Source organism: Hylobates moloch, unplaced genomic scaffold, assembly GCF_009828535.3.
Source record: "Hylobates moloch isolate HMO894 unplaced genomic scaffold, HMol_V3 SCAFFOLD_11, whole genome shotgun sequence".
In the NCBI taxonomy this organism is placed as follows: Eukaryota; Metazoa; Chordata; class Mammalia; order Primates; family Hylobatidae; genus Hylobates; species Hylobates moloch.
This window is the reverse complement of record NW_026652286.1, coordinates 24,352,962-24,425,050: the sequence shown is the minus strand read 5'-3', so window position 1 is coordinate 24,425,050 and position 72,089 is coordinate 24,352,962. Positions and strand designations below refer to the sequence as shown.

Below are 72,089 nucleotides of genomic sequence, written 5' to 3'. Positions count from 1 at the left end.
AGAGTTTCTTCATTTCTTTTCATTCTTTTTTCTTATTTTTTTCTGATTAAGTTAATTTGAAAGACTTGTCTTCAAGCTCTGCAATTCTTTCTTCTCCTTGGTCTAGTGTATTGTTAAAACTTTTCACTGCATTTTATAATTCCCTAAATGTGTCTTTGATTTTCAGAAGTTTTGATTTGTTTTTCTTTAAAATGTCAATCTCTTTAGAAAATATTTCATTTATAACCTGATTTTTAAAAAATTTTATTGTGTCGTTTTTCACCTTTTTCTTGTACCTCCTTGAATAACTTAATAACCAAGCTTTTGAATTCTTTATCTGGCATTTCAAACATTTCATCTTGGTTTGGAATCATTGCTGGAAAACTAGTTTGATCTTTTGGGGGTATAATATAATCTTGTTTTATCATACTGCCAGAATTATTTTTCTGGTTCTTTCTCATTTGGGTAGACTATTTCTTCTAATTATTTTTTATGTTATTTTTGATTCAACCATATTTTTAAAAATTTCTTGTTCGCCCCTTGAGGATATGACTTTAGTAATTATAGTTTAATATAACTTAATTAGGCTGTGGGTGTTTTCAGGGTTGACAACTCTGTGTGAGTTCCTTGGTACAGAGAGTCTTCGTGTGTTAGCTTTCTCAGATGCTGGTTGCAGTAGCAATGTGTTTGGTGTGTGAGTAGGTCCACTGTCTCCTATATGGTTGGAATGGCAGGGGTCTTTTAAAGCTTATCTCATTCCCAGTTGTATGCACTTTTATTTATTTATTTAAATTCTTCAATTTATTATTCACCGAGTTGAACAGTTCAGGCTTCCAGCCGTAGGGGAGGTGTCCATGGGTAAAAACTGGCTGTGGCTAAAGCAGGTGGGTAAAGGTAATACCCAATGTTGGGCAGACGTCTCAGCCTTGACAGTGTCAGCTGGGGGCACTTAGTAAAATTCGCTGAGGTCTTTTCAGAGGGAAGGGAGGAAGCCACCCCAGTTCCCCTGCCAAGCCAGTAGTAAAGCAATCTGCCTCCCAATCATGCTCTTGCCACACTCCAGGCTGGTGCTGGAGAATACCTGCAAGGGGTCCAGTGATATGATCTATCCTCAAGCTCCTAGCATCAGCTCCGATCAGGGTGGGAGGGGAGTGACAAAGATTCTGTGAGATTATTTGTTTATAAACAGCCTTAGTGTACTGGCTTTCCTATACACCAGTTATAGCAGTAATGAACTGGTCACATAGACAGACTCAGGATCTCCTGGTAAGCCAGGGTGATGCAAGCCATGGTGATAGCTAAGATCACACACAAGTTTTCTCCTTCCTGAGTGCTGTGTTATTCTCTCTGCAGATGCTGTAACGGACTCTGTCAGTTAGCCTCCAGCCAGTAGGTGGAGCCAGTTGGCATCCAGCCAGTAGCACCAGCTGCCATGGTAGTGAAATTTGTGCTTGCCTTCTGTGTTAAGTTACCAGGATGGGTAGATGAGAAAAGCCAGGTGAGGGCTGGGTCAGGCAAGCCTGTGCTCTGGCTCTCCGTGTGCATGTGCAACCAGCAGCCTCAGTGGTGATTGAAGGGCAGTTCTCTGGTCACTGGGGTAAAGCTCCAAGCAGGAGCACTGCTGCCTCTGCTGCAGCGAAGAATCCACTTAGAGAGCAGGGAGTAGCAGGTGGCAGTAGGTGCCACCCAACTCCCACACACTTGGCAAGGCAGGTCTCACACGTGCTGTGTTATACTAGCAGCAGCTAGCTAGGTTTCAGGTAGTCTATGCTCAGAACTCAAAACTGTCCTAGACCATAAGCCTTCTCCACAGAGACAGAAACCACAGCTTTCAGGCCTTGCCCTCTCTGGTCTGCCCATGAAACAGCGGTGCGCAGGGTTACAGCATACTTCCCACTTACCCCTTGGTTCTGGCCAATGGGGTTTGTCACCCTTCGAGATTATATCGGAAATCTCAGCTGGGAGCTTCTCTCCACCTGTAGTTATACGTTTTCTCTACCCCCTGAGTTAGCTGTCAGACTTTCACAAGGTCATCTGTGAGACAGGATCAGGAATGACTTCCTCTGTTTTTGCTTGGGTCTGGGAGTTCACTCAAATCATGTTCTGATGCTGCTCCTTCTCAAATATTTCCCTCTGCTGACTAAATCAGCTCCAGTGCTGGATGGGGTTAAGGCCTGGCCCTGTGGCGTGGATTGCCAGGTTTCCCAGGGAAAGTGTATGTCCCAGAGGCAGTTTGTCCCCCTTTCACACTCTGGGGACTTAACGGTTTTCCCCCTGGATCACAGTGTAGCCTGCAGTTTACCACTTCTTTCAAAGGGTTTGTGGTTTCTTTCAGTTTTCCTGTCAAGTTCCTGTGTTGCTTCTTGGAAGAGTGTTCACAGCATGAATCTATACACATTGGTTTGTCTTTCCAAGTGGGAGAGGCATGCTAGCAATGCCTCCAATCCACCATCTTGGAAAAAAAGACATTTTCGATAGCGACACATTTTTTCCCTGCTGGATGTGCTGTCTCAGGCTGTCAGGACTGGCCCATGGAATCACATCATAGCACCATTCCTCCTGGGGTAACTGGGTTTTCACAGACACAGGAGAATAATTTGGAGAGAAGGCATCTTAGTTTACATAGTCTATGAAATTTCTCAAATTTAAATAATAACATTATTCCAAACATCCCCTGAGCTAAATTTTGACTTTACCTTAATAATTTCTGGATGATATATTGTGAGTTATTATTCAGTGTCTGTTCAGTGTATCTTAGCTGATTGAGCTTAAGATTGAATTTCTTTTGCTCTTATCATTTCTCAGCTAAATTGAGTGTAGTCTTATTGTCTATGCATATGAAATGTTTATAATTATGAAATATTTTATGTTTACAAATATCAAATATTTTACTTTATTGAAGATGTCATTTTCTCAAGACCTTTCTGAATCACCTCATGATCCATTCTCTTGCCCTGCTTTATTTTTTCCATACTATCTGCTGTTTTATGTGTTTATTTTTATTTTTTCAGATTTTGTCTCTTTTCTATTGGAATGTACACACCATAAGGGCAGGAAATTGCGTTTGTCCTCATCACCTCTGTATATCCAGTACCTAGAATTGTATCCAGCACATATTTAGTATTCAAAATACATTTATATTATAAAACAATTCTGCAAGGCAAACATGGTACATTTGTTGATGATGAAGCAAATGCAGTAGGGCCTCTTAATTTGCTAAAGATTCAGAGCTAATAAGTACAACAATCTATTACCTTCACTACTTTCTGTCTGGGTACCTCCATAGATTTATTTTGAAACCAAGTTCAATTAAACTTAGCATTTCAAAAAATGATTTGATATGCAGAATAGGAATCTATAAACAAATTAGAATCATTAAACTTTTAAAAGGAGACTAACACTTTTATGGTATAACATAAGTGATGTAGATAAGCAACCTTTTTGAATACCCCAGATGCATTAAAGCTTTTAAAATTAGAAACTTCAATAGCTCAGAATTCTTTAACACAGATATTTTGGAAGATTTTAAAGAAAGCCTCTCACCAAGCACTTGTCAGATGCATCTCCCAAATAATTTCAATTCATGATTTATTTTCATAATACCTAAAATCACAGTACTGTATCAAATTTCCATTGTAATTAATGTGCATTTCATAGAGACTAATAAAATAGACATATTGTCTGGCTTTCTAATACCTTTAACTGTCCCTCCAAATTTATCAGAAGTTTCCCCTTTTTATGGTAATTATGACTACTGATTCAAGAAGAGATTTCAGATGTCAATATTAAGTTTTCTGCCTTTGTGTGGCCATAGATTTTTAGAAGGATGTTTGCAGATATATTAGAATCCACATATATCTACTTATACGATAATGTAATGCATTTGAGATTGCTACATGACTTCCTACTTCACTAAACATAAAAAATAAATATGTGGATAGTGCATTTGGCTGTTTTTGAAAAATTTGTGTTACTCTCAAAACTCTTAAGGAATCACTCAAAAGCAGTTAGTTTCTTACCTTCTAGTTCAAAGCAGTGACCTTGAGATAAAGTAAAGGTTAACTTAAAAAGGTTCACCAGCTGTGACTGCACTCAATAGCTTTCCATCTACTTCTTCTAAAGCTACACAAAACACAATACTAACACAATATATGTTTAACCTCTTTGTAATGGTACCCAGGGGTACTCTTCTCCCAGAGCCCTTTCAATTTCACTTATTTCTCTTAGGCCTGGGAGCAGTGAGCAAATTGCCACAAGGCTAAAAATATCACCAATATGTGCATGTCCACCCTTTTCAAAAACTCAGTAAAGGGCATATCTTGGTAGTGAATTATTCCTTACTTCCTTCTGTATCCCACTTCTCAGAATAAATAGAGATATGAGTCCTCTTTGCAATGTTGCTGATGACTAAAGTTCAGAACAGAACACCTCTTGAGGAAGTACTGGAGTCCTTGTGTCTATGCAATGATTTCAGTAGAGCCCCAAACAAAATTTCTCCAGATTTTCCCTTTCATTTTTCACTCTTATTCAAGTGAATTCTGTTTCTTCTCAAACCATTAAATAAATGTAAAGTACTTTGAACAGATCCTAGCATGGAAAAACTGCTATGCAAATATTTGTTTGGATTCTGGACACTGCAGGCCCACACACAAACATACACTTACACAGTCACAGCCATGAACATGAATTTGCAGCTTGTTTGTTCCTTTTTAGGTAAACTCGTATTCTTTTATTAATCATTAAATTGATATGTTCAAGGTACCAGTGCATGCCAAAAGATTCTCAGGTAAAGGCTTGCTGCATATAAATGTCCCATGTTTCTACACACTACTTAGACTAGTGTTTAGAGGGTTCACTGAAATTTTTCTGAATTATTCCTGTGCCCAAATATTTATCCCACTGTCTAACAAAAACAAACTTCCTATTTCCTGAGGATTACCTGCATTTTCTATAAGTCATATTGTGTTCTGTTTTATCTATCATTGATATCTATTTTAATTTCTTTCCATCTTTCCCTTTAGTGACCAATTCAACATTTAATTCTGTTATGATGATTTCTCCAATTATCTGTTCAACCTTGGCTCTGTAATGCTTCAGTTGCATTTTGATTTTGTTTTATGTCTATCTTTCTTTAAAAAAATAAATATTTTTGAGGTATAATTTACCTATCTAGAAATACTCACATTTTAAACCCACATAGTTTAGTGAGTTTTAACAAACGTGTTTTTCTATGCAACCCTACATTCCTATAGTTATAGGACATCTCCTTCTCTCCAGAAAGTTACATTGAACCCCTTCCCAGTAAATCCTCACCAACCTTCTCAGGTAAGATTTGTTTGGATGTCTATTATCATAGATTAGACTTGCCTATTTTAGAGCTTCTTATGAAATCAGGCAGTAAATACTGTTTTATATGCAAGTAATGAATTAAAGAACAAAGAACTCTAGCCAAGGTAATGGTAGAAGGTTGTCTCAGGTGAGAGAGAGAGAGCAACATTCAACAGATATATATATCTTGAATATATATCAGGGTTGTCACTGTATAAATATTTGGGTTGAGTAATATATTAACTGTAGGGTTTTAGAATCAATAACAACTTCGTCTAATATTGGAAATTCCATCACATAAGAGAGACTAACATTAGGAGTAGGCATTTCTCATCCTCTTCACATGATATCTTTTTCTCCCTTATATTTGACAGCTTACTCTGTGTTTTAACCATGACTACATACATTTAGTAGATTATGAAAAACAAATCCTTGACCTTGAGAAGAAAAAAGTTGAGCCTAAAGAGTGCTTTATCTAGTACTTTATCCAAAGTGTACCTAAAGCACTCCAAAGAAGTTTCACATTAAAAGATAATTTTACCATGTTTATAAATATCATAATGAAATGCCAAAGTTGTATAACTTATTACACTCTATGCATTATCTTCCTGCCACTGAATTGATAATATCTTTTTAATGTGTATAAGTAATTTAGCCTTCCCTAAAATATATCATCTTGTCAAAATAAAGAAATTTTCAAATCCCTTTTGACTGTATGCTTGATATACTATTGAAGGAGAATTTTCCATATTTAGAAGAAATGTAATCTAAAATATTCAACATTGGCAACTAGGGACTTCAAATCTATGGATGTCACACAAATTCAGATTATGCGTGGAAACCTCTAAATTAGATTTTATTAGCGAAGATTATGTAACTAACATCTTCATAAATACTGCCTACACCCAGTAGTCCACATTGGAAGGTTATATGCTTATTTTTCACTTATTTCTTGCTACAGGAATGGTTCAAATACAAAGTTATAGAGAACCAGAAAAAATATTTTTTCTTACTGTATTTCTTGCTCATTTTTAAAGCACTACCATCCTAAGCACTCAATCCTAATATTGCATCTATACTCAGAAAACAAAGATATGTCACAGCTGGGGAAAATCTTAAGAACATGCTTCAACTTCAAAAACAAACCCAAAAGAAATGTCCTAAAATGTGAGCAAAAACAGCATTATCAGAATAAGAAAAACACTTGTGAAAGTTATATTACTCATGTGGAGTATATATAGATACACACATAAGCTAATACAAGTACATCAAGAATAAATTTCACAATTGCTATTTTAGCTTCTGAAAACTCTAAGCCAACAAAATGTTTATTTATTCTGTCTGTGCCAGGCAAAGGATCTACAATACCAAATAAGGCCTGTACCTTCTCTACTTCCATGATACAATACACTAAATAAATAATTACAAAAATAATTATTGAATTTTCTTGACCTGTGTGCATGAAAAAAAATCTCTAAATATGTCATTGAACTGAGCATACCTCTTTTTTATATGCTCAGTTCAGTAATATATTCAGAGATTTTTTTGGCATCTCTTCTTTCTGTAGACTCTCAGTTGAACTTTGACTCACAGGCATTGTGTGTAGTCGTGTCGTTTCCTTGCCCATACCAGCTCAAAAATTGAAGGTAGGAAAAGTATGACTAGAAAAAATCTGGTGGAGGCAGGTATCTGACAACAAATAATTACCAGTAGACAGCAGACCATTTATAACAATGTTGAAAAGAGATAGAACAATAGCTTAGTTCAATAATTCAATATTTTCCTAACTTTTTTTTTTTTTTTTTGAGATGGAGCCTCACCCTATAGCCCAAGCTGGAGTGCAGTGGTGCGATCTTGGCTCACTGCAACCTCCACCTCTGGGGCTCAAGCGATTCTCCTGCCTTAGCCTCCAAAGTAGCTGGGACTACAAGCATGCACCACCAAACCCAGCTAATTTTTTGTATTTTTACAAAATACATGGGGTTTCACCATGTTGCCCTGGGTGGTCTTGAACTCCTGAGCTCAGGTGAACCACCCACCTTGGCTTCCCAAAGTGCTAGGATTACAGGTGGGAGCCACCGCACCCGGCCCTAACTCTTATCTTTATATAAATAACTTCATATTTAAAAGAAACATAACCTGGAAGTTCAAGCAAATAAAATCCATAAATGTAGAGTGGCTATTAAGGTAATCAGAAGATAAAATATGGATGATGGTAAAGAAATAACAGCTTGTATTTATTCTCATCTAAGTACCAAACCTGATGGATCTCACAAATGTTCCTTAGAAACCTTAGGGTTTATTACTTTGTCTTAAAACCAACAATAAAGGATACCATTACGCCAATAGAAAAAGTTTTAATTCAACTCACTATCTTGTTTAAAAGATGACAATTGTAAAAACAATACAAATATACATTTATAAAGAGTTAATACTGGTAAAATGGAAGGAGTCTTTGATTAATGTGGAAAATCTTAGATTTAGATTTAGTTCTGCCTTTCGGTGTACATTTTTGTGCAACTTAGTCACTGTTTGTTTCTTGTTGATTTTTTTTTGTTTTTGTAATAAATTAATTAACTTATGTGTTTAAATAATAAAACTTATTATCTTTCAACTCTAAAGACTGGAAGTCTGACATGAAACTAAAATTAAGGTGCTAAAATTAGGGATAAAATTAAGGTGCTAGAAGAAACAGTTTTTTTGTTTTTTGTTTTTTGTTTTATCTGGAAGTTCTATATTGTGTAAATATTGTGATGCTCCAAAATTCACGTCGAAACCTAATTCCTAATGCAAAATATTGAGAAATGGGGTCATTAGGAGCCAACTGGGTCAGGAGGGCTCTGTGTTCATAATGGCTTAATGCTTTATAAAGTGACTTGAGGGGAATAAGTTTATCCCTTCATTCCTCCTGTCCTGTGAGGATACAGTGTTAATCTCCTGAAGAGTTTTCAGCAACAAGGCACCATTTTGGAAACAGAGAGTAGCCCTCATCAAACATCAAACCTGTTGATGCCTTGATCTTGGACTTTCAAAAATAAATTTTTGCTCTTTATAAATTACACAGCCTAAGGTATTTTGTTATAGCGATGAAATGACACTAAGACAAATATTAGTATGGAGAAATGGAATGTTCCGCTAATTAATACCTAAAAATGTTTGTGCAGTTTTGCAACTGGGAAAAAGATAAAGCTGACAGTGAAGGACTATCCTGGTGAGAGCTCAGAAGAGGAAAGTTGTAGGGAGAGCCTAAAGATTCTTAGAGATTACTTAAGTGATTTTAATCTGAATTCTGCTAGAAATATGGACAGCCATGGCCATTCTGATGAAGTCTTAGATGGAAATGTGAAATATGTTATTGGAAACTAGACAAAAGGCAACATTTCTTATGAAGTGGCAAATAACTTGGCTATATTATGTCCATATTTTATTGCTTTTTGGAAAGCAGAATTTAAGAGCAACAAACTAGTATATTTGGCAGAAGACATCTCTAAGCAATGTGTTCAAAGTGCTGCACAGCTTCTCTTGGCAACTTATAGTAAAAGTTGAGAATGGAGAGTGAGTTAAAGACACTATTTTTATTTAAAAGAGAAGAAGAGCTTCAAGATTGGGAAAATTATCAGCCTGACCAGATTTTAAAGAATCAAAAGCTGTGTTTGGGAAAGAATACCAAGGGTGTGGCCAAGTGAGGTTTTGATAAGAAGATTAGTATGAATAGAAGGAAGTCAGATGCTATCCACCAAGATAATAGAAGAAAGAACCTTAAAGCATTTCAGAAATTATTGGTCCTGCCACTCCCATCACAGGCCCAGAGTGCCAGGGCCTTGTGGACAGAACAATTTAAAAGAAGAGACCATGGGTACCTAAGGAAACTTAGGGCTTGCTACTCAGAGCTTCCTAAAATCTCTGCTCTAAAATCACAGTGCAGCTCTCCTTAGCTGACCCAGCTGTGGCTCAAGCAGCCCTAGCTGTGGCTCAGACTGCTGCTTGGAGTCACAAGCTGTAAACTTTGGCAAAATCCACATGGTGTCAACTCTCAAGGTGCACAGAGTGGAGGATTTGTGGAGGCATAGCTATCAACTCCTAGATTTCAAAACCAACACCTAGATTTCAAATGGTACATTAGAGAGCTTTGGGGCCCAGGCAAAGAACTCTACGGGAGGAGGACTACCACAGAAAATCCCCACTAGGGCAATGCCTAGTGAAGCGATGGGGTTGAAGCCACTGCAGAGAGTCCCCATTAGGTCAATGTTTAGTGGAGCCATGGGGGCAGGTGGGTCGGAGAGAACTCCACTAGGGCAATGCCCAGCATAGCTGTGGAATGGGGCCAGGAAGAAAGCCTCCAATATGACAAAACATATTGGAACCATTGGATCAGGGCCTCTAGGGTACTCCAAATCTGTAAAGACACCAGTGTGCAATGCCAGCCTGGGAAAGCCACAGCTACAAGATACCAATTCATTAAAGGAACAGTGTGGGCTGTGCTCAGCAAAGCTGTGAGGGTTGGACAGCCTAGTGCCTTAGGGGCCAAACCCTTTTCTCAATGTGTTCTGAAAGAAGGGTATAGAGTCAAGGAAGGATTATTCCTTGATAATTATTTTCAGCCTCAAAATTTAATGTTTGCTTTGTCGAGTTTTAGACTTACTTGAGACCTATTACCTCTTTCTTCCTATTCCTTCCTTTTTGGAATGGAAATGTCTGTCTTACGCCTGTCCCACATTTGTGTTTTGGAAGCACATAACTTATTTGATTTCACATGCTCACAACTAGAGAGAAATTTGCCATAGGATTCATTGTACCTTAAGTGTCACCATCAGATTTAGATGATATTTAGATAAGATTCAGGACTTTAAACCTTTGAGTTGATTTTGGAGCAATTTAAAACTTTGGGGGATATTTTAATAAAATGAATATATCTTCAATGCAAGAAAAACATGAATATCTGAGTTTCCTCAAAAAGTTACATTGAAACTTAATCCCCAGTGCAATAGTGTTAAGCAATGGGGCCTTTTAAAGGTGATTAGGTCATGAGGTCTTTGTACTCATGAATAGTGCTTGAGGGATTGAATTTACCCCTTCATCCCTTCTGCTTTGTGAGAATACAGCATTTGTCCCCTCTAGAAGATGTAGCAACAAGGCACCATCTTGAAAATAGAGAGCTGTCTCAACAGAAAATAAACTTGCCAGTGCCTTGATCTTGAACTTCCCAGCCTCCAGAATTGTAAGAAAAAAATTTCTGTTCTTTAAAAATTATTCAGTCTAAGGTATTTTGCTATGGCAGCATAAGTAAAACTAATATACTTGAGAAAGAATCTTGCCTATTTCAGCTTTGTAAGCCACCAACTTTTATTAACTAATGGATCCCTTCTATTTTCTTTTTTTTTTTTTTTTGAGACGGAGTCTCGCTCTGTCACCCAGGCTGGAGTGCAGTGGCGCGATCTCGGCTCACTGCAAGCTCTGCCTCCCGGGTTCACGCCATTCTCCTGCCTCAGCCTCTCCGAGTAGCTGGGACTACAGGCGCCCGCCACCTGGCGCGATCTCGGCTCACTGCAAGCTCTGCCTCCCGGGTTCACGCCATTCTCCTGCCTCAGCCTCTCCGAGTAGCTGGGACTACAGGCGCCCGCCACCACGCCCGGCTAATTTTTTGTATTTTTAGTAGAGACGGGGTTTCACCGTGGTCTCGATCTCCTGACCTCGTGATCCACCCTCCTCAGCCTCCCAAAGTGCTGGGATTACAAGCGTGAGCCACCGCGCCCGGCCTGATCCCTTCTATTTTCTAAGTCAGTAACATAGCATCTCTTTGGCCAGTCTTCGTTTTCTCATATTCATTTCTTTGATCCCCTTTTTCTGCCTCCCCTTTCTACTTTAATGATTATTTTTATTACACGTGGCCTACTTGAATAATCTAACCCAAACTCTTCATTGTCTTTCACAACCTGGGAAAAGTTCTTTTTAGACTTGGCCCCAGTTTTTGGGAGTGTGGCTCCACTGTTAAATAATCCTTACTTCATCAATAATAGAACCTGGTTGTAGTTGAGTAGTTTGATTGGCACATTTCTTGCTTGTTGAATTTTGGGGGTCTGTCAACCTTCTTTAACATAGTTTTCTGCTCTCTTCAGTCCATCTAGTGATGTTTCTGCTGATATAACATTTTTAAGAACCTTAAGAATATCATGTGTATTAGACAAGAGGCTCCTCAACAGATTTTTGTTAGATAATCTTTTTTTTTTTTTTTTGAGACGGAGTCTCGCTCTTTCACCCAGGCTGGAGTGCGGTGGCACGATCTCCGCTCACTGCAAGCTCCGCCTCCCGGGTTCACGCCATTCTCCTGCCTCAGCCTCTCCCAGTAGCTGGGACTACAGGCGCCCGCCACCACGCCCGGCTAATTTTTTGTATTTTTAGTAGCGACAGGGTTTCACCATGGTCTCGATCTCCTGACCTCGTGATCTGCCCGCCTCGGCCTCCCAAAGTGCTGGGATTACAAGCGTGAGCCACCGCGCCCGGCCTTTACTTAGATAATCTTATCTTTACTTTTAGCTTTTACTGAGATAGTGAATAAAACCACTTCCTATTTCTGAGATATGAAGAAAAGATTGTCCAGCCATACTTTCAGTGTATTTTTTTTCTCTAAATAAGGCTTTTCTGACAGTAAATTTGTAATTTTAGCATCTTTTGCAATCCAAGTAAGCTGAGAATTTTCAGTCATCAAATCCTGATTCCTTTATTGCTTAATAATTCTTTCCCCAATTGTTTATTTTCCTCTTGCATTTTGCTATAAGCAGCAAGAAGAAATTAGGCTACATATTTAAAACATTGCTTGGAAATCTCCTCAGCTAAGTGTTAAAATTCTTCATTTATGTTTTGCTTTTCACATAAGTATAGAAAACATTTCATCTATACTTTTTGCAGCTAGGCATAAGAGTTCCTTTCCTTCAGTTTTCAAAAATATATTTCTCTTTTCATCTAATGAATTACCAACAATACCTTTAATATTTTTTTTTTTTTTTGAGACAGGGTCTCTTTTTATCACCTAGGCTGGAGTGCAATTACATGATCATGGCTCATTGCAGCCTTGACCTCTCAGGCTCAAGTGATCCTCCAACCTCAGCCTCCCAAGTAGCTGGAAATACAGGTGTATCTCACCATACCTGGCTAATTTTTAAAAAATTTTTACAGACAGGGTCTCAACATTTTGCCTAGTTTGGTCTCAAACTCCTGGGCTCAAGTGATCTTCTCAACTCAGCCTCTAAATGTGCTGAGATTAGAGGCATGAGCCAGCATGCCTAGCAAATGTGCATATTTTTACTGACATTCTTTTAGTGACAATTAAGTCATTCTCTAAGATTATATATATTTTTCTCTCCCATGCCCCTGATTTTCTCTTGAGCCCTCAATAGAAGAATTATGTATATCCATGTTCCTACTAATAGTATATTAAAGGCAACCTAGGATTTTTCTATGATGTGTTTGAAGTTCTTCCAGACTCTGTTCACCGCTCAAACACAAAGCCACTTCTGCATTTTTAGATATTTGTGATAGAATCACATCACTTCCAGGTAACAAAACATACGTTACTTTCCTGTTTCTGCTATAACATATTATCACTTCATGACTTAAAGCATATATATTTATTATTTTATAATTTCAAAGATCAGAAATCTCACATGGATTACACTAAACTCAAGTGGTAAATAGGGCTTTTGGAGGCCCTAAAAAGAGCCTTCCCTCTTCCAGCTTCTAGATTCCACCCACTTTCTTTGGCTCCTGGGCTCCTTCCTCCATCTTCAAAGCCAGAAATATTGGGCTGACTCCTGACATCTCTGGTTCTATTTTTTGACTACTTCTCCCATTTTTAAGAATTCTTGTGATGACTTTGGGCACTATCTTAGTTGGCCCAACTTGCAATAACAAAATACCTTAGACTTCATAGGTTTTAAGCAAGAGAAATTTATTTCTTATAGTTCTAGAGGCTGGGAAGTCCAGGATGAGGGTGCCAGCATGGTCAGGTTCTATGAGGACCCTCTTCTGTTTATACTTATTATTGTGTCCTCACATGGTGGAAGGGGTAAGGCAGCTCTCTGGAGCCTCTTTTATAAAGGAACTAATCTCATTCATGAGGATGGAGCCCTCATAATGTGATCACCTCTCAAAGGTTCTACCTTCTAATGCGATCATTTTGGTGATTAGGATGCAAGGTATTAATTTTGTGGGACATGAACATTCAGACTATAACAGGCATACCTGAATAATCTAGGATAATATCTCTCTCTCTCTCTCTCTCTCTCTCTCTCTCTCTCTCTCTCTCTCTCTCTCTCTTCATATAGGGTCTCACCCTGTCATCCAGGTTGGAGTACAAATGACTGGATCACCATTTACTGCAGTCTCGACCTCCTGGATGCAAGCATTTCTCCCACCTCAGCCTCCCAAGTAGCTAGGACTACTGGAGTTTGCCACTACACCCAGCTAATATTTTGTATTTTTTGTAGAGAGAGGGTTTTGCTATGTTTGCCAAGCTGGTCTCGAACTCCTAGGCTCAAGGAATCTGTCGGCTTCGGTGTCCCAAAGTGCTGGGATTACAAGCATGAGCTGCAGAGCTTGCCAATCTATTTTAAGACCAGCTTATTATCAACCTTACTTCATTGTACAATCTTTATTTTTCTTTGCCATGTAAACTGACATATTCACAGATTCCATAAATTAGAACACAGACATCTTTGAGAGACAAATATTCTGCCTACCACAATGCCCTACTTTCTTTTCCTCTAGAAAAGATTTTAATAATATGTTTGAACATGTTGGTTTTAAGGCTTAATAAATTTTACAAATATATATGGAAGCATTTTTGTGTGTTATAAAGTGATATATAGGTTGAATTTATTTTGATCATATAAATTTGGTTTACAAAATATATAAGAAAGATGCCTATAAGACATATCTAAAATGTTTGAAAACTTGTGTGCATTTGAAATGGTTCTATGAAGAAATTAAGATGAGGAAACTGGTAAGAATGATTAAAAACAATAATATCATTTTCCAGTCATTTAACAGAAATGCCTGGCAAAAGTATTAGGTTCTTTTTACAGATTAGTTTAAACCCTCACAGCAATCAATAAAATGAAGATTTACAATCTGCATTTTATAGACACTAAAGCTGGGTCCAAAAATGGTCCAATAATGCAAATGCTAAGTCAAGTTATTAAGTAGCACAGGCAGAGTTTGTGCTTCAAATGCCTTAGTCGTTTCACAACTATGATTTCTCTTTCTCTCTTGTAACATAAGAAAGAAACACATATTTTTTAATTAGTCACTTACTGACATTCAGGACATTTCTGGAGTATAACTTAACCCACCCTAGCAGATAAACTTTCCAAATTTAAAAAAATATTTTGAATATAATTATATCTAGTTTAAGTACATATTAGTATGAATATATGTTTTATGTATAAACAATGGAATAAAACCCATATAATATAAAGGAGGTTGTGTTTATATGCAGATTAAGGGTTCAGTTAAGAACAATTTCAGGAGAGACATAGTTTTGTTACTTTTTAAAGGATGGAATAGAATTTAACCTGAACAAACTGGTGTTAAGAGAAGGCTTGTGGAAAGATGGAAGGTAATTCCAGAAAGTGGAACCAACAAAAACAAATGTAGAAATGTGGGACACTTTACATTTATTTAGAAACATTTGGCTGACGCGTAGTTTGCATGAGAAGGAGGAGTGAGAAATAAGGCATGAGAGGCAAAGCAGGGACAGACTGGCTCAGAGGCTTCACCTTCAAGGTGAGAAGTTTGCACTTAATTTAGTAGCCAATTTGGAGTCATGGAAGAACTTTGATTCAGAGGGAATTGCTTATAATATAATTGATCTTATATCCTGGCATTTTAATGTTAAAAAATAGTTTCTGAGTATGTAATGTACAGACATTATAATTAATAGGTGAGGATTTTGAGAAATGGATACAGGTATTTTTGTTTGTTTCCTTTTCTGAAGTTCTGGCTCTACATATTTCAAACCCTGTGTCTACTGTGTTTCCACATGTCACACACTATAGAGCATATTCATACTGCAATGCAACTTTAAACTCTTCACCTTGAGGTACTTTGCAAGATTTATTGGCACAGTGAGCAGTAAGAAAAGTCCTAGGAGCCATTTTTATACTGGGATAGCTAATGTGATTATACATGAATATGGCTACAGGTACAGAATACCTACTAAACCTGAATAAAATGTATCTCTAGATTCAGTCTTCCCTTGGCTGAGTCTCAAAATTGCCCACAATAACTACAAATAGGGTGGCATAAGGGAAGTTGGAGTGGAAATAGAAAGTAGTCATAGCTAATTTTAGTTAAAATGTTTTTTGCTCAAATTTAAAAAAAAATATGTGACCATGTGAGCATATTTTCTTTAGAGCACATTTTAGGACCTTAGGAAAGTTCTGCGTAAGTGAGGGTCTCTGGAACTTTGCTTCATTCCTATCCTAGCTTATTTTCTGTTACTTGTAATAGTATACCTGCAAGTGGGTAATTTATACAGAAAAATGTTTTTTTTTCCTACAGTTATGGAGGCTGAGAAGTCCAAGGATGAGGGCTGCATTTGGTGAGGGCCTTCTTGCTGGTGGGAACTCCGCAAAGTCTTGAAGTGTAAGAGGGCATCATCTGGTGAGGGGGCTGAGTGTGCTAGTTCAGATCTCTCTTCCTCTTCTTAAAAAGCAACCAGTACCACTACCATGATAACCTTTTAAATCATTAACCCATTCATCCATGAATCCATGAATGGATTAATCCATTTATGAGGGCACCTCATAAAGGCCCCACATCTCAATACTGCCCCATTGGGAGTTGTTAATACAAGTTGGAGGAGACACACATTCAAATTTTTTTTTTTTTTTTTTTGAGACAGATCTCCTCTGTCACCCAGGTGAGGACCATGGCAATCGGCTCACTCAAGTCCCCCGGTTCTGCCACCGCGCCCGGCTAATTTTTTGTATTTTTAGTAGAGACAGGGTTTCACCGTGGTCTCGATCTCCTGACCTCGTGATCCGCCCGCCTCGGCCTCCCAAAGTGCTGGGATTACAAGCGTGAGCCACTGCGCCCGGCCTTAGCCCTTAGTTCTATAATGAAAATGCTTCCGTATACAATACATCCTCCTGACCTATACTTCTGGAGCATATATTTGAAATCAGGCTGGGCTTTGATCATAAGCTTCATTAGATCAGGGATTCATGCTTGTTGCTGTCCTAGATGCCTACTTTAAGTGTAGTTTAGTATAGGCCTTCCAAAGAGACTTTGGCATGATTGAATACATGAATGAACTGTTTCTATCTTAATTTTAATGAGTTCCTGGTTATCAAATTCAAGTAATTCACCTATTCATCAACAGTTACACTTTTCTAAAATAGTATATGCAGCTAAATGATTTTAGTGAACATAAGTTGTCCTAAAGATATTCTTTGGCATTTCTGACCATTGCTACTACTCCTATGAAGAAATGATGAAGTAAAATTTAGTTTCCTACTGAAGAAAATGCCTGATTAAGAATATAAATTTAGAATGAGGTATGAATTATTTTAAGAAGACTAATAATGGAGAGTTAAGATTATAAGAAAGAAGAAAAACGTGCTTAAAAGCAATCAAAATAGGTTACTTTTCTTTCATTCTTCTTTCTCAGCCACCTGATACTCTTAGAAATTATTTAAGTATATTTTTAAGGCCTCCAACAAACTTAAATAAGTAACGTTATCACATTTTACCGTGAAAAATATTAAGGCATAGAGCATTTAAATAACTTGCTCAAAATCTCAGTAGATGAATGCTGAAGCTAAAGTTTGAACTAAGAACTAAGGTCTATTATCATTTCCCCTGATGATTACAGTCTTCTGTGAAACATAAGAATATGTGAACATTCTGCCTGTAATTTAATATATAAGGAGAAATTACAGGCGGAATGGTCACATATTCTTTATGTTTCACATCCTATTATAAATGTCTCCACTTAGACTCCTAAAAAATTAAATTGGGTGCTCATTCTGACTTTTTGTTCATTCTTTTATAGAAGAGTATTCACTTACTCGGGATGATCCCAATGGTAATTTTGAAAAAGATGCATTTGGTAGTTAATGAGAAATGTGGCTACTCTTCTTTTTACCTTGTGAACTTTTTAAGTCTTGGGTTGAAGTAAATGTGATATTTTACTTTGAGAGAATCTGCAAGATGATAAAAGAAGGCTACAGGTCAAACAGGGAGGAGAGAGAGGGACTGTAGTTAAAGCTAAGCTAAGTGATTTAAAGCAGGTTAAGACAGAAAGGAAAGCAAAGGACACTAATGAAAGGAGAGCTAGAATGGGTTGAAAGCAGTCACCAGTCTTTAAAGGAGATCAACTGGATAATAAATGCAATGTATTCATTTCAGATCCTTATAGTGCTAAAAATCAATATTTTATTATATTTAAATTATTAAGAGAAGCAAATGGGATGAGGAGAAGTCAGAGCAAAGGATACATTTCTCCTAATGTCAAAGAAGAATGTGCATAAAATATAGATCACACAAGTATTAGTGATCAAAGAGACAAGTGAGGTCCAAGGTCTGAGTGGAGCACAGCTGCAGTATGACTCATATGAACAGTGCTTGCTGAATTCATATTCACAGGAGTATCATAAACAAATGAAAGAAGTCCCTCGGTCATAATCTCCCTAGTGTGTGTGTGTGTGTGTGTGTGTGTGTGTGTGTGTGTGTGTGTGTGTGTTGTGTGTGTGTGTGTGTGTGTGTGTGTGTGTGTGTGTGTGTGTGTGTTTTAAAGAGACATTTCAGCTATCCAACATTTTGGAAGATAAGCTCTGAAGCTTCACTCTAGAAGCCTGAGAAATCTGAAAGCAGAATATTACCTTGAGCAATGAATAATGTATGAAGAAAATCCATACCATGTAATTTCTTCAATGCCAGCACTCAATTTCTGTTTTGATCCTCTTATTTCCCACGCACATTTTATGGTATGTCACTATAAGTCCTTTTAGAAAGCAAGTAGTATGTACATTACAAATGAATACACAGATAGGCCTGGAAATCAGATGCCTCATAACACAGCTTTGCCACTTACTTGCTTTGTAACGTTAGTTTATTATTCAATCTCCCTGGGCTCCAACTTCCTCACCTCCATAGTATAAGGTCTACTGTTGTGTTTGTTTGTTTTGAGCTGGAGTCTCACTCTGTTGCCCAGGCTGGAGTGCAATGGCACGATCTCGGCTCACTGCAGACTCCACCTCCTGGGTTCATGTGATTCTCCTGCCTCAGCCTCCCAAGTAGCTGAGATTTCAGGCGCCCACCAAAATACCTGGGTAATTTCTGAGTTTTTAGTAGAGATGGGGTTTCACTGTTTCGACCAGGCTGATCTCGAACTCCTGACCTCAAGTGATCTGCCTGCTTTGGTCTCCCAAAGTGCTGGGATTACAGGTGTGAGCCACCGTGCCCACCCTATAAGGTCTAATGTTAAGGCCCAATGTCATGTGCTGCCTTGATATCTGCAAAACCTGGGAGTTCCTTGAATGGCCTCATTACAAGTTTCCCTCTACACTGTTCCCACAGATAAGGTCCCTTAGCAAAACAATTATCTTAACCAAGGGAACCAAGAGCAGTTTATACTTATTGCTGAGTAATGGGTTTCAGTCTCAGCCAACTGCAAAATTATTCAAACAAGCCAGTCTCACCTTCATGTGAGAATGAGGTGTCACTTCACTCTCTTGGTGCAACAAAGCTACCTACCACATTCCTTGCTTATTACTCTTATTTTCTTCCAAGAGCAATCATGCTATGGCCCTGCATGCTATGTGATGCCCTCCTCTTCTGAGTTGTGAGTACGTGTGGCTAATAAAGTGCTATCAATTTCATCTGTCCAAGCCAGGGAACTTCCATTACCCTATGGGAATTCATTTCTCCCTAATTGGGTGAAGAGTTGGTTATCAAAGTAATGTCCCATCCAACTTTGTCATGTTGTAATTGATACATAAAGATACTTTAGACAGAGAATACTGGTAATCCTACTTCTCACCGGCCACACGGTTCCTTGTATTTCTCAGTCTATTCCCCACATTAACTCCATGCAGGAGCAAATCTATCACAGATTTTCTTCTACTACATAGCCCAGGTAGGGGTTCTTTATATGTGAAACTTGTGATATTTATTGTTCTTTGCTCTAAATTATGTGAAGACAGGTAACAATTTCCTACCTGATCAAATGAAAATTTATATTTTCATAGTAGTCTTAAAGGCCTTTGGGAAACTCTGTTTCCATTTGTAGTGAAGCTATTAAAATAAAAATCTTTATTTTCACCTTTGGTAACTCTATTGTAAAAACAGGAAAATTATTGTACTTAACTGTTGGAAAATAACAGATATCTATAGATATATAAACCTGTTAGCAGGTCTGCCATAGACTACATCCTGGTAAATTTTTGTTCCACAAAATTTTCAGCCTATTTTCACAAAGTATCTGAAGACAAATACCATCACTTAAGTCTAAAATATGATGGTTGAAAATTGCGTGTTATTAATACTTCATTTTAGGGCTTTTGCTCTAGTTATTTCTACCACCCCTGCTTTCAAATATCTGTGCTACCTGCTTCATCTGATTCAAATGCTATTCATGATAACTACTATATTTATTATTATAAGAGGTGTTCCCTTGGAGCAACTCCACTATCCTTTACCCTCTTCTATGTTTTTTTGTTTGTTTTTCTTTGCCATTATATTCTTTGCCATCCAATATAGGATATAATTTACTTTTTAAAAAGTATTATATTATCTAAACTTCAACTAGACTATACGATCCATAAAATTTGGAATCTTTATTTTATTCATTGAAGTAATCCAAGTAACTAGACTGTGTTTAGAACATAATAGGAGCTCTATAATATGTATTGAATAAACAATTATATTTCCATCTGTATCTTCTAAGTGGCTCCAGAAAAGGCTATGAGTGAGTTTGGCCATCTTTTAATTTCTTCTGTGAGAAGACCAAATGATAGAATTATTTTCACTTTATATACACAAAAAGCAGAGGATTAGAGATATTTCATGAATAACCCATGGGTATGCAGCTAGTAAATTAGGACATTAGAGTTCAAACCTTTGATTTTTCTTCTGTAAAATCAAAATAATTACAGAATCTACCTCTCATGGTATGGCATATTACTTCTTTTTCACGTTGCTGATAAAGACATACCCAAGACTGGGCAATTTACATAAGAAAGAGGTTTAATTGGACTTACAGTTCCTTGTGGCTGGGGAAGCCTCACAGTCATGATGAAAGGCAAGGAGGAGCAAGTCCCATCTTACATGGACGGCAGCAGGCAAAGAGAGAATGAGGAAGATGCAAAAGCAGAAACCCCTGATCAAACCATCAGATCTTGTGAGACTTATTCACTACCATGAGAACAGTATGGGGGAAACCACCTCCATGATTCAATCATCTCCCACCAGGTCCCTCCCACAACATGTGAGAATTATGAGAGTAGAATTCAAGATGAGATTTGGGTGGGGACACAGAGCCAAACCATATCATTCTGCACCTGGCCCCTGCCAAATCAAATGTCCTCACATTTCAAAACCAATCATGCCTTCCCAACAGTCCCCAAAAGTCTTAACTCATTTCAGCATTAACTCAAAAGTCCACAGTCCAAAGTCTCACCTGACACAAGGCAAGTCCTTTCCACCTATGAGCCTGTAAAATCAAAAGCAAGCTAGTTGTTTCCTAGATACAATGGGGGCCCACAGACATTGGATAAATATAACCATTTCAAATGGCAGAAATTAGCCAAAACAAAAGGGCTACAGGGCCTATGCAAGTCCAAAATCCAGCAGGGCCATCAAATCTTATAGCTCCAAAATTATCTCCTTTGACTCTATGTCTTGCATCCAGGACACGCTGAGGCAAGTGGTGGGTTCCCATGGTCTTGGGCAGCTCTGCCCCTGTGGCTTTTCAGGGTACAATCTCCTTCCTGGCTGCTTTCATGGGCTGGCATTGAGTGTCTGTGGCTTTTTCAGGCACAAGGTGCAAGCTTTCAGTGGATCTATCATTCTGGGATCTGGAGGATGGCAGTCCCCTTCTCACAGCTCCACTAGGTGGTGCTCCAGTAGGGACTCTGTGTGGGGCTCTGTCCCCACATTTCGCTTCCACACTGCCCTAGCAGATGTTCTCCCTGAGAGCCCCACCTCTGTAGCAAACTTCTGCCTGTGCATCCAGGCATTTCCTTACATCTTCTGAAATCTAGGCGGAGGTTTCCAAACCTCAATTACTGATTTCGGTGTACCCACAGGCTCAACACAACATGAAAGCTGCCAAGGCTTGGGGCTTACACCATCTGAAGCCACAGCTGGAGCTCTACATTTGTCCCTTTAAGCCACAGTTGGAACAGCTGGGACACAGGGACCCAAGTCCCTAGACTGCACACAGCACTAGGACCCTGGGCCTGGCCCACAAAAACACTTTTTCCTCCTGACCTCCGGGCCTGTGATGGGAGAGGCTGCCCTGAAAACCTCTGACATGCCCTGAAGACATTTTCCCCATTGCCTTGGGAATTAACATTTGGTTCCTCATTATTTATGCAAATTTCTGCAGGAGGCTTGAATTTCTCCTCAGAAAATGGGATTTTCTTTTCTATCTCACATGTCAGGCTGCAAATTTTTCAAACTTTTATGCTCTGTTTCCCTTTTAAAATGAATGCTTTTAACAGCACCCAAGCCACCTCTTGAATGCTTTGCTGCATAGAAATTTCTTCCGCCGGATACCCTAAATCATTTTTCTCAAATTCAATGTTCCACAAATCTCTAAGGCACAGGCAAAATGCCACCAGTCTCTTTGCTAAAACATAACAGGAGTCACCTTTGCTCCAGTTCCCAACAGTTCCTCATCTCTATCCAAGACCACCTCAGACTAAACCTTACTGTCCATATCGCTATCAGCATTTTGGCCAAAGCCATTCAACAAGTCTCTAGGGAGTTCCAAACTTTCCCACATTTTCCTTTCTTCTTCTGAGCCCTCCAAACTGTTTCAACCTTTGCTTGCTACCCAGTTCCAAAGTCAGTTCCACTGAAAAGTCATACCTTTTCAGCAACACTCCTCTCTACCTGTACCAATTTACTGTTATTAGTCCGTTTTCATGCTGCTGATAAAGACATACCCGAGACTCAGCAATTTATAAAAGAAGGAGGTTTAATTGGATCTATATATCCACGTGGCTGGGGAAGCCTCACAATCATGATGGAAGGCAAAGAGGAGTAAGTCCCGCCTTACATGGATGGCAGCAGGCAAAGACAGAATGAAGAAGACACAGAAGCAGAAACTTCTGATCAAACCATCAGCTCTTGTGAGACTTATTCACCATCATGAGAACAGTATGGAGGAAACTGTCCCCATGACTCAGGATCTCTCACCAGGTCCTTCCCACAACACAGGGAAATTATGAGAGTAGAATTCAAGATGAGATTTGGGTGGGGTTACAGACCCAAACCATATAATATGGTAAAATTAATGGTAAAAATTAAATTATGGTAAAATTAGGCTGTCTAAGCCTAAAACTATTGTCTGTCACATGGCATATACCTCTAAAATGTTAGCAGTGATTAATTGCCACTATAAGTCAATGTTTTATCTCATGAGTATATGTGCTTTAATATATGATGAATAGAAGCAAAGTCAAATATTCAATATTAGTTTTTCTCATTTTCTTAGGTCTAATACCCAGATTTTTTATTTTCTATACTTTTAGGTGTCATGGCCATGACAGTTATGTCAATGACTTAGAGCATTTGTGCTCTCATATTAAAATATTATAGACTGGGTAATTTATAAACAACAGAAATTTATTGGTCACATTCCTGTAGGCTTGGGAGTTCAAGATCAAGGTGGCAGTAGATTCAATGTCTGGTGAGGGGTCTATTCCTCATAGATGGTTCCTTCTGTGTCCTTACTTTGCAGAAGGGCCAAGACAGCTCCCTTCAACTTCTATTTTAAGGGCACTTATCTGATTCATGAAGATGGAGTTCTCATGACTTAATCAGCTCTAAAAATGCCCACTTTTTAATACCATCACAATAGGGGTTAGGTTCCATGAATTTTAGAGGGACACACATTCAAACAATAGCAGTTGTGGTCATCTTCTTTAGGTAAAATTTTTGTTTAATAATTTAAAGAGCATTGCTTAATGATCAATATCCATGTACTAGTTTCAGTACTGTGAAATATCTACACGTGACTTATTTTAATCCTCATATCAATCCTGTAAATTAGGTAGAACAGACAAAAACAAATAAACCTGAATTAGAGAGGATAAAAGAACAACCTAAACTGAAACACACAACCAGTAAGTGAACAGAGCTGTGCTTGAACTCCCAGCAAAAACTGCTTTTTAATCATATAATGTGACCAACTTCCAGCTTATTCTGAAGCCCCAGGATTCACATGGCAGTGTGAGCAGACAAATTTTCTTAGCGGAAGCAGTAGGATTTATTTCCCTTCTCTGTGGTCCCCATTTCCAACCCTTTCATTCTAAAAAGTATTTCCCCACCCAGATGGGCTATCACTTCCAGACCTCTGCTGAGGCCTTTTCTCTTCATACTGATCATTTGCCCTTTTCACTGTGGCAGAATTTCCCACTCCACTCCACATATTACCTTCTTATTGTTATTTTCTTCTATCTCCTAAGAGAATGTGACTTCATCACATTCTGGGTCTTTCTCATATATCTCAGCCATGAAATTTACACCTAGGACCCTTTGGCCTGCTTTACAAATGTTTATCCCAGCACCCATAAGAAGATATTCTACAAGCTTACTTATTATTTGCACAAAAGCAATGCATGAAAAACTGAAGAGTCTATTTTCTGTAAAGGCAAACAAAGGTACAAAAGTATTGAGTTTCTTTTACAGTATTGTTTTTCCTTTTTTTTTTTTTTTTTTGTTACAGCCTATTGAGGTGCACTTGAGTCTGTTCAGAATTAATAAGCCTCAGCAGGAATGTTGCCAATTTCCTTTGCAAAATAATAGCAAAGAAAATAGGGTTTGTGGGGTTTTAATAGTTGAGCTTTGTTATTCTTGTTTGTATTTTTTATTTTTATTTATCCTTTAAAAAATATATTAACTATTTCATCCGTTAAAGGACAGAATAAAATTGAGGCAACATTTGCTCAAATTCTGGCAGATTCTAAAATATCCTTATATCCTGATGAGGAGGTATAGTGGGCATAGCTGAGAGACAACAGAGAATAATAAAGGTGATATGGAGAGGAGTCAGGGAGCAGTAAGACTATTGAAAGAATTGCGGCCAGGCACAGTGGCTCATGCCTGTAATCCTAGCACTTTGGGAGGCCAAGGTGGGGTGATCACTTGATCCCAGGACTTTGAGACAAGCCTGGGCAACATGGTGAAACACTGTCTCTACTAAAAATACAAAAAATTAGCTTGGCATGATGGCTTGTACTTGTAGTTCCAGCTGCTCAAGAGACTGAGGTGGGAGGATAACCTGAGTCCCATAAGTGGAGGCTGCAGTGAGCTGTGATGGCACCACTACACTCCAACCTGGGAGATGGGAGTGTGACTCTGTCTCAAACAAACAAACAAACAAACAAGAACTGCCCAGGTGTTATAGCAGGGATTATCAAGTTGAGGAGTAGGGGATTAAAATGATATATGGAAGACTGACAGGAATTCAGAAGTGGAGATATGGATGAATTTGAAAACATGTTTGAGATCATAATAAAATTTTATATATGAGAAACATAAAGAAAGAAAATTCTGAATACCTTGCTCAGAGAAATGTTTTGAGTGAAAAATGAAGAGTTACAAAAAGCTTGAGAAGCATGGCTTTAGAGAATCTGTGGGCTTAATTAAATAATACTTAAATAATTTGATTCAAATCTGACAAAACTGATTGCATTTGCCTGCTCTAAATTCTTTATTATAGTAGGAAGATTTGCAATTACATAATTTTAAATACAGCATTACCCAGCAGTGACCTCATGATGTGTGAAGCAAGATGTAATCAGGGTTTTCCTATAAGAGAAGAATAAAAAAGAAAGAAAATCCTTATATACTAAACTAGCACTTTTAACATCTCTCACTTAGCAAGCTGAGTGTTGATTATATTAATAGAATTAATCGAGTAGATAAGAAAGACAATTGTCTGATAAATTCTTGGCTTATGTTTTTTAGAAGAGCATTTTTTTAACAATGGAGTACAACTGTGTATAATGAAATAACTTCCTGTAATTATCAACAAAGCCGTAAGTTCACTTGTTTATCTTCTTTCAGATCAGGGATGCAGTATAGCATAGTAATAAAACTTTTGCTCTCAAGTGAGACTGACTGAGTTTGAATCCTCCTTTCAAAACTCTCCTATGATCTTGAGGTAGTCACTTCAGTTTTCTAAGTCTCAGTTTCCTCATGTGCAAAATGGACGTGATGATAGCACAAATCTTATAAGATTGCAGTGAATATTAATTGAGATAATTTAAAAATGCTTTAGTAAAGGATCTAAGACAATAAAGCTCTCAGTAAATGTTTTATAATCCTTTCCATATAGCTTATCTATGCCAAGGTAATGAAGAACATATTGCACCTTTTGTTTTGTCTCAGACTTAATGAAAAATCATGCTTTATAATGCACATTAAATGAGAATTAGAAAGTCCAGGGTTTGAGTTCAGTATTCTCAGTTTACTTCTAAATAAGTTTGAAAAAGTCATTTAACTTTCCTGACTTTCATATTTCTGTTTGTAAAATAAAAATAATAATAGCATCTTGGGAGGGCTTTTGTAAAAATTAAATGATCCAGGTTCACCTGCAACATAGTGGCACTCAATAGACACTCTCTTCCTTTTGTTTAGTCTTTCCTAAATATTGCTGTAGAAATATACTATCAAATATTCATAGGAGGTATCACTTTAAAATCAAATTGGAAATAAAATCAAAACATGCAAAAATGTTTTGTACGTTAAAATTTATTTGAGTTTATCTAAATAAAAGAACATGCTCTTCTTAAATAATATTCATCTGGATCTTATTGTGTAACTAAGTGATGATTTTGAGGCCAGCAACTCTTCTCACATGTGTGAACTAGAATTATTTAAATTCCTTAAAAAGATCTAAATCAGCACTTGTGAGCAAGGTGACCAGAGCTGGCATAAACTGAAACACAAATGTTCTTCAGCCTCTGCAGCTGATGCAGGTTGAAAGCTCAGTGACTTCTGATTAGGGGCAGGAAACACTAGTGTCCTGATGGCTGGCATGGAGCAAGATGGTTGAATAGAAGCCTAAACTGATCATCCTCCCAACAGAAACATCAAATTTAACAACTATATACACCAAAAAAGCACCTTCATAAGAACCAAAAATCAGGTACCAGCTCAGCCACAATGAGATAGAGCAGTAAGAGAGCTTTTGGGGTACCCAGTTCAATGCCATGGCTCTTGGATGGCATTTCTGGATTAGCCCTAGGTCAGATGGGAGCCCACTGTCCTGAAGGGTGAGTCTCAGGCCTGGCAGCATTCATCACAAGCCGACTGAAGAGCCCTTGGGACTTAAGGTAACATCAGCAGCAGCCTGGAAGTATTTCCCATGGACTGTAATGGTAGTGGCAATGGAGGGAGGCTCATCTGTCTGTGGAAAGGGAAGGGAAGAGTGAGAAGGACTTTGTCTCCTCATTTGAATAACAGCTTAGCCATAGTACAATAGAGCACCAGGAAGATATCTAAGGCTTTTGACTCTAGTGTCTGACTCCAGATGGCATCTCAGGACCTATCTGGGGAATAGGGGAACTTGTCACCCGAAAGAGAAGAATACAGCCTGACTGGCTCCAATACCTGCTTATTGTAGAGCCTCAGGACCTTGAGAAAACATAGGTAGTAATCAAGGAGTGGTTGCCACAAGCCTTGCGCAAGACTCAGTGCTGTGCTGGCTTCATGTCTGACCCAGTGCAATCCCAGTGGTGGTGACCACTGGGGTGCTTGCATCACCACACAACTAGTTCCAGGTGACTCAGCACAGAGATAGACAGAAAGACACTGTTTCCGAGAAAGTAAAGGAAGAGAACAAGAGTCTCTACCTGATAATCCAGAGAATTCTTCTGGATCTGATCCAAGAACACCAAGGTAGTACCTATGATTCTGCAAGAACTACAGCATTACAGGTCTGGGAGTGCCTCCTAATGCGGATACAGTTTAGATCACAAAATACAAGTTTTAGAATACCTAGAAAGCCTTCCCAAGAATGATGGATACAAAAAAGCCCAGACTGCAAAGACTACGATAAATAATTAAATCTTCAATACCGACAGATACTGACAAACAGCCACAATCATCAAGACCATACAGGAAAACATAATATCACTCAATAAATAAAATAAGGCACCAGGAATTAATGCTTAAGAAACAGAAATATGTGACCTTTCAGAAAGAGAATTCAAAACAGTTGTTTTGAGGAAACTCTCAAAGAAATTCAATATAATGCAGAGAAGGAATTAATAATTCTATCAGATAAATTTAACAAAGAGATTAAAATAATAAAAAGAATAAAGCAGAAAATTTGGAGCTGAAAAATGCAACTGACATACTGAAAAATACATCAGAGACTCTTAATAACAGAAATGATCAAGCAGAAGAAAGAATTAATGAGCTTGAAGATGGGCTATTTGTAAATACACAGTCAGAGGAGACAAAAGTAAAAAGAACAAAAAAACAATGAAGCACCCCTATAAGATCTAGAACATATCCATAAACAGCCAAATCTATGATTTGTTGTCTTTAAAAAGGAGGTAGAGAGAGAAGTGAGCATAGAAAGTTTATTCAAAGGGATAATAACAAAGAACTTCCCAAACCTATAGAAAAATATCAATATTCAAGTATAAGACAGTTATAAGTATAGAACACCAAGCAGATTTAACCCAAAGAAGACTACCTTAAGGCCTTTAATAATCAAACTCCCAAAGGTCAAGGTTGAAGAAAAAATTCTAAAAGGAGCAAGTGTAAAGAAACAAATAACATAAAATTGAGCTCCAATACATCTGGTAGCAGACTTCTCAGTGGAAACCACAGAGGCTAGGAGAGAGTAGCATGACTTTTTAAAGTGCTGAAGGAGAAAAAACTTTTACCCTAGAATAGAATTTACGGTGAAATATTCTTCAGACATGAAGGAGGAATAAAGAATTTCCTAGACAAACAAAACCTGAGGGATTTCATCAACACCAGACCTGTACTATAAGCAATGCTAAAGAAACCTCTTCAATCAGAAAGAAAAGGATGTTAATGAGCAATGAGTAGTCATATAAAGGTACAAAACTCGCTGGTAATAGTAAGTACACAGAAAAACACAGAATATTGTAACACTGTAATTGTGTTTACTCTTAAGTAGAAAGAATAAAATATGAACCAATAAAAATGATAACTACAACTTTTCAAGATATAGACAGTACAATAAGATATAAATAGAAACAACAAAAATTTTAAAAGCAGGGGGATGAGGTTAAAGTGTAGAGATTTTATTAGTTTTATTTTTGTTTGTTTAGTCAATAGATGTGAAATTGTCATTCGTTTAAAATAATGGGTTATAAGATAGCATTTGCAAACATCATGATAACCTCAAATCAAAAAACATATAACAGATACACAAAAAATAAAAAGCAATAAATTATACCATCAAAGAAAATCACCTTCATTACACAGAAGACAAGAAGGATGAGAAGAAGAAAGAGAAGGGGAACAAACAACCAGAAAACCAGTAACAAAATGGCAGGAGTAAGTTCTTACTTGCCAATAATAACATCGAACATAAACAGACTAAACTCTTCAATAGAAAGACATAGAATGGGCCAGGCCTGGTGGGTCATTCCTGTAATCCCAGCACTTTGGGATGCCAATGCAGGTGGATTGTCTGAGCTCAGGAGTTTGAGACCAGCCTGGGCAACATGGAGAAACACAGTTTCTACTAAAATTACAAAAAAAATTAGCCGGCTATCGTGGCACACACCTGTAATCCCAGCTTCTCAGGAGGCTGAGGCACAATACTCCTTTGAATCTGGGAAGCAGAGATTGCAGTGAGCTGAGATTGTGCCACTGCACTCCAGCCTGGGTGATAGAGCAAGACTCTGTCTAAAAAAAAAAAAAAAAAAAAATGAAAGAAAAAAAGAAAAATTGGCCAGGTGCAGTGGCTCATGCCTATAACCCCAGCCACTTTGGGAGGCCAAGGCAGGTGGATATCACGAGGTCAGGAGATTGAGACCATCCTGGTCAACATAGTGAAATGCTGTCTTTAGTAAAAATACAAAAAAATTAACTGGGCATGGTGGTGTACGCCTCTAGTCCCAGCTACTTGGTAGGATGAGGCAGGAGAATAACTTGAACCCGGGAGGCAGAAGTTGTAATGAGCCGAGATATTATACCACTGCACTCCAGCCTGGCAACAGAGCAAGACAAAAAAAAAAAAAAAAAAAAAGGAAGGAAGGAAAAAGAACAACAACAATAACAACAACAAAAACACACTTCACCTATGAGGACATCGACTGACTATAAAGGGATGGTAAAAAAATATTCCATGTCAAGGGAAACTAAAATTGATCAGAGATAGCTACAGGTAAATCAGACAAAATAGATTTCAAGATAAAGAAAATGTAAGAGGCAAAGAAAGTCACTATATAATGATAAATAAGTCAATTCAGCAAGAAGATACAACAATTTTAAATAAATATGCACCTAACACTGGCGCACACAGATATATAAAGCAAATATTATTAGAGCTAAAAATAAAAGAGAAAAACCCCCATACAATAACAGCTGGAGACTTCAACACCCCACTTTCAGCATTGGACAGATCATCCAAACAGAAAATCAACAAAGAAACACGAGACTTAATCTGCACTATAGACCAAATGGACCCAATTGATGTATATAGAACATTTTATCCAAGAGCGTGAAATACACATTTGTTTCCTCTGTGCATGGATCACTCTCAAGAATAGGCCATATATTAGGCCACAAAACAAGTCTTAAAATATTCAAAACAATTGAAATTTTATCAAGCAGTTTCTCTGTCCACAATGGAATAAAAGTAGAAATCAATAATAAGAGGAATTTTTGAAACTATACAAATACATGGGAATTGAACAATATGATCCTAAATGACCAATGGGTCAATAAAGAAATTAAGATGAAAATTATAAATGTCCTTGAAACAAATAGTAATGGGATTACAATATGCTGAAACATACGAGATACAGTGAAAGCAGTACTAAGAGGGAAATTTACAGCTATAAGTGCCTACATCAAAAAAGAAGAAATATTTCAAATAACTAACCTAACGATGTATCTTAAAGAACTGGAATAGCAGGAGTAAGCCAAACTCAAAATTAATAGGAGAAAAGAAATAATAAAAATTAAACATAAATAAATAAAATGAAATGAAAACATTACAAAGATCAACAAAATAAAAAGTTGGTTTCTTGAAAATACAAACAAAAGTCACAAGTCTTTAGCCAGACTCACTGAAAAAACGAAAGAGGGCTTGAATAAATAAAATCAGAGATGAAAAAAGAGATATTAGAACGAATACCACAGAAATTCAAAGGATCATTAGTGGTGACTACGAGCAACTATATGCAAATAAGTTGAAAAATCTAGAAGAAATGGACAAATTCCTAGAAACATACAATCTACCAAGATTGAACCATGAAGAAATTCAAAACCTGAAGAGACAAATAATAAGTAACAAGATCAAAGCCATAATCAAGTCTCCTAGCAAAGAAAAACTTGGGACCTGATGCTTCACTGCTGAATTCTACCAAACATTTAAAGAAGAACTAATACCAATCCTACTCAAACTGTCCCAAAAAATAAAGGAGGAAGGAATATATCCAAACTCATTCTACAATGCCAGTATTACCTTGATACCAAAACCAGGCAAAGACACATCAAAAAGATAAATTCAACAACACATTAATAAGATCATTCATTGGAAGAATCAGTACTATTAAAATGTTCATACTACTCAAAGCAGTCTACAAATTCAATGCAGTTCCTATCAAATTACCAATGACCTTCTCACAGAAATAGAAAAAAAAAATTCTAAAATTTACATGGAATCATAAAAGACCCAGAATAGCCAAAGCTATCCTGAGCAAAAAGAATAATACTGGAGGAATCACAATAGTAACCAAAACAACATGGTGCTGGCATAAAAACAGACACATAGACCAAGGGAAGAGAATAAAACCCCAGGGACAAATTCAAACATCTACAGTGAACTCGTTTTCAAAAAGATGCCAAGAACATATTTTGGGGAAAGAACAATATCTTCAATAAATGGTGCTGGGAAAACTGGATATCTATGTGTAAAATAATGAAACTAGATCCTTATGTCTCACCATATACAAAAAAAAAATGAAGTACAACATGAATTAGATACTTAAAACTAAAACGTAAAACTATGATACTACTAAAATAAAACATTGGGGAGACTCTCCAGGACATTGAACTAAGCAAAAATGTCCTGAGTAATACCCCACAGGCAACCAAAGCAAAAATGGACAAATGGGATCACATTAAAAAGCTTTTCCATAGCAAAGGAAACAATCAACTATGAAACAGCCCACACAATGGGAGAAAATTTTTGCACACTATCCATCTGACAAGGGATTAATGACCAGACTATATAAGGAGTTTAAATAATTCTACCAAAAAAAATCAAATAATCCAGTTAAAAAATGGGCCAAATATCTGAATAGATATTTCTCAAAAGAAGTCACACAAATAGCAAACAGGTATGTGAAAAGGCACCCAATATTATCGATTATCAGAAAAATGCAAATCTAAATGACAATGAGATATCATCTCACCCTAGCTGAAATGGCTTTTATCCAAAAGACAGACAATAACAAATGCTGGAGAGGATGCAGAGAAAAAGAAACCCTTGAACACTCTTGGTGGGAATGTAAATTAGTACAGCCACTATGGATAACAGCTTGGAGGTTCCTCAAAAATCTAAAAATAGAGCAACCAAAAGATCCAGCAATCTCACTGCTAGGTACATACCCAAAAGGAAGAAAACCAGTCTATGGAAGAGGTATCTGCACTCACATCTTTGTTGAAAGACTGTCTACAATAGCCAAGATTTGGAAGCAACCTAAGTGTCCATCAACAGATGAATTTTATATATATATATATATATATATATATGAAAATATATGAAATATATGAAATATATATGAAATATATGTAAATATATATAAAAAATATATATAAAAATATATATATGTAAAATATATATATGTAAAATATATATAAATATATATGTAAAATATATAAATATATATGTAAAATATATATAAATATATATGTAAAATAGATATATAAATATATATGTAAAATAGATATATAAATATATATGTAAAATATATATATAAATATACATATACGCACACAATAAAGTACTATTCAGACATAAAAAAGAATGAGATCCTATAATCTGCAACAACATGGATAAACCTGGAGTCATTATGTTAAGTGAAGTAAGTCAGACACATAAAGTGAAATTTCACAAGTTCTCATTATTTGTAGTAGCTAAAAATTAAAGCAATTGAACTCATGGAGATAGAGAGTAGAAGCATGGTTAGTAGAGACCGGGAACGGTAGTAGGGTGTGGAGGGTGGAAATAAGGATGATTAACAAGTAAAAAAGGGCCAGGCACGGTGGCTAGCCTGTAATCCCAGCGCTTTGGGAGGCCGAGGCAGGCGGATCAGGAGGTCAGGAGATCGAGACTATCCTGGCTAACATGGCGAAACCCCATCTCTACTATAAATACAAAAAATTAGCTGGGCATAGTGGCATGTGCCTGTAGTCCCAGCTACTCAGGAGGCTGAGGCAGGAGAATCGCTTGAACCTGGGAGGCAGAGGTTGCAGTGAGCCGACATCATGCCACTGCACTCCAGCCTGGGCAACAGAGCAAGACTCTGTCTCAAAAAAAAAAAAAGTAGAAAATATAGTTTGAATGAATAAGTTCAAGTATTTGATAGCAAACAGGGTGACTATTGTCAATAATAATTTAATTTTACATTTAAAAATAAATGAAAGAGTATAATTGGAGTTTGTAACAGAAAGGATAAATGCTTGAGGAGATGATACCCCATTCACACAAATGTGACTATTACATGTTGCATGCCTGTACCAAAATATCTCATGTATACTATAAACATATGCACCTATTATGTATCTACAGCAATTGAAAATTTAAGAAAGAGTGTCTCTATACTCCAGAAATACCTCAAAATCTACTCATGAAAAGAAGCAGTTCTCTAGTGAATTTTTAAAACATCTTATCTTCACTTTTAATTATGGTCTCATATTTTGTATCACCTTCACTAGACAAACTTTGAAAAAGTAACTGCTTCAAACCAGTCTCTTGTTTCTGTTAACACTCCCTCATAAGGCTGTGGGCATGATGTAGACTTACAAATTTACTGCAGTCATCCTTTTCTATAACACAGATGCAGCAGGGTGGGAGCTGCAACACCACAGTGGACCGTGCACCTGGAGGTATAGTTTTAGCAGCACCCAGGGCAGTGTCCTGCAGGCTGAGTTCTTGGAGCTGGGCAGTCCTGTCTATGTCTTTGGCACTGTTGGAATTATTTGCAAAATCCACAGTAAGCTGTGGCGAAGGTGCCTCCTCACAGTCACTTTTCCTGTCTGCACCTTTGCACCAGTCCTCAGCTGATGGCAATATTTGTTTCTGAATGTCCTGCACTTCTTTTCTCTCTAAAATCTGCCAACTTTCCTCATTCAAAGCTTGGGAAGATCATAAGGCACAATGACTTCCAATGCCCTGTTACAGATACATATTCTTTCCTTTTTTTGTCTTTATTAAATTATATTATTTTTATTAAAGAGACATTTTTAAAGTATAAACATTTTGCTTTCGTGATCAAAGGTGACTTTCGCCAAAAGATTTGTTTCTTTCTAGTGCAAATGATACCATTGCAATAAGGACTTTCTATGGCTCTTTCATATATAAATCACAATGTGATCTTCATTAAAAATCAAACCCTCTGGATATTCCCTGACTTCTTTAATGTTTTAAAAGACAATTTTCTTTAAATTAGAACCATCTACTTTGCCTAGCTTGACCTTGACAGCAGGAGCTTGTCACTGCCTTTACTTAGTTATAATTCTGGAAATTGATCAGAGAATTGTATAATCTTAGAACTTCAAAGGACATTGGGAATCATCTCTCCAATCCCTGTTTCTTACACTGTAAAGGTAATGAAAATCAAAGTAGCTAAATGATATCTCCCCAAATAATCTACTTGATTTACTGTACAACTTCCAATTTTAGAACTTTTTTCAGTAAGTGCTTTTTAAATGCCTCTTATCCCTGTCTCTCTTTATGTCTCATTTTCCATAACTCCTAAGCTTTTCTGTCATTGAAAAGAAACTGCTTTCGTCAGCTTGGAAACATTCTTTCTCATCAAGCTGTAAAGAGCCAGTTTTAATACTACATTCTGACACAACTTGAGAAACTAATTATTGTGACCTTATCCCAATTTTTCACATGGAGGATGGATGTCATTGACAGTTGATGGATTATTTTATGGTTTAAACAGAATTGGATGGCTGGCAGTTCTTCAACATTTTATTGCCGTTAAGTTTGCAAATTATTCGGGTAACACAGAAGTTAGTTAATATTATATTTATAACATAGAATGGTTAAGCAGAGAGAAAAACAATTTCTGACTATTTAAATATTTTGTATAGGTACCTTAGTAAAATATTTTGTATAGGTACCTTAGTTAAATTTATTTTTATTTCAGCATGTCAGTAGGAGAAATCTATTTATTTCTCTAATTGTTTTTATTTTTTGAACTATTTTTTGGTTTAAAAATTATTTCACAATACATCTGTGATAATTATCAAGGCCTATACATTATTTAAAATTGAATTATTTTAAATTAAGCTAAAACATGCTTTCAGAAACATAATTGAATTATAAATGTAGCAGAGCTTTTATTTTTTCTCATTTATTAATTATTGATTAATAACAGATACTAAATTGCAGAGAACTGTGTTAGGAATTCAGGACACTCAATGCCCTCAAGGACTTCAAAATAGGTTCAAATACTACTCTTTTTGGAAATGAGGGCAAAGAAGAAGAAATGACTTTGATTTGAGCCATCAGAAATGTTGATTAGTGCACTGAACAAACCAGGAAGGGGACAGAGAGCGTGTGCTTCCTGAATTCTGCCTAGATCAAGACTCTTCCTATGGAAAGCTACTGCTAATCATTCCGTATCTCAATGATATCTTTCTCTTTGTGCTTAGGATATTTTGTTTTTCATTTGATACTTACCTAGAAAGACGTCTGTGTGTGTGTGTATATATATATTTCTCTTTAACAACGCTTTGAGAAGAGGAAGAATGTGTTAAATATAAGGCTTCTAAAAATAACTGGCAATGTCCATTGGGATTGCAGGTATTAAAAATTATTTGCTGAATGACTTAACTTATACCAACTAATATCCATACATTTTTTTCTTAGTGTAAATTTCCTGGTCTACCTTTATAATTGCCTCTCCATAGTCATTTCGTGGATATAGACCAGGTGAATTTAGATTTGGTTCTCAATCATAGATTCTGCCCACATTTGCTCTATGCACCTCTAACCCTCCTTGAACCAGCAGTTAACCAAATTGTATTCATTCTATGAGAAAAGGCAGAAGAACAAAAGAGCAAGACTAATCATGAAAACACAATATAAGTTTGATCGCATCATGTGTGCTATCCCATTGCACAAAGTCACATGGCCAGGCCCAAAGTCTCAAAAGATGAATAAACAAATTATTTCTACAATGAGGTTATTAAAAAGTGTGGATTTACAGTTCTTTGACTTGAGTGTGAAAGTGTGTTTGGAATAAGTCTGCCTGCCATACTAATAAAATCTAATTACCCCATGTACTATGGTTCTCTAGAGGGACAGAACTAATAGAATAGTTATGTATATAAAGGGGAGTTTAGTAAGTATTAACTCACATGATCACAAGGTCCCACAATAGGCTGTCTGCAACCTGAGGAGCAAGGAGAGCCTGTCTGAGTCCCAAAACTGAAGAACATGGAGTCTGATGTTCAAGGGCAGGACACATACAGCACAGGGGAAAGATGTAGGCAAGGAGGCTAGGCCAGTCTAGTCTTCTCACATTTTTCTGCCTGCTTTATATTCTACCCACACTGGCAGCTGAATAGATGATGCCCACCCAGATTAAGGGTAGGTCTGTGTTTCACAGGCCACTAACTCAAATGTTAAGCTCTTTTGGTAACAGCCTCACAGACATACCCAGAATCAATACTTTGCATCCTTCAATCCAGTCAAGTTGACAAGCCGTATTAACCATCACACCCCACTATGCCTATGTTGCACTGAGAAGATAAACAGGGTTTTTTCTTTAGAGATTTTTCTTTGGAGATTTTCTCTAGAAAAACCTCCAGGCTTACAGAGTGGCTTCACTTTACATTCATGACCATTCCTCTAAAATAGATACTCAATATTGCCCAACAGTCCTACATGATAGCCCACTAAGTTAATTTTGCTACTCTCTCCAAAATAATTATTTTGTTCATTTCCCTCTCCCTTCCCTTCAAATGTACTTATAATTTGTCTTTCTCCTCTTGAATGTAATCTAATGAGAGCAGAAATCTTTCGAGGTTTTGATCACTGATGCATCCCAAGTGCTTTGAATAGCACCTGGTATATTGTATGTGCTGTATACATATTTTAAATTTTACAGATTATTCTAATTTAGATTAAATAGTTAATTTAATATAAAATATTTCCCACCGAAATATAAGTTATGTTTCTGAGTGTATGTATGAAAAGCAGCAGTTCTTGTCCAATTCACTTGGACAATTAGTAATAAAAATTGATATTGTTTGGCTTTGTGTCCCCACCTGAATCTCAAAGTTTCCTCCTTTTAACTAACAAAAATCCAGAAACCAGCACAGTTCCTTAAACAAAATAAGCTTTCCTTGAATGTAATAATTTACTGCAATATTACAAATGCTATTTCAAGATAGTGGAAGCCAGGTTCTGAGACTGAATATTTATTTATGTATTCACTTGATAAAGTGAACAGAGTTAGAAGATATGTTTATTATAAGGTGTTATTTATTAGAGAACTGGTAGCTTGTTTTAAAGCATATATCACATATATACTATAATTCTATGGTGGTTTTCTACTGTATAACTTTATATTATATTAAAATAAACTATCATCAAAGACAAATAAAAATATAAAAATGCAGTTCACATTTTATTTGTATTCTTTCTTTAATTATCATGTTACTCCATTCCAAATAAATTGCTTTCAAAAAAGCAATTACTAGATTTACAGATATAATAACATTAAATGTCATGAGATTAAATGCTGAGACACAGTAGTCTTCAGTTTAGAAATATGGAAAACGATAGATTCAGAATTAATGTTTACTACATTTTTTGATGATTGTTCACCTTGTTGTAAGCAATGAAATCTAGAAGCAGTCATTAAAAATTGGTAGTGTCCTCATACAAAAGTTAGCTCAAGATGGATTAAAGACTTAAATGTAAAACTCCAAACTATAAGAACCCTAGAAGAAAATTTAAGAAATATAATTCAGGACATATGCTCAGGCAAATATTTCATGACAAAAACACCAAAAGCAATTGCAACAAAAGCAAAAATTGACAAATGGGATCTAATTAAACTAAAGAGCTTCTGCACAGCAAAAGAAACTATCATCAGAGCGAACAGACAACCTACAGAATAGGAGAAAAATTTTGCAATCTACCCATCTGACAAAGGTCTAATACCCATAATCTACAAGGAAATGAAGCAAATTTACAAGATAAAAACAACCCCATTAAAAAGTGGGCAAAGTACGTGAACAGACACTTCTCAAAAGGAGACATTTATGTAGCCAACAAACATATGAAAAATGCTCAACATCACTGGTCATTGCAGAAATGCAAATCAAAACCACAGTGAGATACCATCTCACACCAGTTAGAATGATGATTATTAAAAAGTCAAGAATCAACAGATGCTGGCAAGGCTGTGGAGAAATAGGAACACTTTTACATTGTTGGTAGGAATGTAAATTTGTTCAACCATTGTGGAAGACAGTGTGTCAATTCCTCCAAGACCTAGAACCAGAAATGCCATTTGACCAAGCAATCCCATTACTGGGTATATACCTAAGGAATATAAATCATTCTATTATAAAGATACATGCACGTGTATGTTCACTGTAGCACTATTCAAAATAGCAAAGACATGAAATCAACCCAAATGCCCATCAGTGATGGACTGGACAAAGAAAATGTGGTACATATACACCATGGAATACTATGCAGCCATAAAAAGGAATGAGATCATATTCTTTGCAGGGACCTGGATGGAGCTGAAAGCCATCATCCTCAGCAAACCAACACAGGAACAGAAAACAAAATACCACATGTTCTTACTTATAAGTGGGAGCTGAACAATGAGAACACATGGACACAGGGAGGGGTACAACACCTACCGTGGCCTGTTGGCAGTGGGGGAAGGGGAGGGAGAACATCAGGAAAAATAGCTAATTCCTGCTGGGCTTAATACCTAGGTGATGGGTTGACAGGTGCAGCAAACCACCATGGCACATATTTACCTATGTAACAAACCTGCACATCCTGCACATGTATTCCAGAACTTCAAATAAAATAAAAAAATTTTAAAAAGGGGAACAACAAAACAAAAGGTTGATTTTTAAAAAAGATAAAATCAATAAACCAGTAGCTAGACTATCCAAGGGAAAAAACAGACAAATAAAATCAGAATTCCAAAAAAGACATTAGAAAAAAATACAAAGGATAATTAGAGACTATGATGAACAAGTATATACTAACAAATTAGAAAACCTAGAGGAAAATACTTGGACACACAAAACATACCAAGATTGAACCAGGAAGAAATAGAAAACCTGAACAGGCCAATAAGAAATCGAGAGATTGAGTCAGTAATAAAATGTCCCCAACAAAGAAAGGCCAAAACTGGGTGGCTTTGCTGCTTAATTCTACCAATTTGTATAGAACTAACAATTCTTTTCAAACTGTTTCAAAAAATTCTTTTTGGATTGAATTCTTCCTACCTCATTCTATGAGGCCGGCATTACCCTGGTACCCAAACCAGACAAGGACACAGTAATAAAAAAAGAAATTTACATGCCAATATCCCTGATGAACACAGATGCAAAAATCCTCAACAAACTAAATCCAAAGTACATCAAAAACATAATACACCATGATCAAGTTGGATTTACCTGAGAGATGCAAGGATGGTTCAGTGTAGGCAAATCAATAAATGTGATACATCACATTAACAGTATGATGGGCAAAAGCATATAGTCATCTTAATAGACACAGAACAAGCATTTGATAAAATTCAACATCCCTTTATGATAAAAACTCTCAAGAAGTTAGGCATAGAAGGAATATACCACAACATAATAAAGGCTCTATATGACAAACTCACAGCTAATATCATACGAATTTTGAAAACCTAAAGTCTTTCTTAAGAACTGGAACAAGACAAGGATGCATATATTCACCACTCTTCTTCAACATAGTACTGAAGGTCCTAGCCAGAGCAGACAACAGAAAGAAATAAAAGGTACCCAAATTGGAAAAGAGAAAGTCAAATTATCCCTCTTTGCAGATGACATGATCTTATATGTAGAAAAACCTAAAGACACCTTAAAAAAACCTCTTAAAACTGATAAATATATTCGATAAAGTTGTAGGATTAAAAATCAACATACAAAACTTAGTAGCATTTTTAGACACCATTAATGAACTAGCTAAAAAAGAAATCAGGACAGCAATCTCATTTACACTAGCTACAAAAGGGGAAAAAATGGTAGTGTGTTTTTGGTGATTTATTGGGCAGCAATTCATCTGGACAATCAATAATGACAATTGATATGGTTTGGCTCTGTGTCCCCACCCAAATCTCATCTCGAATTGTAATCCCCATAATCCCCATGTGTTGAGGGAGGAACCAGGTGGGAAGTAATTGAATCACGGGGTCGTTTTTCCCCATGCTGTTCTCGTGATAGTGAATGAGTTCTCATGATGTCCGATGGTTTTATAAGGCAGTTTCCCTGCTTTTGCTAACTCTCTCTCATCTGTCACCATGTAAGATGTGCCTCTTCCTCTTCTGCCATGATTGTAAGTTTCTCGAAGCCTCCCCTGCCTTGCAGAACGGTGAGTCAATTAAACCTGTTTTCTTTATAAATTACCCAGTCTCTGGTATGTCTTTATAGCAGTGTGAAAATGGACAAATACAATAATGTTAAAGTAGGAATTGGATGTAGATGGCAAATTTTTTTATGCACTCTTGTCCTTCTTTTTAATTTTGTTTATAAGCAAAATTTAATTCAGCTCAATATATGACATATTTCTCAGTGGCTGTAATATGGTTTCCAGAAATGTGCAAATGTTGTGTTTAGTAGATAGATCTTCCTATATTAACAGTTGGTCCAAAGCTAAAGAAAAAAGTTGGTTTTGGAGATTTAAGATTCTATAATATTTACCACTATGCCTTAAGAAAACATTTCACAAAGGATCTAATCTTTTATGGAGCATTTATTATTTTCCTAATGACTCATGTTCAAATCTCAGAACTATTTATTAGTAGTAAGGTTATTAACAGGATCAGAGCAAGTAGTCTGATGACAGTGCACTCGATCATAACCAAAATTACCATGTTTTGTTGGCTGCCTAATCTCTACCAACAAAAAAGTCTGGGCACTGAGAGTATAATAATGAATAAGATGTGGTCTTTTCTTAAAAGAATTCCCTATTACAGGAAGACAAAAATGTACATTATTTAAGTCACACTCCAGTATGATAAGTCACACAATAGAGGCTTAAGACAGCACTGAGAGGATGTTAACTTTGCGCTGGTCACTGGGGTCATAACGTTACATGATGAATTCCAGCTGGGTCCCGTATGGTGTGTTTAAGGTTACTAGGTATAAAAAGCAAAACTGCAGCACTAGCACAGAATAAATCACAGCTGGAGAGGTGATACATCCAGTTTCTTCATTTTAATTATGATAAAACTGAAGGGCAGAGTAGGTACAGGATATAGCCAAAGTCATGCAGAGATTTTGATATTGATCCTGTACTAGAACTCACAACTCCTGCTGTTAGTTTTATTCACCTGTAGCAGACACTGCTGTATATTGTTTGTATCTCTCCTGTCTAATGAGATGCAGGAAAATACCGATTAGTTCAAGAAAATATGTAATCCTTTTTTTCCTGGGATGTGGCAGAAACATTTTTAGAAGAGACTCTTGGGCTGTGTCCTCACCAATTAAAGAGAAACAATGAAAGAAGCAAATTTATTTTACTGAGAAGTTGTCTATGCTTGTGATGTCTAGTGTATTACAAACATCTTGTGACCAAGAGGAGAACGAAGCTAACAAAGTGAAGATGGGAGAAAAGAAAGATGAAAAAGCCCTGGGTCCTTGATGACATTTATGGGCCACTGGATTAAACAACCCTGGAATTGTCCTTTCTAGAAACTTCTGAAGTGATACGATTAGTTTTCCCTATCATTTAAGCCAAATGAATCACAATGCAGTATTTCTACAGCTAGCTCATTCTAAGACACCACTCCATGTTATGGGTAATAGCAATATTAAAAACTGCATTAAAATAAAAACAATATTAAATTGCCAAGTGTTTGTGTCATTGTTACCAGAACATGTAAATGTTTAAATTAGTTTTATAAAATTGTTGAGAGAAATGTACATTTATGCATATTTGTAAAACATAATGCAGATAGATTCCTTGTACCCTTTACAAGTTTTCCCCATTTTGCAGAACTACAGTACACTATCAGAACCAGTGTATGGATATTGGTACAAGCAATATGGATATGGAACATTCCCAACAACATAGATTTCCTCTTTCATAAACATGCCCACTTCCATCTCCCATTCCTGATGACCATTAATCTGTTCTCCATTTCTATGATTTTGTCATTACAAGAATGTTACAGAAAATAGATCACATGGTATATAACCTTTTGGGATTGACCTTTTTTGCTCAGCAACATTTCTTGGAGATTCATGCAAATTGTTGAATGTATCAATAGTTTGTTTCTTTTTGTTGCTTAATGGCATTCCATGGTAAGGGTCCATCCCAGCTTGTTGAACCATTCGCCTTCTCTGGATTGTTTCTATTTGGGGCTATCACAAATAAAGATGCTATGAACATTCTCATATGAACATTCTCATATTGTGAACATTTGGAAATAAAACATATGGTTTTATTTCCCTGAGTAAATGTCTGAGAGTTCAATTTCTTGGATGTATGTTGTTTTATGTTTAGTGTTTTGTGTTTTTCTTAATGCCAAACTACTTTCCAGAGAGATGATGATTTTACATTCCCACTAACAATATATGCATGATCTGGTTTTCCATATTCTCTCTAGCATTTGGCATTGTCATTATTTTATATTTTAGCCCTTCTGATAGGTATGCAGTAATAGCTTTTTGTGGTTTCAATTTGCATTTCCCTAATGGTCAAATAAGTAATTATATTGAACAACTTTTTCGTGTGCTTATTTGTCCTCTTTGAGGAATTATCTGTTCAAATATTTTCTCATCCATTTTTAATTGGATTGTTTCTTATTGATGAGTCCGAGAGTCCTTTACATTTTCTAGATAAAAACTCTTTGTCCAAAACATGGTTTGCAAATATTTTCTCCTAGTTGACAGTTTGTCTTTTCATACTACTCACATGGGTTTTATTTGAACAAAAGTTTTAATAGAGAAGTTTAAACTTATCAATGCTAATTTCATGAGTTGTGCTTTTGGTGTCAATTTTAATAACTTTTCTCCTAACTCTAGATCCAGAAAACCTACTCCTATGAATTTTTCTAACTATTTATACTTTACATTATGCATTTAAATTTGTAATCTATTTTTAGTTAATAAGTCATTTTCTGACATGTATTTCAGAAAACAATTTACCTTTTTGAAATAATTGTTCAAGATATACTTCAATTAGACAGGGATTAACAAAATAAAAATATCAAGACTATAAAAGTAAAATATTTATATAAAAGATTCTGGAAATATAAAACAAAGCTTTTAAGAAATAGAATATACTTTCAAATAATTATTCTAAATATGGCTGTAAAACTTAATGTGAGCATAAAACATTGAATATATGTAAATACAAAACAATATAGTATAAATGCTTTTAGAAATTATTGTGTATGATATGAGGTTTAAGTTGCCAAAGTTTTATCTTCCCTTCTCTACCCTCCCTTGAGGTTGCCCAACTGCTCTGCAACATTTTGTTGAAAAGAGCATCCTTCTTCCATTGAATTGCTGTTGCATTTTTGCCAAATTATATATTATGGGTGTATTTCCTATGGAAAGGCACAACCCCTAGAATATCTAAAATAATCCTAAATTAAAAAAAAAAACAAATCAGTCTATAATTTCGAGATGCATTTTATAGCTATAGAAATCAAGGCTGTGGTATTTGTGCAGGGAAAGACACTTACATTAATGAAGGGGAATAGAGAATATAGAAAAATACATACGTTCACTTTTTTCTGTCTTTAGTTCTTTGAAGTTTAATTATAGTGCATTTGATATGGATTTATTTAGGTTTATCCTACTTCAAGTTCACTTAGCTTTTGAACTTGTAGGTTTAGGTCTTTCATTAAATTTGGGAATTTTCAACTATTATTTATTTTAAATTTAATTCCAACACTCTCCTTTTTTTTCTGGGACTGGAAATATACACATATTGGATTTTTTTTATGTCCTCTAGGTCCCTGAGGCTCAATTCATTTTGTTTTTCAGTCTCTTTTCTCTCTGTTGGTCAGATTGAGTAAATTGTATTGCTCTGTTTTATGTTCACTGATTCTACATTCTGTCATATTCTCTCTACCACTGAGGTCATCAAACAAGGTTTTTATTTCTGCTATTGTATTTTTCATTCTGTAATCTCATCTGTGTGGGGTTTCTTTTTGCCTTTAATTATTTCTATTTTCTTCCTACACAACTTATTAGAATTTATTTTATTTTATTTTATTGAGACGGAATCTTACTCTGTCACCCAGGATGGAGTGCAGCGGTGCGATTTTGGCTGCCTCCTGGGCTTAAGTGATTCTCCTGCCTCACCCTCCCTAGTAGCTGCAATTATAGGCACCCACCACCACTCCCAGCTAATTTTTGTATTTTTAGTAGAGATGGGGTTTCACCATGTGGTGAAACCAGGTTATTCTCAAACTCCTGACCTCAAGTGATCCACCCACCTTGGGCTCCTAAAGTGCTAGGATTACAGGCATGAGCCACAATGCCGGGCCTAGAATTTTATTTATATTTGAAAATTTTTTGGGACAGTTTTATGTTCACAGCAAAATTAAAAGTAAGATACGAAGATCTTCTATATATATACCCTGCCTCCAGACGTGCACGGCCTCTCCTATTGTCAACATTTCCCACCAGAGTGATACATTTGTTACAATTGCTGGACCAAATTGACACATCATCATCACTCAAGTCAATAGTTTACATTAGGATTTACTTTTGGTGTTGCACATCCTATGGGTTTGGATAAAGGTATAATGACATGTATTCACCTTTATAGTATCATAGATTATAGATTTATAGACTTAAACATTTGCTGTGCTTCAACCTATTCATCCCTCCTTCTCCACCAAATTCTGGCAGCCAGTGATCTTTTTGGTGTTTCCATAATTGTACATTTCTAGAATGTCATATAGTTGTAATCACAGAGTATGTAGCCTTTTCAAAGATTGGCTAGAGACTGTAGGAAGGCATATATGTATGACTAACTTCACTTAGAAATATACATTTAAGGTTTCTCAATGAATTTCTTGGTTCAGTGGCTCATTTCTTTTTAGCACTGAATGCTATTTTATTGTCTGGGCATAATACAATTTATTTATTCATTCACCTACTTAAGAACATCTTGGTTGCTTCCAAATTTTGGCAGTTTGAACAAAACTTTTATAAACATTTCTGTGCAGGTTTTTGTGTGAATATAAGTTTTCAGCTTCTTCCGGTAAATACTGAGGACTGTGATGCTTGATCACGTGAAAATAATATATTTAGTTTTGTAAGAAAACCAGTGTGGTGGCTGTACCACTGTGCATTTCTAAGATGAGAGTTCCTGTTGCTCCACATTTTCACTGCATTTGGTGTTGTCAGTGTTCTGTATTTTGACCATTTTAATAGGCGCATAGTGGATCATATTGCTTTATCTTTTTTCTGTTGATATATGTGTAGCATCTTTTCTCATGCTTATTTGCCATCTATATATCTTCTTTCATGAAATGTCTGTTAAGTTCTTTGGCCCATTGTAAAATCAGGTTATTAGTTTTATTGTTGATTTTGAAGAGCTTTTTTTTTTTCAAATATTGGATAACAGCTTTTTATCAAATATGTTTTTAAAAATATTTTTCCAGTCTGCAGCTTGTCTTCTCTTTCTCTTCACATTGCATTTTGCAAAGCAGAAGTTTTTAATTTTAATGATGTCCAGCTAATCAATGTAATCAATTTTGCTTTTTATAGATCATGCCTTTGCTATTGTATCTAAAAGTCATTGCCACACCAAAGGTCATCTAGGAGTTAACATCCTATGTTAACTTCTAGGAGTTTTGTAATTTTGTGTTTTACATTGCAATCTCTGATCCACTTTGAGTGAATTTTTGAAGGGCCTAAGGCCTTTGTCTAGATTGTTATTATTATTATTATTTTGCCTGTGGATGTCCAATGGTGCCAGCACCATTGGTTGAAAAGTTCATTTTTGCTCAGTTGCACTGTCTTTACTCCTTTGTCAAATATCAGTTGATTATATTTATTGGATTTACTTCTGGGTTGTCTATTCTATTCAGTTTTTCTATATGGCTGTTCTTTAGCCAGTGCCATACTGTCTTGATTGCTGTAGCTTTGCAATAAGTCTTGATGTCAGGTGGTGACAGTGTTACCACTTTGATGTTTTCCTTCAATATTTTTTGGGTATTTTGGCTATTTTGCCTCTATATATAAACTTTAGAATCAGTTTTGTTGATATCCACAAAGTAATCTGTTAAAAATTTGACGGGTTACACTGAATCTATAGAACAATTGGAAAACTGACATCCTGATAATATTGAGTCTTTCCATTAACAAGGAATATTTTTTCATTATTTCATTCTTCTTTGAGTTATTTCATCAGAGTTTCTGCATATATATATATATATATATATATATATCATACTTACTTTGTTAGACTTATACCTAAATATTTCATTTTAGGGGGTACTAATGTAAATGGTACTTTGTTTTTAATTTCAGATTTCACTTGTTCATCTTTGATATATAGGAAAGCAATTTACTTTTGTGTATTAGCTTTGTATACTGTAACCTTGCAATAAGTTCTGATTAGTTCCCAGAGACTCTTGTTGATTCTTTCAGATATTCTACATAGATAATGTCATCTGTGAACAAACATGGCTTTATTTCTTTCTTCCCAATTATAATGACTTTTCTTTTCTTCATTGTGTTATTGCAATAGCTAGGACTTCCAGCATGATATTGAGATGTGGTGAGAAGAGACTTTCTTCCCTGTGGTACTCTCAGTGTGTCTATATTCCACCTTTTGTAGTTCTCCAGTCCTTGGATGTTCTGTTCTGTTTTTTGTTGTTGTTGTTGTTGTTGTTACTGTTGTTGTTTCAGTCTTGTTTTTTTCACTTTTTCAGTTTTTGAAGTTTTTATTTACATATTCTCAAACTCAGAGGTTCTTTCCTCAGCTCTGTATATTCCACTAATAATCTCATCAAAGGCACTCCGTATTTCTATTACAGTGTTTTTTATCTCTAGCCTTTATTTTTGGTATTTATATCTGATTACCCATCTGTTTTTGCATGCTATCTATTTCATTAAAGAGATTTTTAAAGCATATTAATTGTAGTTGTTTGCAGTTTCGGGTCTTTTAATTCCAGTATCCTCTCTATGTCTGGTTCTCATATTTGCTCTGTCTTTTCAAATTGTGTGTTTTGGCTTTGAATAGGCCTTGTAATTCATTTGTCGATAGCCAGATATGATGCACAGGTAAAACAAACTGCTGTCAATAGGACTCTAGTAATAGTGGCAAGGTGTTAGGGGAGGAGATGCATTCTCCAGTCCTACAATGAGGCCTCAGTCTTTTAATGAGGCTACACATACTCTGGGATGTGAAGTTTACAATTGTTTCTCAGTAGCTTTCTCCCACCTTAGGTTTGACTGGAACACTAGAGTGGGCTAGAGTTCAGCATTTCTTTTGTCATACATGGAAGGCTGGAGCTAGCTGGAGTCAGGTGTTTTTCTTCCTGCCAGTCAGTTAGGTTCTGATAATATCCCAGAAGGTTAAGTTCTTGTTAACTAGTTTCTAGAGGGAAGGCCTTGTTATGAACTGATTACTCTGGCATATTTCAAAATGGTTCCTTTTTCCCTCTCCCTGCCAGAAGCAGGAGAGGATTTTACTCTGATATTTACTATGAGAACCTGGAGATAAATTTCATAATATTTTCTCCCCACCCATGGCTGAGTACTTCTGGAGTTTTTAACTTTCAATCCTGTCCACACTGAGCCTCAGGCAATTCATCAACTAGAATTCAGATTTTCCTACTCAAGCACTAGTTCCCAGGTTGGTTTTTACTCATTAGTCTCTGCTTTTCTGCTGTGATAAGCTGTGACTCCCTGCACTCACCATTTTTTTCTCTCCAGTCTTGGGGGCAACAGTTTGCCCTATATCCTCACCTCTCTTAGGGATCCAAGAGGAATTGTTAATTTTTCATTTTCTTTAGCTTTATATTTGTTGTCAAGATAAAGTGGCAACTTCTAAGCTCCTTACATGCAGAACCAGAAACTGAAAGTTACTGGTTTATTTTTTAATAATTTTATTTCATTGCTGAGATTTAATATATGTCCATCTCTCTTGCTGATTCAACCTAGTGTTTTCAGGTGGACTCTTGTTCAACCCCAGGGGAGAAAGAACCTGCCTAGGTGGCCTTTTAATGTCAATGTAAACATCAGGAATTACTGGGTCTGGATTGCTTTTGTATTTTAGATGGGGCATTATAGGATGCCATAGTGCTATAGTGTTTCTCTACTCCTGGAGTTACTTTTTTTTCTTCTCTTCTTGGAATTGCCTTTTGTTGATTTCTTACTTGATTTCTCACATTCATAGTTGTGCTTTGTGAGGGGGTAATATGGAGAGATGAGTCTACATCATCTTGTCCGGACTAGATTTCTCTGTTTAGTTCATCCCTAAAGTTTAACCACAGCTATACCAAGGCATCAAATGTAGCTTATGGCTAGTTTAAATATTTAATACAACATTCTAGTCTCAAATAGTTTCATTGTAGAATATTAGCATACTTTACAGCAAGTTGTTTAATTAATAAATAATGATTTTTATTTCAATTATAATACTATACTATTTAATTAGTTGAGTCTTATAGCCCTCCTAGTAATTTATGAGCTAATTTTTAAAGGTGAAAGAAGCAAAGAAAGATATTAAATAAAAATAAAGGAGAAAAGTTAGATGTTGGCCTCCTATGAATTAAGCCAGACAGGCTACATTGCTGATACTAATATTCCCTAAAAAGTTGGGAAAATATAATGAACATTTGTAGATCAATTTTTTGTCTCCCCAGGTGTGTTTCCAGGTATACAAAAAAAACCTAAAGGGGTATGTGTAAAGGTATCAGAAGTAGTTGTCTTTTGGTGGGTGGGATTTGACAGTATTTCTTATTTTCTTCTTTTTATTTCTCATCATTTTCCATAATTTTGATGACATGTAAAAGTTTTTGTGTACATATATTTAAATAAAGTATCATGTTCAAATTTTATACTTGCAAATTGTTGATTTCCCTAAATACTTTAAGAGGTCAGATAATATAGTGATTAATGGCCAAGTCACCGAAGTCAACAGATACAGATATGAACTCTGGCTCTGTTACTGGTAACTTATTGTGATCTTAGGCAGGTTACTTAAGTACACTAGGTCTCATTTTCCTTATTTAAAAATTAGGGATAACAATAATATTATACTATTGTGTTGAGAAGAAAAGACATATTGCACATAAACTATAGAGGGAGGACTTAATACATTGTAGCAGTTATTATTTTCATTATTGTTGTCAGAGCCCTGTTTACAACCAAGCCAATTCACTTCGAGCAGCAGGGCATATAGTATTAGGGTCCTGGGAGCATCAAAAGCCCTTCATAACTCTGAAATCCCCTCTTCCATGGCTATAGTAACATTAACTATTAAGATTAGCATAATCAAGAAGCCCCAAGATGTAGTTACTGGATTTATTAGAAGCCTCCAGTCTCTGAACTACAACTTAGCATCATCTATAATGGGCTAGTTGATTGCTTCCCTGGTTTCTTGCAGGTCTAAAGTACTTAATCTACATTTCTTCTTACTTGGATTAAAAAATTGCGAGCAATAATTCTGAAATGTAGAAAAGATTAAAGATTAAAATTATAAGTTTTCTTTGAACAGCTGCCAGCCAGAAAGATCCTATATGTGGAAAGCCAAGAGGTTACTCCCCCGAAATATAAACATCCCCAGCCACATGGACACAGACACCTGTACATCACAGGCAGAGGCATTATCATTGGAATGGCATAATCTGGAATAATTATTGAGGACCTTAACACTAGATAAAAATTATATTTGGTTTTCAGTTTTATTTATGCCAGATATTATAGGGTTCACAATTTCATAAAATAAATAGAACTCTGACTTGTGTTTCACAGTTTGCATAGCACAGCTAATCTCACAGGTTTCATGTTGATGCTAGGTATGGGGAACTACGTTGTTTTGACCTAGCTATATACACAAATATTTTTCCATGTGAGAAATGCAAATAAGTGTATGATAAATTGCCTGTCCTGTGAAATAGGTATGTGATAAATTATCTGTCCTGAATAACTATTGAGTTTATATGTGAAAACAAATTTAAGAAGTGTAAATTAAGTAGTGGTCAGGGATAAAAATATAGCAGGAATTTTTGGAGACAGATAAACCAAGAGCTAAGATCTAGCTAAACTGTGTATTATTTACATTCATTTGATCAAGTTTTTTGGCTTTTCTGAGCTTACATATTTTCTCTATAATAGATGCAATGATGCCTAACTCTCAAGGCTGTGGGGCTGAAATGAAAGAATATATAGAGCCCTTAAGATGGGGCTTGTCACATAAGTGCAAATTTTCTTTTGATTCCCATTAATTTATAATATTTCACAGACTCCAGAGAATGTGTATATGCATATATATCTCTCTGTATATATATATATATTTATATATATATTTATAATGTATGTTTATATAGACAAACATATATGTATGTGTGCATACATACGCATAATTGTAGTTCATTTTATGCATGTGTTATACTTTAGAGATTAGAGGATGGTTATTCAACTGATTTCCAAAATATTCTCCAATCTCCCAGATCCCAAAAGTTTAGAAAGAATAACTGATTTTGAATTCAGAGAAACATATTTATTTAAAACATATGAAATTTCTGGGTTTAAGGCTAAAGAAAGTTGACTATGAGTAGTTTAATATGGCTTAATCTATTAAGTTTCATAGCCTTTATTGCTTGTGGTTGACTAAGTCTACAGAGTGGAATGGGAACAAGCACTGGTTCTTGAAGGATAGACTAGATTTAAACAGATGTGAAGAAGCTCATTTGGGGAACACATTCATGCCATGGTGACAGCAAGACTATTCAGAGCTGAACAAGCCAATTCCAGCATACCTGTTTTTCTCTTTGACAGAGGCAAAATTCTGCCCTTCCCACTAAGCTAAGGTATGCAAATTCTAAAGGAGAAAAAGACTTGGTAGTTATCAGTAGCTTCTTTAATTCTTTTTATTCATTATTTCCAATTGTATTCTGCTCTCTGAGTATTTCATGGAACAGTGTAAAGTCACTAAAGCTCTTGCTCTTCATGAGTAATCTTTCTATTCCCAGGGAAGACATTTTATTTAGTGAGACTCATTACAGTTCAACACCATTCCAATCAAGTTGTCCGTTGCAATTTCCAGGGTGTAAGGTGTATGTTCAATCATCAAAGTAGAGCTATTCACTGATCCTCTTATGCTGCCCACAGAATCATACACAGAAAATTATTTGGTGCATAACATGAATTCCCCAATGTATCAAGTGCAAATGATGAGATGCCTTAGAGACCACTGCAGACACTTGTAGCTAATGAGAAAATCTTACAGAAGAGGGAAAATACCATGCTGAGAATCTGCTTTGTTACAGTGGATATGAGAAAGAAGTTGTCCTCAGGAACTGTAGTGTCAGAACTGCTTCTGTCACTTGCTCGTTACAGACCTTGGACAATTTGCCTTAATCCATCTATGGTTTAGTTACCTTATCATAAAATAAATCGGTTCTACAAAATTGTGTCTCTACTGTGAACCACAAATGTGATAACATGCATAAAATGCTTTATAGATGATAAAGTGAGATTCAAAAATCTTATTTTGTTACAAGCAGACACTATGTTTCAGATGCTTTGGAATGTATTTTGTCTATTTTGAAATAACTTAAAGAGTATAATTGGATTGTTCATAACTCAAAGGATAAATGCTTGAGGGGATGGATACACTATTCTCCATGATGTGCTTATTTCACATTGTATGGCTGTATCAAAACATCTCATGTACCTCATAAGTATATACACCTACTATGTACCCACATAAAATTTTAAAAAGCATTAGACATAGTTACATAAAAACTAAGGGAAATTTTAAATATCAAAAGAAGGACAATAAATAACTCCACGTAATACAAAAGTTAAACAGAAAATGAAATATAATCAAAGTTTTCTATGTAGCTCAGCTGTAATAACATATACATGTAAATAACATATACATGTCTACAGTAATGGAAACATTAAATAATGATGAAAAATTATGAAATTGGTATACCAGAAAAGACAGAGAAAAATGTTCAGGGGGCTTAGGATGGTCATGAGGAAGGGTATATAAGAAAGGTAAATGTCCATTTAACACACTAGGAAGTGAATGCATAATGTCTATACATTTTAAAACTGAGTAATGGTAATACACATATCATTTAGAAATATGGAAGTAGCTAGCAAGGTAAAAGGAACTAAATGAGTTGAAAGTTGTTCTTTCAATGTGTTGAGGACTAGGGTTGGGGATGGTGGGGAGGGGGATTACTATAGTCCATTCTAAACCTCCCTGTCCTATTTGTTTTACTGTGTTAAGAACATCAAACATGAGCTCTACCCTCTTAACAAATTTTTAAGTATATAATACAGTGTTGTTAATTGTAAGTGCAATGCCATACAGCAGAATTTATTTATCTTCCATAACTGAAACTTTGTACTTGTTGATTAGCAACTCTCTATTTTTCCCTTCTCCCATTTCCTGGCAACTACCATTCTATCCTCTGATTTCCTGAGTTTGATTATTTTGGATGCTATCACCCACATAACAGGTGGGTCTGACCTCTTGGTGAGTGACAGTCCAATGATCACAACCAACGAGGTTTTAACAAAGGGCATTTTTATTACTTGCAGCAAGTAAGGAGGACACTGGGGATAATTCCCCAAATCAGTGCCTCCCAAGCATCAGTGAAACAGGGGTTTTATTGGGCTGGTTAGCTGAGACATTGTATGTAGAGGTGGAGTAAAGGCAATGCAGGCACCATTGCCGATCATGCTTCCTCATACATCGCATGTATAGAAAATGGTAAATAAGTTCCTCCATCAGTGGGAATTTTAATACAGAAATGAGGAAAGTTTGCCAAAGTTCATCTCCAACTCAGGCATCTCTGGATCCAACAAATTTTTGTTTCTCCAGGGCTGAGCTCCTTCCTGGAACTTTTTCAAAGAACTACTCAAGGTGCAACAGCTATAAGTGGGCACTTTTACACAGTGCATAGCCGAAAACCTGGGACTTCACGTTGGCTTATCTCATGGTTGTCGAACAAGGAATGAAATGCTATGGTATGAAGGTCTGTGCCACTCCTCAAATTCGTATGTTGAAATCCTAATCCCCTGTGTGATAGTATTAGAAAGGAGGGCCTTCAGGAGATAATTAATTCATAAGGGCAAAGCCCTCATGAATGAGATTAATATCCTTATAAGAACAAACATAACAGCACTTGCACACATATATTCTTTCTTCTTCTCTCTCTCTTTCTCTCTCCACCACTCCCCACAACCCCCCGCCAGAAAACAACCCTCTGCAAACCAGGAACTTGAAGAACATTATGCCACGGTAAGTGAAATAAGCCAGTCACAGAAGACCAAATATTACATGATTATACTTACGTGAGAGATCTAAAACAGTCAAACTCACAAAAGCAGAAAATACAATAGTCATTGCCAGGGACTGGGGAAGGAATTACAGTTGTTCAACCAGTACAAAGTTCCAGTTATGCTAGATGAATAATTCTAGAGATGTGAAAACAACATAGTGCCGGCAGTTTACAAGAATACATTTTGCACTTCAGAATTTTTTGAGGGTAGATCTCATCTTATGTGTTCTCACCACAAAACAAACAAAAAGCAAATAACAACAGGACACAAGGAAACTTTGGGAGATGTTAGATATATCTATGACCTTGATTGTGGTGATGGTATTACAGGTGTTTGCATATGTCCACACTCATCAAATTAAATATGTGAAATTCTTTGTATATCCATTATATTTCAATAAGCTGTTAAAAAATAAAAGATGTTTTTAAAAAGGCTAAATAAAAAAGAAGAGAGCGCTAGAGGAGAAAGAGCACAATTGCCAAATTAAAGCCCTCACCAATCATCCTCCCACAGCACCTTCGTAAGAACCACAAATCAGGTGTGTGATCACTGAAATACGCACTGAAGAGAGTAAAAAAGACAGTCATGAATTGCTGATGGCACATCTCTCCTTTTCCCCTCAGCCCCCCACCCTCATCCCCGCAAAGGCCTCATGGTGTGCTCGTGGTGTACGGAAAGAATCAATATTCACCACAAGGAGACTGAAGAGCCCTTAGACCTTGAATAAACATAGGTACTTGACCCAATACTTGCTGAGGCAGTACTTGTCGCAGTCCTAGGGCTGTGTTGGCCACAGGAGATACTCCTCTGCTTGTGGAAAGAGGAGGAAAGAAAGGAAAGGACTTTGTGTTGTGGCTTAGTTGTCAGCTCAGCGGCAGCGGAATAGAGCACCAGGTAGAGTCCTAAGGTAGACTGCCGGCACTGACTCCCAGACATCACCTCTGGACCTGCCCAGGAACAGGGGATCTTGCCACCCTGAAAGGAAGGACTTTTTACTCCACTATCTTGGTGACATCACTCCTCCCTAAGATGCATTTAAAGCTTGCTTTTCTTTCAACTAGCAGAAAAGTTAATAGAGAAACTGATTTCAAAAACAATAACAAAAGCATTGACCATAAGAACTAAAAATTGATGGGCTTTTAATAGTCCATTTACCCAAAGACGCAATATTGTTATTGTTTTGTAATTAAATTATAATGACAGAGATCCACTAACATTGTAATTTTTTAGACAAATATGTGCTGGGTCCAAGTATGGAGACTTTAATATATTTCTAATGTAAATATATACCCCCATTTTAAAATAAAAAATGTTGTTTTTTACTCTTAAGTTATGAAATTAGCTGTACAGGGAAGACAACTAAATAATAATCAATGTTGCTCTCAAACAGTTTAGCTACCAAACAGATTTTGCAAACCACAATCTGCTAACCTATTTTTATATAAGTTGCTCCTCTCAAGCATGCTTAGCTGTAACTATCACGAGGTTTTGAAACTTTCAGCTAAACAACTCATGTTATTTTCACGGGTCAATAAAGAAGTCAGTTGTAAGTGTGAAAAGAGTTGCTCCAACATTAAAATTTAAACACAAAAGACTGCTCTCCGTGGAAAAATAATTTAGAATGTGAAGAATGAGAACATGCACAGTTGTGAGGAAAAAAAGCTTATTTCTACAAATACATATTTGTTATGTACTTACTCTTTGGCCGAATTTGTCATGGAAATAGGAATACTACAATATTGAGGGCCTAGAACTACACTGAAGTAGTTCTTACAGTTCCGTCACAAAACACATGTATGAACAATAATTTCAAATGTGTGTAAAGTTAAACTATTATCTACATAATGTAGAAGTATAAAGAAGGAGTGATAAGTTACAGTGCTGGCAGAGTGAGGATGGTATGAAAGTTTTCACAGAAAGAAAATAGTTTGAGGCTTGTTATATTTTGGCTAACACATAATAATAAAGGCTAATACTATTGATTCCTTAATATGTGATAAGTGCATTAATTATTTCATTTGGTCCTTATAACTATTCTATAAGATAGATAATGTTATCTGTGTTTTACTAATGAAAACTGAGGCTCATGCCACATAGAAAGGGGTAGAGCTAGGATTGCAGCACAAGCATTTTTTTTTTTTTTTTTCTAAAGCCATTGCTGCCTCTCACATAAAAAGAAGGAATGCCCTTCGGGTAGAAGTCACGTTTGCAAAATTCAAACATGTGAAATAGAATTAAACTTTTTCAGCACTAAAAATAATTCTGTATATTTGAAGCAAAGGCTGTACTTGAAAGAGTGAGCAGGTACAGGGTTGGATGGAGAATTAGAAGTTAGACCAAGTGGAACCATGTATGCTTTGATTATGGAGTAAAGAATGGAGAACTATAAAACTGAAGGCACAGAGATTAGACAAAAGGTTCACAATAGTCAAGGTGAAAGAAATGAAGGCTGCCTAGAGTAAAGGAGAAGCAGTAAAAATAAAGAGACAAGAATTGGATAGAAAAATTGTAAGAAAGAAGAGTAGATAGGATTTGGAGATGTATTTGATGTGGTGAAGAAGACTAGAATCACTTCCAGGTGTATAAACTGAGCAACTGGATATATATTAGTACCTTGAACTAGGGCACAAAGGAGAGAGCTCCTTTCCCAGAGCCAGTTCCTTTATGTCCTTAAGTATTTTGTCTGCATTATTAAGAAATTCATGTGCCTAGTAAATACTTAAGAAATCATTGTCTATCATAAAGAATTCTCTAAGAGAAGCCTAGAACGCTCTTTGTGCGACCATAATTTTTATTACTGATTCAAGTTTGTTATTCATTATTGGTTTGTTTAGGTTTTTTATTTCTTCATAGTTCAATTGGGTAGGTTGCATGTGTCTAGAAATTTATCAATTTCTTCTAGGTTATCTAATTTGTTGTGTAAAATGGTTCACAATGTTCAACGATTATGCAACCATAGTTTATTTGACTCCCTTTTCTAGGTAAGAAAACATTTTCCCTTTTCTCCAACTGTCATGATTTCTCTTTAGACTCTGGGCCATAAAATTTAGCAACTTGCTTTGAAAACATACCATATTTTGTGTGTGAGAGAGACACATTCAAATTGCTTTTTAGTCATGATCTCGCAGACAGTAACACCAGCTCCATGAGATGTGCCAAGAAACAAATTATTTTTAAACAGCAAAAAAAGGGTTGAGTATCTGATTATAGAACTGGAAACAAGCTTAGTTGCTGGAGTCAGCTTGGTGCACGTAAGAGCAACCACCAAATGGCTTCATGGTGAGTAGAAATTGAAGTTTATTGATACTTGATGTAACTTGACTTATTAGAGTCTTAGTTTACTAATAAACAGTGAGCTTAGAAATGAAAGGGAGAATGGAAGAGACTGGCAATGTAAGAAGTTTATTTTTATTTCTTTGTAAGCTTTTCTTCTGATTTGTGCTTTTTTTTATAAATACGAATCTCAAGGTGATGTTCAGTATCAAAGAAATATACATAATATGTTTGGCAGAAATGTTTACTACATAAAAGTGCTTTTGCATCATATATTATTTGGTATTCTATCTTTTCTCATATTTTTTGTCTTTTTTTTTATAGGTCATCTCATATAATATCTACTGATGAATATATATCTCAAGCTCAGTTCTTTTTCCTGAATCCCAGCCCCACATGTAGAACTGCTTATGCACTTTTTGGATGACTATTAGGTCTCTCAAAACTAGCATATTCAAAACTCAGTTACTGACATTTCTTCCATCCTATTTTGCTCCTCCTACATGACTATATGACTATATGACTTCTTCATATAGTTAATTGCAATTGTGTTCTTTCTGTTGCTCAGGTCAAAATCTTGGAGTCATTCTTAATACCTCTCTTTTATGCAGACCTAAAATTGTGTCTTTGACTAAATTCTACCAGCTCTACCTTTAAAATCTCTGTGTATTTCAACCACTTTCACCATCTCCAATACCTCATTAGTTCAAACCACCAAGATTCTTATCTTAGAAATTACAATAGCCTCCTAACTGGGTTTCCTGGTTCAATTTTGCCTCCAAAACCTATTCCCTACATAGTAGCTGAGTCATTCTGTTAAAATGTGACAACATATTATCAGTTCACTTAAACCTTTCAGTGCCTTCCGCCTCCTTTAAAGTTCAAGTTAAAATCATTACATGATTTACAAGACTCACTGATCTGACTTCATTACTATTCCTCCGAATTTTCCTATCCTGCATTCCCTTTAACTCATTCCTTTCTGCTGACACTTGAATCCTTTACACATCATCAGACAAACTCCTGCCTTGGGGTCTTTGCCTTGAAGGGTTCAATCCGTCGAGAATAATATCTTACAGATACTTAAGTAACTTCATCTCTCACATCCTTCAGGTCCTTACTACTTACTTGCGGCCTTCTCAATTACCTGCTTAAACTTAGAAGTCTTACTGCAACATACCCCACCCCTCTTCCCTGCTCTATTTTTCCCGTTAGCTCTTATTACTACTTATGATACTTAACATGTATTTTTAAAAATTTTATTGCACACTATAAGCACCTTGAGAATACGCATATTGTCTGTTTTGTTAATGATTTGGTACATAGTAACCACTAAATAATAATTTATTGAATTAATGAAGGGCTACACATTTTCCACTTAATAGAATGACTTAGAATTTTGCAACATGTACTAATCAGATTTTAAGAAACCCGATCAGGGAAGAATGTTTGCTGTCATAGCATAGACTTATAAAAAATCTATGCCTATCTCATCTATTAGGTAAAGCCTCATAAAAATTCCAATATGTAATACTTGTGTTTATCAATTTTTTAAAAGAAAATTAGTAACTTATTTTTGTTCTCAATGCTGATTGCCTTTCTCCTTTGACTTCCTGATATAATTTCCAAATTCTTAAATCTAAAAAGAAAATGGTTACTGGTTACTTTAATTAAAGAAAAAAAAAACTGTCAATTACCCAGACATTAATTACTTTGGGATCAATCGCACCCCGTCTGCTGAAGATTTTGAAATACTGGATCAAGTTCTCGGTTTTCCCCATTCATCACTGTAATTCCTTTTAAAGTGGCCTTCCCCTGAGCAAAGATAACATTGAACAAAACTCTGAAGCTTGTCTCTTTTCAAAAAAAAAAATTAAAAATTACAAAGAAGAAAATGAGATTGTGTTAATGCCTCTGTTCTAGTGTAAACAATTAGCAGCGAGTTTGACATTTTAAAAAAAATCTTCTAATTAGCTAAGAACACCTAACTCCCCTCCATTATTTATTTTTCTTCTACCTTAATAATTGACTGGCCTCATATTACCTATTTCTACAAAAACAAAAATGAAACAAACAAAAAACACTCTGAAGGATGCTCAAAGAAAAGGAGGAGGGAGCCAAGATGGCCGCCTCCACCACCCAGTGCCCAGTGACAAAAGCGGAGAGCAAGGCGGTGCCGCGCGCGGGGGGCGTCCGGGAGCACCCGCCTGGTCGCCCCAGCCCAGGCTCAGGAGCCCGGGCCCCGCGGCACCCCCCGCGCCGCCGCCGCCGCCAACACCGCCACCGCCACCGCCACCGCCGCCGCTGGACGGACCCAGGGACTGGCCCAAGGCCGGGCGGGAGCCGGGCCCCGGCCTGAGTCCGCGCCGGGCCTGGGTTCTGAGGAAAACGCAATGGTGGCCATGGACCTGGGCTCTCCCTCGCTCCCTAAGAAAAGCCTGCCTATCTCTGGGGCCCTGACGCAGGTGGCCAGTTGGCTGAGCAGCAAAGTAGCTCCAAAGGTTCCTCATGGCAGCAAACAGGAGCTGCAGGACCTCAGATCCCAGAGCCTGACCACCTGCGAGGTCTGTGGCGCCTGCTTTGAGACCCGAAAGGGCCGGTCCAGCCACACACGCTCCCACCTGCGGCAGCTGGGAGTGGCAGAGTCAGAGGAGCGGCGCACCCATCAACCTCCTCTAGGAGCTTGTGAAGCAGAAGGGCCTGCCTGACGCCCACCTTGGGCTGCCCCCGGGCCTGGCTAAGAAGTCCAGCTCGCTGAAGGAGGTGGTCACCCGGGACCCCTGCCCGGCTTGCTTACCCTGGCCAAGTCCTTGGATGCCCCCGTTGTCAACAAAACTATCAAGTTGCCTCTCGGCTTCTGGACCAAGGGCCTGGGCCACCCACCACAGCTCTCTGCTCCTCAAAAAGACACCACTGGCCCTGGCGGGCTCCCCTACTCCTAAGAATCCTGAGGACAAGAGCCCAGAGCTGTCCCTGAGCCCCCGGCCGGCCTCCCAAAAGGCACAGTGGCCTCAGTCTGAGGCCCTTGAGCCTCACCTCAGGCCCAGAGCCAGCACGAGACATCCGTTGCTGTGAGTTCTGTGGTGAGTTCTTCTAGAACCGCAAGGGCCACTCGAGCCACGCGCGCTCCCCCCTACGGCAAATGGACGTGACCGAGGAGTATGTATGTCAATGGCTTGCCCATCGACAGACTGTGGGAGATCCTGAAGAGACGGACCCAGTCTCGCCCTGGCCGACCTCCCAACCCGCCAAGGCCAAGTGCAAAAGCCCTGGCCAAGATGATGGGCAGCACAGGTCCTGGCAGCTCACTGGAAACCTGCAGCCCCTAGGACCTTCACATCTCATCTTTGGACAAGAAGTTGCCACTGCCACCAGGCAGCCCCCTGGGCCACTCACCAACTGCCTCTCCTCCTCCCACGGCCCAGAAGATGTTCCCAGGTCTAGCTGCACCCTCCCTGCCCAAGAAGCTGAAGCCTAAACAAATACGGGTGGAGATCAAGCGGGAGATGCTGCCGGGGGCCCTCCATAGGGAGCTGCACCCATCTGAGGGTCCCTGGGAGATGCCACGGGGAGACATGATACCCCTGAACCTGTCTTCCCGGGCAGAGCCAGTGCGCGACATCCGCTGTGAGTTCTGCAGTGGGTTCTTTGAGAACCGCAAGGGCCTGTCTAGTCACGCCCACTCCCACCTGCTGCAGATGGGTGTGACCAAGTGGTCCGTCCGTGGTTCGCCCATTGACACTGTGAGAGATCCTCAAGAAGAAGTCCAAGCCGTGCCTCATCAAGAAGGAGCCACCGGCTGGAGACCTGGCCCCTGCCTTAGCTGAGGATGCGCCTCCCACTGTGGCCCCTGGGCCCGTGCAGTCCCCACTGCCGCTATCTTCTGGCCGGCCAGGCAAACCAGGCGCAGAGCCGGCCCAGGTTTCCTCGAGAGCTCAGCCTGAAGCCCATCACTGGGGCCAAGCCCTCACTCGCTGGCTACCTGGGCTCAGTGGCAGCCAAGCGGCCTCTGCAGGAGGACCGCCTCCTCCCAGCAGAGGTCAAGGCCAAGACCTACATCCAGCCTGAACCGCCCTTCAAGGCAAAGATCCTTCACGAGAAGACCTCCCACTCCTCCATCGAGGCCTGCTGCTAGCTGTGTGGCCTTTACTTTGAAAACCACAAGGCTCTGGCCAGCCACGCACGGTGACACCTGTGGCAGTTCGACGTGACCGAATGGTGCGTCAGTGGTTCGCCCATCGAGACACTGAGTGAGTGGATCAAGCACCAGCCCCAGAAGGTGGGCGCCTACCGCAGCTACATCCAAGGCGGCTGCCCCTTCACCAAGAAGTTCCGCAGTGCCAGCCATGGCCGTGACAGTGACAAGCGGCCGTTCCTGGGGCTGGCACCCGGGAGCCTGGCCGTGGTAGGCCACAGTGCTGGGGGCAGGGAGCCAGGGTCTGAGGCTGGCCGGGCAGCCGACAGTGGTGAGCGGCCTCTGGCAGCCAGCCCGCCGGGCACCGTGAAGGCTGAGGAGCACCAGCCGCAGAACATCAACAAATTCGAACACCGACAAGCTCGCCCTCCAGATGCCTCCGAAGCCCGGGGAGGTGAGGAAACCAATGACCTACCGCAGAAGCTGGAGGAGGTGAGGCAACCCCCACCCCAAGTCCGACCAGTCCTCTCCATGGTGACCTTGACATCACTTGTCAAGTTCGTGGGCAACATCTACACGTGTCCTCAAATGTAGGTTCTGCGAGGTGGAATTCCAGGGCCCCCTCTCTATCCAGTAAGAGTAGATGCAGCACTTAACAGCGGCATGTCCTGGAGATGAACTTCTCCAAAGCGGACCCCCAGCCTAAGGAGTCTCAGGCCCCGCAGGCACACAGTGGCGGCAGAGGCTTCCTAACACAAAAGCATTCCAGATCCCCTCTCGTGCCACCTGTGTCTCCTCTTCTTCCTCTGTGTCCTCGTCCCTCTTCCTCTTTCTTTCCATTTCCATAGGAGTAAGCCAAAACCTCAAACCAGCGCCCCTTGGGGGCTGGGCACACTACAGCCAGGGAGCCGGGAGCCAGCTAGCCGCCCTTCCCCCAGCCCGAAGACTATGGGAACACAGGATGTCTTCCTTCAGCCTATGCCCACCTGGTCCAGCAGGGGCAGCAGCCAGGTCTCGGGTGGCAGCCTATCTGGTCACAGGGGAGGACAGCACTCCCCCGTCTAACAGCCAGGCAGGGCGATGTCTGCCATCCATGGCCATTTGCAAAGACCCCAAAGACCCCTGTTCTGGTTCCCTCTCGCCCCCATGAATATCCTCTCAAACGCGTGTACATGCGAACACACACGCACCTCGTGAGACCTGGGATCTGCCCCAGACCCCCAGTTCCAGGGTTGAACGACCACATCATGCCACGGTGCTTGCTCAGGGGAAGCCACGCTCCCTCTGTGGGGCCCACTAGAGCCTGGAAGCCCCCCACCGACCCCACGATGCCACAGAAATCCTTGTTGGCTGCCACCCAGAGGGGCCTTCCCAACTGGGAAGAGCCTAGAGCTGACAGCTGGCTCCTGCCATGTCGAGACTCCCAAAGAGCCTCAGGGGCTCTGGGGCCCTGGAAGATGAGAGGGCAGGGTGGGACTCTCCTCCCCTCCCCCTGCCCCCTCCCCCTTTTCACTGTTGCTTTCTATGTATAGCTGCCTACACTTTTCACTTTTTTAAAAACGCGTTTTGTGTAGAAAATAAAGAACATGGATCTTTTTATTTTGCAATCCTGGGCCAGCTAGAAGCCGGGAGCTGATTGACATTTTAGCTTTTTTCAGTGGCGGCATTTTGATTACTGATGTACCTAGAAGTATGTAAATTAGATTAAATTTCTCTTCTGGAAAAGCCCCAGGGGAAAAAAAAAGAAGGAAGAGAGGACTCCCACTTGAAGTAATCAATGAGGTATAGGAAGGAGGAAAAAATGGCCACGGAATCTGGGGAGCCGGGTTCAAGTCAGATGCTGTGACAGGAATGGGAAGCCGAAATGACAACTTGGATGTGGTCAAAATTGTATTAATTCTTTTCCAAAACAGCACTCTTGTAGAATAAGATTATCTTATTCCCATTTTACAGATAAATAACCTAAGTTGCTCATGCAAGAAAATGAATATTTTATATATGTTTATATATTTGTGCACACACATATACAAATATGGACATACAACTACATATATATTACATGAATAAATACATATATACATATGTGTGCATACATATATATGTTATATTTATAAAATCTTCGCTTGTGACAAAAATGATTTGTTACTTTTAACATCTTTAAGATAGTAAGCAAAAGAAGTGAAATTGATACTTAGTGTTGACAACATAGATGTGTGACTGCATGCCCAACAAAGCAGTGAAGAAATTAACTTTCTACTGACTGCTTAAAATGATGAAACCAACTCATGTGTTAAATACCATTAAATGTTAAACTAATTCATGGACCAAGCAGAACAATTCCTGAAATGTCCATTAGGCAGTAATTCTGGTGAAGAACTCCATATTATCCAAGGTTTCTATAGTGTATATTTTACACTGTTAGTCTTACCACCCACAAAGGAGATTTTAATATTAGAATTAGGAGTCTGAATTTGAGTTTGAATTTTCTTATTTTTTTTAAATTTTTATTTGTTTTACTTTAAGTTCTGGGATACATGTGCAGAACATGCAGGTTTGTTATATAGGTATACATGTGCTGTGGTGGTTTGATGCACCTATCAACCTGTCATCTAGATTTTAAGCCCCACCTACATTAGTTATTTCTCCTAATGCTCTCCCTCCCTTATCCCCCTATTCCCCGACAGGCCCTGGTTTGTGTTCTTCCCCTCCCTGTGTCCATGAGTTCTCACTGTTCAACTCCCACTTACGAGTGAGAACATACAGTGTTTGGCTTTCTGTTCCTGTGTTAGTTTGCCGAGGATGATGGCTTCCAGTTTCATCCATGTCTCTGGAAAGGACATGATGTCATTCTTTTTATGGCTGCATAGTATTCTATGGTGTATATGTACCACATTTTCTTTATCAAGGCCACCATGGATGGGCATTTGGATTGGTTCCATGTCTTTGCTACTATAAATAGTGCTGGAGTAAACATATGTGTCTTCATAGTAGAATGATTTATATTCCTTTGGGTATATACCCAGTAATGTGATTGCTGGGTCAAATGGTATTTCTTCTTCTAGATCCTTGAGAAATCACCACAGTGTCTTCCACAATGGTTGAACTAATTTACATTCCTATTAACAGTGTAAAAGTGTTCCTATTTCTCTATAGCCTTGCCTGCATCTATTGTTTCTTGACTTTTCAATAATAGCCATTATGACTGGCATGAGATGATATCTCATTATGGCTTTGATTTGCATTTCTCTAATGATCAGTGATATTGAGCTTTTTTTCATATGTTTGTTGCTTGCATAAATGTCTTATTTTGAGAAGCGTCTGTTTATATCCTTTGCCCATTTTTTGATGGGGTTGTTTTTTTCTTGTAAATTTGTGTAAGTTTTTTGTAGATTCTGGAAATTAGACCTCTATCAGATGGGTAGATTGCAAAAATTTTCTCCCATTCTGTAGGTTGCCTGTTCACTCTGATGCTAGTTTCTTTTGCTGTGTAGAAGCATTTTATTAGATCACAGCTTTTAATTTTCATTTTTGTTGCAGCTGCTTTTGGCATTTTTGTTGTGAAATCTTTGCTTATGCCTATGTCCTGAATTGTATTGCCTAGGTTTTCTTCTATGGTTTTTATGGTTTGGGGTTTTACATTTAAGTCTTTAATCCATCTTTAGTTAATTTTTGTATAAGGTGTAAGATAGGGGTCCAGTTTCAGTTTTCTGCATATGGCTAGCCAGTTTTCTCAGCACCATTTATTAAATAGGGAATCCTTTCCCCATTGCTTGTTTTTGTCAGGTTTGTCAAATATCAGATGGTTGTAATGTGTGGTTTTATTTCTGAGGTCTCTGTTCTGTTCCATTGGTCTACATGTCTGTTTTGGTACAAGTACCATGCTGTTTTGATTACTATAGCCTTGTAGTATAGTTTGAAGTTGGGTAGCATGATGACTCCAGCTTTGTTCTTTTTGCTTAGGATTGTCTTGGCTATACGGGCTCTTCTATGGTTCCATATGAAATGTAAAATAGTTGTTTCTAATTCTGTGAAGAATGTCAATGGCAGTTTGATGGGAATAGCATTGAATCTGTAAATTACTATGGGCAATATGGCCATCTTCATGATATTGATTTTTCCTATCCATGAAGATGAAATGGTTTTCCATTTGTTTGTCCTCTCTTATTTCGTTGAGCAGTGGTTTGTAGTTCTCCTTGAATAGGTCCTTCACATCCCTTGTTAACTGTATTCCTAGGTATTTTATTCCCTTTGTAGCAATTGTGAATAAGAGTTCATTCATGATTTGGCTCTCTGCTTGCCTATTGCTTGTGTATAGGAATGCTTTTGATTTTTGTACATTGATTTTGTATCCTGAGACTTTGCTGAAGTTGTTTATCAGCTTAAGGAATTTTTGGACTGAGACAATGGGGTTTTCTAAATAAAGAATCATGTCCTCTGCAAACAGAGACAACTTGACTTCCTCTCTTTCTGTTTGAATATGTTTTATTTCTTTCTCTTGCCTGATTGCCCTGGCCAGAACTTCCAATACTATGTTGAATAGGAGTGGTGAGAGAGGGCATCCTTGTCTTGTGCTGCTTTTCAAAAGGAATGCTTCCAGCTTTTTCCCATTCAGTATGATATTGGCTATGGGTTTGTCATAAATAGGTCTTATTATTTTGAGTTATGTTCCATTACTACCTAGCTTATTGAGAGTTTTTAATACGAAGGGATGTTGCACTTTATTCAAGGACTTTTCTGCATCCATTGAGATAATTATGTGTTTTTTGTCATTGGTTCTGTTTATGTGATGGATTACGTTTATTGATTTGCATATGTTGAACCAACCTTGCATCCCAGGGATGAAGCTGACTTGAGAGTGGAGGATAAGCTTATTTATGTGCTGCTGGATTTGGTTTGCCAGTATTTTATTGAGTATTTTCACATCAGTGTTCATTGGGGATACTGGCCTGAAGGTGTGTGTGTGTGTATTTTGGTATCAGGATGATGCGGGCCTCATAAAATGAGTCAGGTTGGAGTCCCTCCTTTTCAATTGTTTGCAACAGTTTCAGAGAGAATGGTATCAATTTCTCTTTGTACCTCTGGTAGAATTTGGCTATGAATCCATCTGGTCCTGGGCTTTGGTTGCTTGGTAGGTATTAATTACTGCCCCAATTTCAGAACTTGTTATTAGTCTATTCAGGGATTCGACTTCTCCCAAGTTTAGTCTTTGGAGGGCGTATGTGTCCAGGAATTTATCCATGTCTTCTAGATTTTCTAGTTTATTTGCATAGAAGTGTTTATAGTATTCTCTGATGGTAGTTTGTATTTCTGTGGGGTCAGTGGTGAGATCCCCTTTGTCATTTTTTTATTGTATCTATTTGATTCTTCTGTCTTTTCTTCTTTATTAGTCTGCCAAGAAGTCTATCTATTCTGTTAATCTTTTCAAAAAACCACCTCCTGCATTCATTGATTTTTTGAAGGGTTTTTCCTGTCCCTATGTTCTTCAGTTCTGCTCATATCTTAGTTATTTCTTGTCTTCTGCTAGCTTTTGGATTTGTTTGCTCTTGCTTCTCTAGTTCTTTTAATTGTGATGTTAGGGTGTTGATTTGAGATTGTTCCAGCTTTCTGATGTGCACAATTAGTGCTATAAATTTCCCTCTAAACACTGCTTTGGCTGTGTCCCAGAGATTCTGGTATGTTGTGTCTTTGTTCTCATTGGTCTCAAAGAACTTCTTGATTTCTGCCTTAATTTTGTTATTTACCCAGGAGTCATTCAGGAGCAGGTTGTTCAATTTCCATGTAGTTGTATGGTTTTAAGTGGGTTTCTTAATCCTGAATTCTAACTTGATTGCACTGTGGTCTGAGAGACTGTTTTGATTTCTGTTCTTTTGCATTTGCTGAGGAGTGTTTTACTTCCATTTATATGGTCGCTTTTAGAATAAGTGCTATGGGGTGCTAAGAAGAATGTATATTCTGTTGATTTGGGGTGGAGAGTTCTGTTGATGTCTATTAGGTCCACTTGATCCAGAGTTGAGTTCAAGTCCTGAATATCCTTATTAATTTTCTGTCTCTTTGATCTGTCTTAATATTGACATTAGACAAATCTATTATTGTGTGGGAGTTAAGTCTCTTTGTAAGTCTCTAAGAACTTGTTTTATGAATCTGGGTGCTCCTGTATTTGGTGCATATATATTTAGGATAGTTAGCTTTTCTTGTTGTATTGATCCCTTTACCATTATGTAATGCCCTTCTTTGTCTTTTTTGGTGTTTGCTGGTTTAAAGTCCATTTATCAGAGATTAGGATTGTGACCTCTGCTTTTTTTTCTTTTCTTTTTTTTTTTTTTTTTTTTTGCTTTCCATTTGCTTTGTAAATATTCCTTCATTTGTGTCTTTGCATATGAGATGGGTCTTCTGAATACAGCACGCCAATGGATCTTGACTCTTTATCCAATTTGCCAGTCTGTGTCTTTTCATTGGGGAATTTTACCCATTTACATTTAAGGTTAATATTGTTATATGTGAATTTGTTCCTGTCATCATGATGCTAGCTGGTTATTTTGCACACTAGTTGATGCAGTTTCTTCATAGTGTCATTGGTCTTTATATTTTTGTCATTGGTCTTTAGGTTTTTGCAGTGACTGGTACCAGTTTTCCCTTTCCATATTTAGTGCTTCCTCAGGAGCTCTTGCAAGGCAGGCCTGGTGGGAGTTGGAGTTTTCATTCTTTCCTTTGTACAGTGGTTATTCTTGAAAACAAAACAAAACAAAACAAAAAAACAAACAAAACAAGCTTTTAAATATTTTTGCCTCAGTTTTATAAAATAGGAGATAATACCATGTATCAGTCATGTTTTGTGAATGTTGGGTTTGCCAACATTAAGAACCTTAAATATCCAATCAGAAGCATTATAATAACACATGGTAATATTTTAGTGATTTGCAAGTGGTTATGAGATAAGCATTTATTTAAAATTCATTTCCTCTATATCTGAAAGTAATTTGAGATAATTGGGTTCAGAGATGTGACAACAGTACCAAAATAATTATAAGTTGCCTTCCAAAGGCAGCCTAACTAACTTGAAGTTAAAGATGAGCATAACCCATTATATAAACTGCAAATTGTCTAAATATGCATCAATATTTTCATTACAGTGATTATTATAACTTGTATTTCATGACCAATGTGAAAATTGGGTACTGAGCTTTTCATATAATCTCTTCCTGAAGTATTTCTAGAATAATTTAGATGTCTTTTTTTCTTGAGACAGAATCTCACTGTTTTACCCAGGCTGGAGTGCAATGGCATGACCTTGGCTCCCTGCAACCTCCACCTACAGGGTTCGAGCTATTCTCATCCCTCAGCCTCCCAAGTAGCTGGGATTACAGATGTGTACCACCACACAGCTACTTTTTGCATTTTTAGTAGAGATGGGAGTTTGCCATGTTGGCCAGGCTGGTCTCAAACTCCTGGCCTCAAGTGATCCCCCCGTCTCAGCCTCTTAAATTGCTGGAATTATAGGTATGAGCCACCACCCCTGTCCAAATCGGATGTCATTTGATGATGGTTATTTTATTTCTCTTCTAACCTCAACTTTTTTGTTTTGTTTTGTTTTGTTTTTATAGTGTAACCACTGTGTTAATATAATGAATATTTCAAGAGTCCCTAACCAAAAGAAACCCTATTATGAGAAGTCCAAACCACCTTTATCCATTTTCTGTCCTAAATTCCTTCTCAGGACCATTAAAGAGTACTGTCTGTTTCCTCATATATTGAATTAGGTCTCAGGTAAAATGAGTATTTCTATTTTTGTTCTCTTAGTTTTTCTTGCCAAGCCTTTTTTATTCCCTATATATGTGATATATAATCCCAAAGAGAGATGTACAGGGAGTCACTGCCAGTAAACAATCCACAGGGTATTCTAAAATGGCCCCTATGAACAGATGACTAAGGCTCTTAACTAGGTAAATCCTGTCTGAAAAGGTTCCTGTTTAGTTTAGCATTAGTTCCATTCCAGAAGCTTCCACACACATGAATATTGCTGATTGAAATTTTCCAGTAGTATTTTTTTTTAATTAAAGAGCACTGAATTCCAGCCTTGGAAACATCTTAAGCTCAAGCTTCTCTAACCACATAACAGTACTAATAACATAATCCAAAAATGAATTTAAAGTTATAGAAGAGAGTACATTTTATCATGTTGACAAATTGCATGTTGAGGCTTTTTATTTTTATTTTCATTGCAACATTTTCATTAGTTAAGCTATTCTTTTCTTTTTTTATTTGAGACAGAGTCTTGTTCTGTTGCCCAGGCTGGAGTGCAGTGGCGCGATCTCATCTCACTGCAACCTCCGCCTCCTCGGTTGAAGCCATCTCATGCTGCAGCCTCCTGAGTAGCTGGGATTGCAGGCACGCACCACCATGCTCAGGTAATTTTTGTATTTTTTAGTAGAGACAGGATTTCACCATGTTTACCATGCTGGTCTCGAACTCCTGACCTCAGTTGATCCGACTGCCTCAGCCTCCCAAAGTACTGGGGTTACAGGTGTGAGCCACTTCATCTAACCAAGAAACTCATTCTTGAGGCTCACTAGCTATAACCCCAATCACAATAGACCAAAACATTACCTGACAAATTTTGAGATGGCAAGAAGATTGTAAGGACCAGTGCCAGACCTTGGGTCAAAAGTTCAGAATAGGAATCCGGACACACAATCTGAGTTGTGAATCTGCCTCTTTCTATCACTCAGAGTAAGCCAAACATGTGAGGCTTCAGTTCACTCACCTGGTAAAATTTAAGGAGTAATGTATGCTTAATGTCCCTTAGGGATAGTGGGTGAAAAATAGAGTTACAAGTTTTCTTCTGAGGTGAGGTAGGATTTTCATATCATTTGTTTTGAAAATTAAACATGCAAGATCATTTTAAATAAAAAGAAAGTTGCAAGGAATTATTAACTCTGAAATTATATGTCTGTACTTTAAATTCTGGTTTCAGAAAATACAGACACTACAGTAACGTAATTAGAAGAATAGATATAATGAGAATTAAGAAGGTATCAACAATATTATATATCACTAGAATCTTCTATCACACATTCTGGCTTCCTATTACCTTAACCCTTGGCAGTTATACTAATCTCTGTTAACACTGCTTCACTTTTAAATGTCACTAATATGGATCTAATTTTTCTCATTAGTAATATTTGGCAAATAAATTAGATTGGTGATTCTCAAAGTATGTTAAGAGTACTACATGCATTAATCCAACTAGAGGCACCCACCAAAACAGTTTAGAAATTTTAACATGATATTCTTATCTTAAAGCTATGCGAGGTACATTCAAATTCATATCCTAAAATATCTGAGAAGTCATAAAATAAATAAACCAATTAATGTTTGATTAACCCAAATTTTCTCCACAATGTTTTTACCATGGTATTCTTTTCTAGAAGTAACATGTATTAACACAGTGTAGTTGACTGTGTACGTGTCTGACCCATACCCTATCACTCTTGCAGTTTTACTGTCAGCTTCTCCAAGGGCCAGCATCTGAATCATTTTTCTTGTGGATTTTCTTTACCTCTCCTACACGTTCCTTTGCCAAGCCTTTCCTCAAGATGGCTTTAGCTGCCTACCTTGCAGAAAGAAGTGCTCGGAATTAATACTCTCAACTTTCAAACAGCATCTAAGACGAGATAGTGCACAAACACCCTAGGTCTCTCCCAGCTTGTGTGGTGTGTTTTCCATTGGCTTCCACAGTTTTCCATGAGGTATTAACCTCCAGCACCCACAGTGGTAGGTTGGTTAAAAAGATAATTTATCTTGGCCACCTTTCTTCTAGTCTCACTCCTCTACCAATGGTGTTTCTTTTACATCCTAAACAAGCTACTTGCACTTGAATTCTTGCTCCTGGACATACCTCTGCAGAATGCAAACTGAGACACATATATATATAGGAAACCAAATGCTTCCTGCTCTCCTTTTCAATGACTCAAATATCTGAACAATTACTTCTGAAAACCACTGAACACAAATTTCCAGGTTTATGCAACCTGAGCTGTTTCCATTGTATTACTATTCTCTTTATATTTTGTAAAAACTTAAAGTTTGCTGACATTCCCTCTTAGGCATTTTAAGTGCTGGGTCCTTTAAGTCCTGAGCCGTTTAAATTCTGTAACAGTAATTTTACTGGGCAAATTAAACAGGCAAGAAAAACTTTTTTTCCAGACTACTGCAACTGGGAAGAAAGACTGAATTCAATCCTGCTGAAACAAAATGTGGAATGTTTAGGTGAATGAGTGAAACTACTGGAGAGAATAGGTTGGTCAATGAGATGTGGAGATCACATTTTGTTATTACTGAGTCTGTAATTGTTTTTTTATGTGATCTGACCATCCATGTTTGCTAATTGGTGCCACTCAGGTTAGGTTCCTACCTTCTTACAGAGACTGGGACATAGGGCACTATTTCTTTCAGTGTTTATATTTCAAAGAGATAGTTACCACATAATTGAAAAAGATATTTATTTGGTTGTGAAATTACCCAGAGACTTGGAGATAATTTATATACATTTTAAAGGGGTAGTGAAAAAATGTACAATTTCAAGTTTTTCTTAAAGCAAATACTCTAAGAAAAAGAGAGGTCATGAGCCTATAGTCAGGAAGAAACCTGTCTAAAGTTTAGTCAAATTGAGGGGAATGTTAAGGCACTCTTGGCCAATTCCTAGGAATGAACATCCAAAGATATGCTTTCCTACTTTTCCCTTATGAAGTGGTCAAAGTTAGTGTAAGAGTTGTTCAGATTTGTTCCCCTATTAAATGTATGACCCTAGGACATTAAACATCTCTAAGCCTCATTGACAAAATACTGATATTAATCTACATTTTCATTGGTATGACTGTAATGATCAAAAGAAATAATGTATGAGAAGTTTTTGGCATACCATATTAGCTTTCTAGGAATGCCACAACAAAAT

General features: G+C 37.4%; 1 pseudogene; it reads left to right on the top strand.

The window, feature by feature from the left end:
* The first annotated feature begins 59,125 nt into the window (after window positions 1-59,125).
* On the top strand, window positions 59,126-62,288 carry LOC116477234 (protein Wiz-like; annotated as a pseudogene).
* Window positions 62,289-72,089: the final 9,801 nt, after the last annotated feature.